Here is a 72,089-nt window from a genome sequence, read left to right as displayed (position 1 = left end):
AAGTAGAAGTAATCGTTGGCGTGACGACTTCATGAAGACACAATGATGGAGATCATGATGATGGAGATCATGGTGTCATGCCGGTGACAAAGATGATCATGGTGCCCCGAAGATGGAGATCAAAGGAGCATGATGATATTGGCCATATCATGTCACTATTTGATTGCATGTGATGTTTATCATGTTTTTGCATCTTATTTGCTTAGAACGACGGTAGCAAGTAGGATGATCCCTTATAATAATTTCAAGAAAGTGTTCACCCTAACTGTGCACCGTTGCAAAGGTTCGTCGTTTCGAAGCACCACGTGATGATCGGGTGTGATAGATTCTTACGTTCGCATACAACGGGTGTTGACGAGCCTAGCATGTACAGACATGGCCTCGGAACACACGCAATACACTTAGGTTGACTTGACGAGCCTAGCATGTACAGACATGGCCTCGGAACACGGAGGACCGAAAGGTCGAGCATGAGTCGTATAGAAGATACGATCAACATGGAGATGTTCACCGATCTTGACTAGTCCGTCTCACGTGATGATCAGACACGGCCTAGTTGACTCGGATCATGTTTCACTTAGATGACTAGAGGATGTCTATCTGAGTGGGAGTTCATTAAATAATTTGATTAGATGAACTCAATTATCATGAACTTAGTCTAAAATCTTTACACTATGTCTTGTAGATCAAATGGCCAACGTTGTCCTCAATTTCAACGCGTTCCTAGAGAAAACCAAGCTGAAAGATGATGGCAGCAATTATACGGACTGGGTCCGGAACCTGAGGCTCATCCTCATAGTAGCCAAGAAAGATTATGTCTTAGAAGCACCGCTAGGTGAAGCACCAATCCCTGAGAACCAAGACGTTATGAACGCTTGGCAGCAGCGTGCTGATGATTACTCCCTCGTTCAGTGCGGCATGCTTTACAGCTTAGAACCGGGTCTCCAAAAGCGTTTTGAGAAACATGGAGCATATGAGATGTTCGAGGAGCTGAAACTGGTTTTTCAAGCTCATGCCCGGGTCGAGAGATATGATGTCTCCGACAAGTTCTTCAGCTGTAAAATGGAGGAGAACAGTTCTGTTAGTGAGCACATACTCAGAATGTCTGGGTTGCACAACCGCTTGTCTCAGCTGGGAGTTAATCTCCCGGATGACGCGGTCATTGACAGAATCCTCCAGTCGCTTCCACCAAGCTACAAGAGCTTTGTGATGAACTACAATATGCAGGGGATGGAAAAGACCATTCCCGAGGTATATTCAATGCTGAAATCAGCGGAAGGGGAGATCAGAAAAGAACATCAAGTGTTGATGGTGAATAAAACCACTAAATTCAAGAAGGGCAAGGGTAAGAAGAACTTCAAGAAGGACGGCAAGGGAGTTGCCGCGCCCGGTAAGCCAGTTACTGGGAAGAAGTCAAAGAATGGACCCAAGCCCGAGACTGAGTGCTTTTATTGCAAGGGAAGTGGTCACTGGAAGCGGAACTGCCCCAAATATTTAGCGGACAAGAAGAAGGCCGGCAACACCCAAGGTATATGTGATATACAAGTAATTGATGTGTACCTTACCAGTACTCGTAGTAGCTCCTGGGTATTTGATACCGGTGCGGTTGCTCATATTTGTAACTCAAAGCAGGAACTACAGAATAAACGGAGACTGGCAAAGGACGAGGTGACGATGCGCGTCGCGAATGGTTCCAAGGTCGATGTGATCGCCGTTGGCACGCTACCTCTGCATCTACCCACGGGATTAGTGTTAAACCTCAATAATTGTTATTTAGTGCCAGCTTGAGCATGAACATTGTATCTGGATCTCGTTTAATTCGAGATGGCTACTCATTTAAATCTGAGAATAATGGTTGTTCTATTTATTTGAGAGATATGTTTTATGGTCATGCCCCGCTGGTCAATGGTTTATTTTTGATGAATCTCGAACGTGATGTTACACATGTTCATAGTGTGAATACCAAAAGATGTAAAGTTGATAACGATAGTCCCACATACTTGTGGCACTGCCGCCTTGGTCACATTGGTGTCAAGCGCATGAAGAAGCTCCATGCAGATGGACTTTTGGAGTCTCTTGATTACGAATCATTTGACACGTGCGAACCATGCCTCATGGGTAAGATGACCAAGACTCCGTTCTCCGGAACAATGGAGCGAGCAACCAACTTGTTGGAAATCATACATACCGATGTGTGCGGTCCAATGAGTGTTGAGGCTCGCGGAGGATATCGTTATGTTCTCACTCTCACCGATGATTTAAGTAGATATGGGTATGTCTACCTAATGAAACACAAGTCTGAAACCTTTGAAAAGTTCAAGGAATTTCAGAGTGAAGTCGAGAATCAACGTGACAGAAAAATAAAATTCTTACGATCAGATCATGGTGGAGAATATTTATGTCACGAATTTGGTACACACTTAAGGAAATGTGGAATAGTTTCACAACTCACGCCGCCTGGAACACCTCAGAGAAATGGTGTGTCCGAACATCGTAATCGCACTCTATTGGATATGGTGCGATCTATGATGTCTCTTACCGATTTACCGCTCTCATTTTGGGGTTATGCTTTAGAGACTGCCGCATTCACTTTAAATAGGGCTTCGTCTAAATCCGTTGAGACGACACCGTATGAATTATGGTTTGGGAAGAAACCTAAGCTGTCGTTTCTAAAAGTTTGGGGATGCGATGCTTATGTCAAGAAACATCAACCTGAAAAGCTCGAACCCAAATCGGAAAAATGCATCTTCATAGGATACCCTAAGGAAACTATTGGGTATACCTTCTACCTCAGATCCGAAGGCAAGATCTTCGTTGCCATGAACGGGTCCTTTCTGGAGAAGGAGTTTCTCTCAAAAGAATTGAGTGGGAGGAAAGTGGAACTTGATGAGGTGATAGTCACCCCTTCCGAACCGGAAAGTAGCGCAGCGCGGGAAAATGTTCCTGTGGTGCCTACACCGACTGGGGAGGAAGTTAATGATGATGATCATGAAGCTTCGGATCAAGTCACTGAACTTCGTAGGTCCACAAGGACACGTTCCGCACCAGAGTGGTACGGCAACCCTGTCCTGGAAATCATGTTGTTAGACAACGGTGAACCTTCGAACTATGAAGAAGCGATGGCGGGCCCGGATTCTGACAAATGGCTAGAAGCCATGAAATCCGAGATAGAATCCATGTATGAAAACAAAGTATGGACTTTGACTGACTTGCCCGATGAGCGGCGAGCCATAGAAAACAAATGGATCTTTAAGAAGAAGACGGACGCAGATGGTAATGTGACCATCTACAAAGCTCGACTTGTCGCTAAGGGTTATCGACAAGTTCAAGGGGTTGACTACGATGAGACTTCCTCACCCGTAGCGAAGCTGAAGTCCGTCCGAATCATGTTAGCAATTGCCGCATACTATGATTATGAGATATTGCAGATGGACGTCAAAACGGCATTCCTTAATGGCTTCCTTAAGGAAGAGTTGTATATGATGCAGCCGGAAGGTTTTGTCGATCCTAAGAATGCTAACAAAGTGTGCAAGCTCCAGCGCTCAATCTATGGGCTGGTGCAAGCATCTCGGAGTTGGAACATTCGCTTTGATGAGATGATCAAAGCGTTTGGGTTTACACAGACTTATGGAGAAGCCTGTGTTTACAAGAAAGTGAGTGGGAGCTCTGTAGCATTTCTCATATTATATGTGGATGACATACTATTGATGGGAAATGGTATAGAATTCTTGGAAAGTATAAAGGCCTATTTGAATAAGTGTTTTTCAATGAAGGACCTTGGAGAAGCTGCTTATATATTAGGCATCAAGATCTATAGGGATAGATCAAGACGCCTCATTGGTCTTTCACAGAGTACATACCTTGACAAGATATTGAAGAAGTTCAATATGGATCAGTCCAAGAAGGGGTTCTTGCCTGTATTGCAAGGTGTGCAATTGAGCACGGCTCAATGCCCGACCACGGCAGAAGATATAGAAGAGATGAGTGTCGTCCCCTATGCCTCGGCCATAGGGTCTATTATGTATGCCATGCTGTGTACCAGACCGGATGTAAACCTTGCCGTAAGTTTGGTAGGAAGGTACCAAAGTAATCCCGGCAAGGAACACTGGACAGCGGTCAAGAATATCCTGAAGTACCTGAAGAGGACTAAGGATATGTTTCTCGTTTATGGAGGTGACGAAGAGCTCGTCGTAAAGGGTTACGTCGACGCTAGCTTCGACACAGATCTGGATGACTCGAAGTCACAGACCGGATACGTGTATATTTTGAATGGAGGAGCAGTAAGCTGGTGCAGTTGCAAGCAAAGCGTCGTGGCGGGATCTACATGTGAAGCGGAGTACATGGCAGCCTCGGAGGCAGCACAGGAAGCAGTCTGGATGAAGGAGTTCATTACCGACCTAGGGGTGATTCCCAATGCGTCGGGCCCAATGACTCTCTTCTGTGACAACACTGGAGCTATTGCCCTTGCGAAGGAGCCCAGGTTTCACAGGAAGACCAGGCATATCAAGCGTCGCTTCAACTCCATTCGTGAAAGTGTTCAAAATGGAGACATAGATATTTGTAAAGTACATACGGACCTGAATGTAGCAGATCCGTTGACTAAACCTCTCCCTAGGGCAAAACATGATCAACACCAGGACGCAATGGGTGTTCGATTCATCACAATGTAACTAGATTATTGACTCTAGTGCAAGTGGGAGACTGTTGGAAATATGCCCTAGAGGCAATAATAAATGGTTATTATTATATTTCTTTGTTCATGATAATAGTCTATTATTCATGCTATAATTGTATTGTCTGGAAATCGTAATACATGTGTGAATACATAGACCACAAAGTGTCCCTAGTAAGCCTCTAGTTGACTAGCTCGTTGATCAACAGATAGTCATGGTTTCCTGACTATGGACATTGGATGTCATTGATAACGGGATCACATCATTAGGAGAATGATGTGATGGACAAGACCCAATCCTAAGCATAGCATAAAAGATCGTGTAGTTTCGTTTGCTAGAGCTTTTCCAATGTCAAGTATCTTTTCCTTAGACCATGAGATCGTGCAACTCCCGGATACCGTAGGAGTGCTTTGGGTGTGCCAAACGTCACAACGTAACTGGGTGACTATAAAGGTGCACTACGGGTATCTCCGAAAGTGTCTGTTGGGTTGGCACGGATCGAGACTGGGATTTGTCACTCCGTGTGACGGAGAGGTATCTCTGGGCCCACTCGGTAATGCATCATCACAATGAGCTCAATGTGACTAAGGCGTTAGTCACGGGATCATGCATTGCGGTATGAGTAAAGAGACTTGCCGGTAACGAGATTGAACAAGGTATTGGGATACCGACGATCGAATCTCGGGCAAGTAACATACCGATTGACAAAGGGAATTGCATACGGATTGATTGAATCCTCGACACCGTGGTTCATCCGATGAGATCATCATGGAGCATGTGGGAGCCAACATGGGTATCCAGATCCCGCTGTTGGTTATTGACCGGAGAGGCGTCTCGGTCATGTCTGCATGTCTCCCGAACCCGTAGGGTCTACACACTTAAGGTCCGGTGACGCTAGGGTTGTAGAGATATATGTATGCGGAAAACCGAAAGTTGTTCGGAGTCCCGGATGAGATCCTGGACGTCACGAGAGGTTCCGGAATGGTCTGGAGGTGAAGAATTATATATAGGAAGTCTAGTTTCGGCCACCGGGAAAGTTTCGGGGGTTATCGGTATTGTACCGGGACCACCGGAAGGGTCCCGGGGGTCCACCGGGTGGGGCCACCTGTCCCGGAGGGCCCCGTGGGCTGAAAGTGGAAGGGAACCAGCCCCTAGTGGGCTGGGGCACCACCCTTGGGCCTCCCCCCCATGCGCCTAGGGTTGGGAACCCTAGGGGGAGTTCCCCCTTGCCTTGGGGGGCAAGGCAAGCCCTTTCCCCCCTTGTGGCCGCTGCCCCCCTTGAGATCCCATCTCTTGGGGCTGGCGCACCCCCCCCAAGGGCCTATATAAAGGGGGGGAGGGAGGGCAGCACACAACAGCCTTGGGCGCCTCCCTCCTACCCTCCAACACCTCTCTCTCTCGCAGAAGCTTAGCGAAGCCCTGCCGAGACCCGCTACATCCACCACCACGCCGTCGTGCTGCTGGATCTCCATCAACCTCTCCTTCCCCCTTGCTGGATCAAGAAGGAGGAGACGTCGCTGCACCGTACGTGTGTTGAACGCGGAGGTGCCGTCCGTTCGGCACTCGGTCATCGGTGATTTGGATCACGGCGAGTACGACTCCGTCATCCACATTCATTGGAACGCTTCCGCTCGCGATCTACAAGGGTATGTAGATGCACTCCTTTCCCCTCGTTGCTAGTAGCTCCATAGATGCATCTTGGTGAGCGTATGAAAATTTTAAATTATGCTACGATTCCCAACAAGGAGGATCCTAGGCAGGAGGCCTGCGCCTCTTTCGATCTGTATCCCAGTTTGTGCTAGCCTTGTTTACTTATGTCTGTACTCAGATATTGTTGCTTCCGCTGACTCGTCTATGATCGAGCACTTGTATTCGAGCCCTCGAGACCCCTGGCTTGTATTATGATACTTGTATGACTTATTTTATTTTTAGAGTTGTGTTGTGATATCTTCCCATGAGTCCCTGATCTTGATCGTACACGTTTGCGTGTATGATTACTGTACGATTGAATCGGGGGCGTCACAGCCGTCTTCGCTATAGTCTTCCCATGGGCGTCTTGCAATATTCTCCGGACGCCCCACCGGCAGCCGCTCCCACATCCAAATGGAGAAGGCCCAGACAAAGCCACCCATATTGGACTTGTCTCCCGTCCTCTGCGTTGCGTCGTCAAGCTGCAAAACATCAAATGAGTATCAGATATAAGAAAATGTCATGGACACACTTTCATAGGTAGGTAGGCAATTAGACACTCTCTTACCGAACGGTATAGGTAGGCAAGAGATGCGGTCCCTCAACTGTACCCTGCATCCCAGTCCGCTAGGAAGAACAGATATGCCCAGTTGGCAGAGTTCCCGGAGCTGTCTGGAAACACGACCTCCGAGAGAATATACCACAGATAGGCCCTCGCGTACAACTTCACAGTCGCCTCATCTCCGCCTTGGGGGCATGTCTTCCGGTGCTCCGAGAGCCAGGTCAACGGCACACCGGATGTACGGTTACTCTTGGCACCGGGGTAGTCGCCGATGTGGTGACGCTCTGCTGCCAGTTGGTCCTCTCCACTTGACCGGTGAGTGCATGACCCTCGATCGGCATGGCAGTAATCATCCCCCAGTCCTCGAGGGTCACCGTCATCTCCCCGCATGGCAGATGGAAAGAATGGGTCTCCGGTCGCCACCGGTCAATCAGAGCTGTGAGAGCTGCGTGGACATGCGTCGGCGGCTGACGCTTGAACTGCAACACGAAACCGAACAGACATGCTTTCTTGAAGAACGGCGCGTAGCGCTCGTCGTAGTCCATATGCCCATGAACCCCGTGACCCTCATGCGCAGTGTCTGGAGCATCTGTCAAATAGGGAACGCCAAAAGTTAGGAAATCATTTTCATCAATCCGAAAACTTTGATCAATATTTCATTCATATCACTTACCTCTCCGTTCTCTATGAAACGGGCACGATGACCCTTGTCGAATGCCCAGTCCAGCATGGAGTACCGTTGGCCGATGTTGTCCGCAAGAGGTGGCCGCCTTAATAGAGTTTCATAAACAAAAGCACCAAAAGCATAAGCATACATAAACAAACAATGAACTCAAATCATATCAAAATGCATCATATCAAAATAAAATTTTAAGCATATTCCTCCAACAACATCTACTACACATGATGGATCAAATCATATCAACATGCATCATATCAAAAAAAACTCCAACATACATCATATCTTCATATTTTTAAATAAATTTTTCCAAACAACATCTTCATATCATCATATCAACATGCATCATCAAACTAGGGTTCATCTTCACACTAGATCATATCATCATATCAAAATGCATCATCAAACTAGGGTTCATCCTCATGTCAACATTACATCATAATTTTTTTAACAAAAAAAATTATGAACTAGGGTTCATCTTCACACTAACATATGAACTACTAATTAGAGTTCATCTCCAATACCACTAGTTACTAAAGAACTAAGAACTACAACTACAATCAATCTTAGGTGAAAAAATCCAATCTAAGTTCAAAAATATGAGGGATTTCAAGCAAATAATGCGTCGAATCGGAAGCAAGTTTGCAAAAACTAATTGCATGGATTGGAGGAGCTTACGTTTCTCTCTTCGGGGCCATCTCGATCCGCAAAAACGGTGAAGAATCGGTGAAGATCCGAGGGGGGGAGTGGAGGAGAAGAGAGAGGGAGAGAGGGGCGACTTGGGGAAGAAAGAAAGTAGAAACTGCTGACGGGGGGGAGGGGGTGGGGAGATGGGAAGGGGCGCGGGGTCTCGGGCGAAATAACTGCCCGGACCCTACCGCCAGGGGCTCTGGCGGTAGGGTTAGACAGGCTACCGCCAGGTGCCCTGGCGGTAGGGTGCGACAGAGGGGGACGGCAGCCGTCTCCGCGTGCTAACGTGGATTAGTACCCTACCGCCAGGGCCCCTGGCGGTAGGCTGTCTATCCCTACCGCCAGAGCCCCTGGCGGTAGGAAAAAGGGTCAAATCCCGAATATTTTCCTAACTGCGGTCAGATCCTGAATTTGTATCATAAAAGGGTCAAAACACGAAATTTTGCCGCGAGTCACGTGCTCGTCACTCGTCACTGCTCACTGCTCACGTATGCGGTGTACGTCCGGCAGAATCAGTCCCGCGACCAAGAGCCTCACGGATATCCTATCTGTTTGCGTTGCACCGGCGGCGATCCTTTCTGTAACGCCGGTGCGGATTTGGAATATAGGGCCCTGCCGAACGCCTCATAGCCGGGCCTCTATATGTCCGCGGACGCGTCCATACACGTCTATGGATAGTGCCAATCACCCCTCAAATCATGGCACATACCGCCCGGCTTAGCTCCCGCTTTTCGATGATGCGGGCACGGAGGGTTTCCCCCTTGCTGTCCAAGGCGGCGTGCGTTTCCGCCTTCACGACCGCACCCTTCAGGGCTGGTGCGCCTTGTGCCTCGCACAACGGGCATGCCGCTCCTCTTTACCGGTTGGGCCGTGACACATGTTGGCGTCGACCTCCGGCTCAGAACCCGGCATCGCGAAGACAAGGCGCCATCGAAGGGGTTGTGCCGCCAACTCGGGGTTGCGCCGCTAGCCAGTGGTCGACACGTCAGGCGGTCATGCGCCATAAGCCACCAACCGCGGTGGATCAAGCACCATTTGCGCGGACGTAATGGATTCCTGTCGGATCGACTTAGACCACGGTGGGACGCATTCCTCTCGGGAGTGGCGGACGACTATCCACATGGCACAAGGTCCCAGTCGACGGATTGAGAGATCTCGGAGTCAAATCCGCTGCTCCCATGCCGGAGAAAGTTGGAGATCGTTGTAGGGCAGCTTGAGGGCGGACTGGAGTGGCTTGGGTTTGGTTCGGAATGGATATGGATGAATAAATGTGAGGTCGAGCCGGGCCATAGTGAGTCGGATCCGACGTGGCAGATGCGTACGAGTGTCCGCATATCCACCCACATATGGACTGGGTATGTGGGTTACCGGTTAGTCCAGACGTTTGGGACGGATATGAAGCGGCTAGCTTGGTAGCTTTTTTCATTCCGGACAGGCCGTCCGGGGGTTTTGTATGGGTACGGGCCATCCAGTTGTAGATCCGATTAGGATCACAAATTTTTCATGCCCTGGTCTAAAGAAATGAGATATACCGGTAATTTTCGTTCAATGAGAACAAAAGATACTCGTGTGATCTAGGGAAATTATATTGAATTATTTCTCACATCAGCTTGTTTTATCTTCTAAAGAGGCAGTTGATGAAGCGACGGTGAAAAACGGATTAGACCTCGTGAAGCTCGGTAATGCAAGAGCAGCGATGCGGACCCAAAACTTTAGAAGAGGGGTTAAATCACGCTAAACTTTGATCAAATGGTCAACAGTGATTTTGGCCGTGAGCAGCGGGCTCGCTAGAGTGGTTAGGGTTATGGAGCGGAGATTCCAGCGCCATAGGACCAACGATGGCGGTTGAATATATGAAGTATACCTCATCCAAGATGTTGTTGTCCGTCTGAGCCCAGAGATGTGAGGTGTTATCGTTGTCGGTCATTTACCGGCTGAAGGGCTCCGTTTTTAGATGTGTTCGAGTTTGTTTGGATTTGTTTCCTGCTCAAGAATACGAGACGGTGGCGGCTCCTTGAAGATGGAATAAGGATCTCCTCGCCTAGCCCTCCGTCGGTGGTGCGTCTAGCATCGTGTGGGCATGTGGAAGTGCGTCTTTGGTGGATCTGTTTTTGATGGATCTGCTCATTGTCCGTCTACGTTTGTGTGTCTCAGGTTGGATCCTTCCGATCTATACTACACTTCATCGGCGGCGGTTGCTATTCTGATGCGCTGGTCCTATAAGGCCATAGCACCATGACTTATCGACTGTCACTACAAGATTTCTTTTTGCTCCGGCTAGGGAGGGGCGATGACGACGGCGCGCCTTTGACTCGCTTCAGTGCTTGTACTCGTCGCCAGGTGGTCTACGGGATCCGGATGTAGTTTTTATTATTTTTTTGTTTTTCGTTGTTATGTCATGATTGAAGATACTTAGATGAAAAGTTTCTCGGAAAAAACCTGTTATATCAGATATAGATAAATAAAAATTGTCGGTTATGTCCTAGTCGGACCCGTCTATTTCGATCTCGGACTTCAGGTGATGGATCCAATTATTGAACGCACGACGCCAATTACTAGCAAGCACTGTAGTGTAACAGCCTTCAACCACCTGTTGTCAGTTGGAAATGTAACAGCCTCCGCTCAACACGATTATGTAAAGCAGCTAGTCAGCAACCCCATGGATATGCAGGGAGTAGTTGATTAAATTATCGGCGACCACCGTCATTTGGCAGCCGACCGTACCGACGACAGTCTCAGCTAATCACGGAGGTCCCAGGCTCTCGTCCCTCCACCGGATAAGGACGTGATCGAATCCATTGTCGAGTGGCAGGAGTAGAATAGTCGGTTAGTCACGTACGGTCCTGTGCCATGCAGTGGCTAGTGTGATACTCCCTTCCTTTTTCCAAAATCTAAGTTTGATCATACATTTAACCAGCGAGATCGACTGCGGTAGGAGCAAAAATTATATCACTGAATTCATAAATATGAATTTAGTGGTATAATTTTTGCTGTCGGCACCGTCGATCTCGTTGATTAAATTTATGGTCGAATTTAGATCTTAGAAAACGCGAGCCCACTATATTATGAAATGAAGGGAGTATTAACTAGAGTGGCCATGATGAGTGACAATGTTTAATTAAGGTCTTCACAGGGCAATTTAATTAAGAGAAGAGATGGATCCGATGCGTTCTTTAGAGCATCTCTAACCGATGCCCAATAAAGCGATAGAGGAGGATAAATCTGGTTTTCCTCTTTTAACCGGGAACTAATCGAACCCCAAAATTCTTTAATCGAGAAACTTTTTACTCTCGATCGATCGCTCACGGAGTAAAAATATCGCACCCTCACTTTGCCTCCTCTTTCACCCCGCCGCCTGCGTGTTGGAATTTTGCTAGTAGGTCTTTGACCTAAAGCCCAACTAAAATTCTGAAATTCTCTTGGCCCATTCATGCACAGATGTGAGTGGAGTGAGTGAGACTAAAGTTTAGTCCCACCCCGGAAGTTGAGAGAGAGTTGCACCTCTTTATAAGGTGAGCTCTTCTACCACTTGTATGAGCATGAGAAGAGGAGATCTACACGCGCGCTCCTCCTCCTCGCTTGCCTCTCCACGCCACGCCTCGTCATGACGCGCGGCGCCGCGGGTTGCGGGATTGAGCCGAGGACAAAGCTATGCACGTTGTCTATATTTTTGATGCTCGGGAAAATTAATGAGTCATTAATTAATAATTAACGGACGTGTTAATTACTGAACTATTTCCGATTCTTTTGGATCGTGACGACTCGGACGTGGGGTTTACTCCCATGACCTACCCGACCCGCACTATATAGTCAGGCAGACGTCTACCCTAGCTGCCGCCGCTTCGTATGGTTTCTCACCACCGTTCCAGATCATTGCGCCGCCAAGCATGTCTTCTCCATCCCTCCTTTCGGCTTGCACCGGAAGAAGGGATTGCAGGACTCCGGAACCCCGCCTCTCGTGATCCTGTACGGGAGAGGGGCGATCAGGTTTTTGGGGAGCGCACTCGCGCGACTGCTGGCAGCGATGACTTCGCAAACAACGACTTCTTCCCCGACCTCGGCAACCTCATCCTCGACGACATGGGCGACAACGTCAACGCCGGCGGTGCTGCTCCCGCTGTCGGTGTCAAAACCGACAGATCTCGGGTAGGGGGTCCCGAACTGTGCGTCTAAGGATCAATGGTAACAGGAGACGAGGGACACGATGTTTTACCCAGGTTCGGGCCCTCTTGATGGAGGTAAAACCCTACATCCTGCTCTTATTTATATTGATGGAGTATCAAGTACAGAGTTGATCTACCTCGGGATCATATGTTGTGGTCTAAAACCTGAGGGTATGATGAATAATGTCATAATGATCTATCGACTAGCCTGGCCTCGGCTTATATAATGTACCGGAAGCCTAGGATAACAAGAGTCCTAGTCGAATACATTGGTGGAGAGGAGTCCTTGTCTTGATCACCAAGTCTTGTGGAATCTTCCTTGTATGCGGCATGGGCTGTCCAAAGTGGCCCATGATAGAACTTCCACAGGGGTCCTCGGCCCGATCCACTTGGTCGGGAGACGACGTGGTGAGTACCCCCTAGTCCAGGACACCGTCACCCGCTGCACCGTATGTGATTCTATCCTTCCTGTTCGAGATCGTGGTAGAATTCATGTTTCTAGTATATGCCCTAGATGCAATCTGTTCATCTACTATGCTAGTTCGCATGATTAGTTTAATCTCTGCTATTGTTGTCATGATTTATCTTTTGTTCATTCGCATTAAATCTCGTAGTAATTTGCTCATATTTCCAACAATCCTAAAACCTGAATATAGGCAATTTACTCCGAGTGGTTTTGCTGCGCATCTGAAGCCGCCTGCCTTTAAGGGGGCGCAATATAAGAGGTGGCACACGAGAGCAGTCTACTGGTTTCAGACCATGGGCTGCTATGACGCCACCAAGGGCAAGCCTGAGGGCAATCTTAATCCAGCATAGCTGAAAGCTTTTGAGAAGATCGATACTCTCTTTAAAGGCGCTCTTCTGAGTGTTCTTGACGACTCCATTATGGATTCGTATATGTCATTTGACAACGGCAAGGACATGTGGGCTGCACTCGAGGCCAAGTTTGGTGCGTCGGACGCCGGCAGCGAGTTGTACGTCATGGAGCAATTCTATGACTACAAGATGACTGATGAGCGCTCTGTTGTACAGCAGGCTCATGAGATACAGTCGCTCGCAAAAGAACTTGAGTACTTCAAGTGTGTGTTGCCGGAAAAATTTGTTACCGGAGGCATCATTGCCAAGCTTCCACCTTCGTGGAACAATTTTGCTACTTCTCTGAAACACAAGAGATAGGAGTTTTCCATTGCGGATCTCATTGGTACTCTTGATGTTGAAGAGAAGGCGAGAGCAAAGGACGCACGTGCTCGAGTTGCTGAGGGAGCTTCTAGTGCCCACATGGTACGGAAGAAGAACTTCCATCCCAACAAGTTCAAAAACAACAAGAACAAAACTCAGGGCAAAGGCAAGTTTGATACAAAGTACAAGCCATCACTTTCTACCAACTTCAAGAAGAATTCTCATAAGAAAGGGAAGGGACTTTGCCCTGTCTGCGGTGATCCTAATCACTGGGCTCCGAACTGTCCTAACCGCTTTGAGGAGCACGAACATGAGAAGAGCGGCAAGTCCGCTAATGTTGTCATCGGTGATACTGATATGAAGGAATCTGGGTACGATATCCTTCCTACCATCCTTTCAGTATTTCAATCTCCTGATTGGTTAATCGACACTGGTGTCAATGTACATGTTTGTGCTGATGCCTCCATGTTTTCTTCTTACCAGGTCACAGGGACTTCTCCCGTGCTGATGGGGAATGGGTCACATGCCATCGTTCGAGGTGTTGGTACGGTCGATCTGAAGTTTACTTCGAGGAAGACCGTGCGTCTGAAGAACGTTCATCATGTGCCGTCCATCAATAAAAATCTCGTTAGCGGTTCCCGTTTATGTCGAGATGGTTTTAAGTTGGTTTTCGAATCCAATAAAGTTGTAATTTCTAAGTATGGACAATTTGTTGGAAAAGGCTATGAGAGCGGAGGCTTGTTCCGCCTGTCTTTGTCAGATACTTGCACTAAAGTTATTAATAATGTTTGCCACAATAATGAGTCTGATATTTAGCATTCACGACTTTGTCACATTAACTTTGGTTGCATGACGTGGCTAGCCAATTTGAATCTAATTCCGAAAATCTCTACTGTCAAAGGCTCCAAGTGCCAAGTATGTGTGCAAGCTAAGCAACCTCGCAAGTCCCATAAGACTGCAGAGGCAAGAGACTTGGCGCCACTAGAGCTTATACATTCTGATCTTTGTGAGATGAATGGCGTGTTGACAAAAGGTGGAAAGAGATACTTCATGACGTTGATTGATGACTCCACTAGATATTGTTACGTGTATCTTCTGAAATCAAAAATGAGGCTTTAACTTTCTTCACAAACTATAAAGCTGAAGCAGAGAACCAACTTGATCGAAAACTTAAACGGCTTAGGTCTGATCGTGGTGGAGAGTATTTTTCCAATGAATTTGATTTGTTTTGTGCGGAACATGGTATAATCCATGAGAGGACGCCTCCCTACTCACCCCAGTCAAATGGGGTAGCCGAAAGAAAGAACCAAACTCTAACTGATATGGTTAACACCATGTTAGACACTTCGGGTCTCCAAGGAATGGTGGGGGGAGGCGCTAATGACTGTGTGTCATGTCATAAACCGAGTTCCCACAAAGCATAAGATCATGAATCCATTTGAGGAATGGGATAGGAAAAGACTGAAACTCTCTTACCTACGTACTTGGGGTTGTTTGGCGAAAGTCAATATACCAATTCCCAAGAAGCGCAAGCTTGGACCAAAAACCGTGGATTGTGTTGTTCTGGGCTATGCTTTTCATAGCATCGGCTGTAGATTTTTGATAATAAAATCTGAGGTATCCGACATGCATGTTGGTACGATTATGGAGTCGAATGATGCAACTTTCTTTGAAGACATTGAAAGGATCGAGAAGAGGTGTCTAGAGGGGGGTGAATAGACTCTTAGCAAGAAAAGTGGCAGTTTTTAATTTCCTCAAGTTGAGGTGGAGTTTTAGCACATGATTAAAGATTCACAATATATATCAAGCAAGCATGACAAGAGTATATGACTAGCGGAAAGTAAAGCATGCAATTTGCAAGAATGTAAAGGGAAGGGATTGGAGTGTGCAAACGCAATTGAAGACACGGAGATTTTTTATCCGTGGTTCCGATAGGTGGTGCTATCGTACATCCACGTAGATGTAGACTTCAACCCACGAAGGACCCACGAAGGGCTCCACCCACGAAGGGTCCACGAAGAAGCAACCTTGTCTATCCCACCATGGCCATCGCCCACGAAGGACTTGCCTCACTAGGGTAGATCTTCACGAAGTAGGCGATCTCCTTGCCCGTACAAACTCCTTGGTTCAACTCCACAATCTTGACGGAGGCTCCCAAGTGACACCTAACCAATCTAGGAGACACCACTCCCCAAAAGGTAATAGATGGTGTGTTGATGATGAACTCCTTGCTCTTGTGCTTCAAATGATAGTCTCCCCAACACTCAACTCTCTCTCATAGGATTGGATTTGGTGGAAAGATGATTTGAGTGGAAAGCAACTTGGGAAGGCAAGACATCAAGATTTATGTGGTTGGAATGGAATATCTTGACCTCAACACAAGTGTAGGTGGTTCTCTCTCAGAAAATGTATGTTGGAAGTGTAGGCATGTTCTGATGGCTCTCTCCACGAATGAAGAGTGGGTGGAGGGGTATATATAGCCTCCACACAAAATCTAACCGTTACACACAAATCACCAAACTCGGTGGGACCGAATAATGAAACTCGGTCAGACCGATTCAGTTCATAATGTGACCGTTAGGCATTTCGGTGGGACCGACATGATCAACTCGGTGGGACCGATGTGCTAGGGTTAGGGAAAAGCCTCATCTCGGTTTGACCGATTACACAAACTCGGTGGGACCGATTTGGGTAATAAGCGAAACAGAGAGTTGGTCAGGTAAACTCGGTGGGACCGATTACACAACTCGGTAAGACCGAATTTAATGCAACAAGATCCAGAGAGTTTGCAAGCCCATCTCGGTGAGACCGGGATCCCATCAGTAAGACCGAATTGATTAGGGTTTCTAGCAGTGGCTATGTCAACCGAACTCGGTGGCGCCGGATAGAAAGTTTCGGTGGGGCCGAGTTTGACTTTTGGTTTGGGACATATGTGTATATGAGAAAGTGGTTGAGGGCTTTGGAGAATATCACTAAGCACTTTGAGCAAGCAAACCATTAAGCAACACCTCATCCCCTTTTAATAGTATTGGCTTTCCTATGGACTCAATGTGATCTTGGATCACTGAAAGTAAAATGTAGAGTCTTGAGCTTTTGAGCTTGAGCCAATCCCTTGTCCTTAGCAACTTGAAGGGTACCACATCCTCTTGTCCATGCCCCTTCACTGTTGAACTTATCTGAAATATACAAGATAAGAAACATCAGTCCAACAAGAGATATGTTGACATTAATTACCAAAACCACCACCCGGGGAGCACTTGTGCTTTCAATCTCCCTCTTTTTGGTAATTGATGACAACATACATCAAAGCTTTAGATAAAGATATAGAGAATAGCAAGTAAAGCTTTGGAAGGACATGTAACCTGCATAGGCTCCCCTACATGCATGCATTCATGTAAATATGGAATGTAAGAGCATGTGAACGCATAATCATGACAGAGCAGGCAATGAGTTACATGTATCTTGGCTATATGCATCAGAGCAAACAGTGTGAATTTAGAAATGTACCTTCATGCTCATGAGTCCTTCTTGCAAACAGTATGTACATCAGCAAGAGATCCTTATGCACATGAGTGTGATGCATATACTTACCTTGTGGTCTTGAGCTGGCTTTGAAAGAGATGAACCTGAGTAAGCAAGGTTAGATAACACAGAAACATCTACTAAGCAGAGCAAGAACAGCAAGCCACAAAAGTACCAAGATTGGGATAACATGTAGAGAGTGAGTATTGGGTACTCTATTGGATATTGACATGTCCCCAAAAGGTAAAGATATGCAATGAATTCGAAGATTTCCTTCCCTTAGATGTCTTGCTCCCCCTGAATCTTATATGGGATACTGGGAGAAGATAGGGAATAGAAAATCAGAGCAAAGCAAACACAAACAACATGAACATGTCTTTCCCCCTCTAAAGACATGTGACTTCCTCCTCTTGAACACCAAGCATCTGGGGCATGTAATTCCTCTCTCCCCCTGTTTGAATCATTCTCTCCCCCTTTTGAAGGATTAAGCTTTGATGTGAACTCTCTCTCCCCCTTTGACATCAATTTCCAAGAAGGGATCCTCCGGAGTGTGAGTCAAAACAGGTTTGGTCCTTGAGTCACGGAGCAAAGTAGCAAATAAAATGTGATGCTGGTAGAGGACAAGAATCATTGAGTGGAGCTGGAACAAAAAAATACAGGAACAAGTGGCAAATTGTCTTTTCTGCAGTGAAATCGGTGGCACCGAGTTGTGTTCTTCGGTTGCACCGAATGGATTCGGTTAAACCGAAAATAGCAGACCGGTGTGACCGAGTTCAACACACAGAGAACACTTGTCACCTCAGCTCACTAGGCAAATACGATCTCACAAAGATTTGCAAGGAATTAACTAAAGGATTTGCAATGAATTGGATGCAGGGAATGCAAAACAAAAGAAAATAAAAAGAAAGAGATCTAGATGAAGTTTTTTAAAAGGGAAAACGAATATGCATGAGACAAATGCAAGGGCACAGAGAAACACAAGAGAACTCCATCTAGAACTGATCGGCGACAAAGTCACCTATGTTAGAGTATATTAACTTAGGAGTCAAGTGAGGACACTTGATCATAGGTCATACTCATCGTTTAAGCTCAAAATGGGGTTACCATTTTTCGTTTAAGCATCTTGATGTATTCGCATCTTGTTGAGTTGCTTTGACCCATGACTTGGGTTAAAGCTTCTCTAAGATGGAATGACATACCTTGGGTGGTGGTGTTGAACTTGATCATGTAGTTGGACTTGTGTGGGATGCTCAAGGTTGATGTAGCTTATCAAGAGTTGGAAGCACCATTTGTAATTGGAGTTCATCCACCTACATGGGTTAGTTTTACAAGGAAGAGCACTTGTGTATCCAATATGACACTCATGAAATTTGATACCAAATGAAATTTGATATATAGAATTTGTTAAAGGATATGTTGAAGGGTTTCATGCTTCCTTGTCTTCAACCACCATGGAATAGAGACTTGGTGCCGTAGAGATTGCTCAAGAGGTGAGTGAGTTGCAATCTCATGGATTTAGATTCATCCAAGTACCTACAAGGGTTAGATAGCATGCAAGTGTGCAAATGTATCCAAGTCATATGATTATCATCATAAGAGAGATATCAAGGATTAGTCAAAGGCTCATGCCTTGCATGTATCCAAATGGAGTTCCTACTCCAAGTTTGAAGCATCAATGATGTTCAATTCACCTCCCAAACGGCAAAATATTTTCTCATCAAGTGGTTTGGTGAATATATCCGCCAATTGCTTATCGGTACGAACATGCTTAAGATCAGTGTCCCCTTTAGCAACATGATCTCGAATTAAATGATGACGAACTTCAATATTCTTAGTTCGAGAATGTTGCACGGGATTGTGAGCAATCTTAATAGCACTCTCATTGTCACAAAGCAATGGAACATGCCCATAATCTTTAAGAGTTTGGGTCATCCAAAGTAATTGAGCACAACATGAACCGGCGGCAATGTATTCCGCTTCGGCGATGGATAAGGATACCGAGTTTTGTTTCTTGGAGGACCAAGACATAAGAGATCTACCAAGAAATTGACAAGTACCCGAAGTGGACTTTCTATCAACCTTGTCTCCGGCATAGTCCGAATCGGAATAGCCAACAAGATCAAAAGAGGACCTCTTGGGATACCAAATGCCAAAATTTGGTGTATGTGATACGTCTCCGTCGTATCTACTTTTCCAAACACTTTTGCCCTTGTTTTGGACTCTAACTTGCATGATTTGAATGGAACTAACCCGGACTGATGCTGTTTTCAGCAGAATTGCCATGGTGTTATTTATGTGCAGAAAGAAAAGTTCCCGGAATGACCTGAAACTCCACTGAACTTATTTTTGGAAAGTATTAAAAATACTGGAAGAAGAATCCACATCAGGGGGGCCTCCACCTGTCCACGAGGGTGGGGGCGCGCCCCCCTGCCTCGTGGACCCCCTGTTGCTCCACCGACCTCAACTCCAACTCCATATATTCGTGTTCGGGGAGAAAAAAATCAGAGAGAAGGATTCATCGCGTTTTACGATACGGAGGCGCCGCCAAGCCCTAAAACCTCTCGGGAGGGCTGATCTGGAGTCCGTTCGGGGCTCCGGAGAGGGGAATCCGTCGCCGTCGTCATCATCAACCATCCTCCATCACCAATTTCATGATGCTCACCGCCGTGCGTGAGTAATTCCGTCGTAGGCTTGCTGGACGGTGATGGGTTGGATGAGATTTATCATGTAATCGAGTTAGTTTTGTTAGGGTTTGATCCCTAGTATCCACTATGTTCTGAGATTGATGTTGCTATGACTTTGCTATGCTTAATGCTTGTCACTAGGGCCCGAGTGCCATGATTTCAGATCTGAACCTATTATGTTTCCATGAATATATGTGAGTTCTTGATCCTATCTTGCAAGTCTATAGTCACCTACTATGTGTTATGATCCGGCAACCCCGAAGTGACAATAATCGGGACCACTCCCGGTGATGACCGTAGTTTGAGGAGTTCATGTATTCACTATGTGTTAATGCTTTGGTCTGGTAATCTATTAAAGGGAGGCCTTAATATCCCTTAGTTTCCATTAGGACCCCGCTGCCACGGGAGGGTAGGACAAAAGATGTCATGCAAGTTCTTTTCCATAAGCACGTATGACTATATTCGGAATACATGCCTACATTACATTGATGAATTGGAGCTAGTTCTGTGTCACCCTATGTTATGACTGTTACATGATGAACCGCATCCGGCATAATTCTCCATCACCAATCCAATGCCTACGAGCTTTTCACATATTGTTCTTCGCTTATTTACTTTTCCGCTGCTACTGTTACAATCACTACAAAACCCAAAAATATTACTTTTGCTACCGTTACCGTTACTTCCATATTACTTTGCTACTAAATACTTTGCTGCAGATACTAAGTTATCCAGGTGTGGTTGAATGGACAACTCAACTGCTAATACTTGAGAATATTATTTGGCTCCCCTTGTGTCGAATCAATAAATTTGGATTGAATACTCTACCCTCGAAAACTGTTGCGATCCCCTATACTTGTGGGTTATCAAGACTATTTTCTGGCGCCGTTGCCGGGGAGCATAGCTCTATTCTTTGAGTCACTTGGGATTTATATCTGCTGGTCACTATGAAGAACTTGAAAGACGCAAAAACAACAATTTATCCCTCAACTACGAGGGGAGGTAAGGAACTGCCATCTAGTTCTGCACTTGATTCACCTTCTGTTTTGAGTAAGCTTGCGACGCCTAAATCTGCTTCTGCTATTAATTCTAATATGTGGCATGTTATTGATGATGCCACTTCTGCTATGCATGATACTTATGATGAAACTACTTCTATGCTTGATACTACTGTGCCACTTGGTGAATTTCTTGATGAACAACTTGCTAGGGCTAGAGAGAATGAAATTATTGAAACTGATAATATTGATGATAGTGATGATGAAGATTCTCCCCCTAATAAATATGAATTGCCTGTTGTGCCTGAGGGTTATGTTTTGGATGAAGAAGCTGCTAGAGCTATTTTAGCTTGCAATGATAGATATGATCTTAAGAAGTTATTAGCTAAATGGAAGCAGCAATCTCTTAATGCTAGAATGAAACCTGGCCCTGCTTTTGCTACTTCACCTATCTGTGTTACTGATAAGGATTATGAATTCTCCATTGATCCTGATATAATTACTTTGGTTGAGTCTAATCCTTTTTATGGCTATGAATCTAAAACTGTAGTGGCATATCTTACTAAATTAAATGATATAGCCACCCTGTTCACTAATGATGAGAGAACTCGCTACTTTTATATCCTTAAAATATTTCCGTTCTCATTAAAGGGTGATGCTAAGATATGGTTTAATTCTCTTGATCCTGGTTGTGTGCGTAGTCCCCAGGATATGATTTATTACTTCTCTGCTAATATTTTCCTGCTCATAAGAAACAAGCTGCTTTAAGGGAAATATATAATTTTGTGCAAATTGAAGAAGAGAGTCTCCCACAAGCTTGGGGGAGGCTTCTCCAACTACTTAATGCTTTGCCTGATCATCCTCTTAAGAAAAATAAAATACTTGATATCTTTTATAATGGACTAACCGATGCTTCCAGAGATTACCTGGATAGTTGTGTTGGTTCTGTTTTTAGGGAAAGGACGCCGGATGAAGCTGAAATTCTATTGAATAATATGTTGACAAATGAAAATAATTGGACACTTCCTGAGCCAGCCCCTGAGCCTATTCCTAAACCAACTCCGAAGAAGAGGGGTGTTCTATTTCTCAGTCCTGAAGATATGCAAGAGGCAAAGAAATCTATGAAAGAAAAAGGTATTAAAGTTGAAGATGTTAAGAATTTACCTCCTATTGAAGAAATACATGGTCTTAATTTACCGCCTGTTGAAGAAATATATGATCTTAATTCATCACCTGTTGAAGAAACTCATGGTCTTGATAACCCGACACAGGTAGTAAAGGTAAATTATCTCTATAGATATGATAAAGCTGAAATCCCTCCTACTAAAATTGCTAGCCAATGCTTGGATGAGTTTGATAACTTTATGGTTAAGCAAGAAGATTTTAATGCTTATTTTGGTAGACAATTAAAACAAAATGCTTATATGATTGAACACTTGGGTGATTATATGTCTAGAGTTAAAGGTGAACTTAAACTCATTAGTAAACATGCTTCTATGGTTACCACTCAAGTAGAACAAGTACTTAAAGCTCAGAATGATTTGCTCAATGAATTGAATAGTAAGAATAATGACTATGCTGTTAGGCTGGCTACTAGAACTGGTAAAATGACTCAGGAACCTTTGTATCCTGAAGGCCATCCTAAGAGAATTGAGCAAGATTCTCAGAGAAATAATTTAGATGCACCTAGTCCTTCTAAAAAGAAGAAAAAGAAAAATGATAGGAATTTGCATACTTCTAGTGAACCTATTGCTGAAACACCTGAGAATCCCAATGATATTTCTATTTCTGATGCTGAAACACAATCTGGTAATGAACATGAACCTAGTGATAATGTTAATGATGATGTTCATGTTGATGCTCAACCTAGCAATGATAATGATGTAGAAATTGAACCTGTTGTTGATCTTGATAACCCACAATCAAAGAATCAACGTTATGATAAGAGAGACTTTGTTGCTAGGAAACACGGTAAAGAAAGAGAACCATGGGTTCAGAAACACATGCCTTTTCCTCCCAAACCATCCAAGAAAAAGGATGATGAGGATTTTGAGCGCTTTGCTGAAATGATTAGACCTATCTTTTTGCGTATGCGATTAACTGATATGCTCAAAATGAATCCTTATGCTAAGTATATGAAAGAAATTGTTACTAATAAAAGAAAGATACCAGAAGCTGAAATTTCCACCATGCTTGCTAATTATACTTTTAAGGGTGGAATACCTAAGAAACTAGGAGATCCAGGAGTACCAACTATACCATGCTCCATTAAAAGAAACTATGTTAAAACTGCTTTATGTGATCTTGGAGCCGGTGTTAGTGTTATGCCTCTCTCTTTATATCGTAGACTTGACTTGAATAAGTTGACACCTACCGAAATATCTTTGCAAATGGCTGATAAATCAACTGCTATACCTGTCGGTATTTGTGAGGATGTGCGTGTTGTAGTTGCAAACGTTCCTATTTTAACGGACTTTGTTATTCTTGATATTCCCGAGGACGATAGTATGTCTATTATTCTTGGAAGACCTTTTTTGAATACTGTAGGGGCTGTTATTGATTGGAACAAAGGCAATGTCACTTTTCATGTTAATGGCAATGAGCATACGCTACACTTTCCGAGGAAACAACCTCAAGTTCATAGTATCAATTTTATTGGAAAAATTCCATCGATTATTTTTGGAGGTTTTGAATTTCCTCTTCCTACTGTCAAGAAGAAATATGATATTCTTATTATTGGGGATGTGCATATCCCCGTTGAGGTAACATAGTGTTATTCGAAATTTCTCCGGTTCCATGTTATTCGGAATGAGTTTGTTAACAAGACTTGATCAACCTTGTTAGTGGATTCATTTTTATGAGCATGAGATGGATGAAACTAGAAGCACAACCTTCTGGACCCTCTCTCTACTTTCTGTTATTTAGTTGAAATAAAGTAAAAATAGTATTTTTCCCGTCTGTTTTCTGAATTATCCGTGCAATATAAAAATACCCCAAAAATAAAAGTTCTCCAAATGCCCTGCCAATTTAATATGATTTTTTTGGAATATTTGAGAATATCTGGCACTGAGAACACAGCAGGGGGAGCAAGCACCTGGCCACGAGGGTCCAGGGCGCGCCCACCCCTACAGGGCGCGCCCCCTGCCTCGTGGGCCCACGGTGGCTCCCCTCCACTTATTCCTGCACCCACACACTTATTCTTCCTCCCAAAAAAATCACCATCCAGCTCAAGCACGAGTTCTAGCTCATTTTGTTGCGATTTTCGATCTCCTTGCTCAAAGCACCTCTCACAAAACTGCTTTGGGAGATTGTTCCTTGGTATGTGACTCCTCCAATGGTCCAATTAGTTTTTGTTCTAGTGCTTTATTCATTGCAAATTTGTGCTGCCTAGGTGACCATGTTCTTGAGCTTGCATGCCAAATTTATATGGTTCCAAGTAGTTCTAATGCATGATATAGTCTCTAGGCACTTGAAGGAGTAGTTGCTATCAATTTTGTTGAGCTTGGTTCACTTTTATTTGAAGTTACTAAAAATTCAGAAATTTTGCTGAGGAAGAAATATGTTTAGGAAAATGTACCAAGGTGGTCCTTCAAGAAAGCAAGGACCCAGGCTTGCAATGCGTGATGCTGACGATGAGTCACCAAGGAACGGTCTAGTGCGGCCTTGTGAATGGCCTTCAGAAGACTTTATGGATCGAGCGGGAATCAAGGAAGAATTTAACGCATATTTGCGTAACGCTGATCTTGTGAGATTCGAGGAGGAAAAGTGCCGTCAGTACCACTATCTCACTAGTTCCTTTGTGAGGAGGAAAAAGGGAGACATTACATAACCAGAGAGGAGGCGGAGGAGTATAAGAGGAGGGCTGAGATAGCTCGCCTCCAAGCTGCAGCACACGATGCAATGACCGCCGCATCTCAGTACGACCCCAACTACAACTATGGATATCCGCCAGGCCATCCGTGGTAATAAACCAACTTAGGACAAAAGCCTAAGCTTGGGGGGTACGTATTTCCCACCGACATTACATTCATGTTCACACACTCATTGCTAGCTGTCGGTGCTCATACTCTTTCATTGTAATATCCATGCTAGTTTATTTTCCTTTTTCTTGCATTCTTCTTGTGTGTTTAATAAACCTTAAGAAAAAACAAAAAAATTAGTAATAGCTTTTAGCTAGTTTATTTTCTAGCTGTAGTAGTAATAATTAAAAAGAAAACCCCAAAAATATTTCCCGTTCTTCTTTTGCTTGTTGGGAGCTTTCCCGTGTAAATAGTTTTATTTCTTTTCTTTTCTTTGGGGGTCGATAGGAGAAGACCATGATTAAATTGTTGAAGTGGCTCTTATACGCATTATTGTTGATTTAACCAAGAGCCCATATTGCCTTGTCTTCTCCTGTTTATTGAATGCTTGCAGATTCCAGCTTAGTCCAATGCACGTACACTCTTATTATTTTCACATCGTTCGGTCGTGCAAGTGAAAGGCAATTATGACGATATATGATGGGCTGATTGAGATGAGAGAAGCTGGTATGAACTCGACCTCTCTTGTTTTTATAAATATGATTAGTTCATCGTTCCTGATTCAGCCTATTATGAATAAACATGTTTGTAATGACAATTAGAGATTATAGTTTCTTGTGCCATGCTTAATTAGCTATGAATTATAATGGTTTACCTTGCGTGCCAACATGCTATTAAAATGGTTGTGATGTGGTATACTGGGGTGGTATCCTCCTTTGAATGATTTAAGTGACTTGACTTGGCACATGTTCACGCATGTAGTTGAAACAAATCAACATAGCCTTCATGATATTTATGTTCATGGTGGATTATATCCTACTCATGCTTGCACTCAATGTTTATTAATTTTAATGCATGTTCATGACTGTTGTCGCTCTCTAGTTGGTCGCTTCCCAGTCTTTTGCTAGCCTTCACTTGTACTAAGCGGGAATACTGCTTGTGCATCCAATCTCTTAAACCCCAAAGTTATTCCATATGAGTCCACTATACCTTCCTATATGCGGTATCTACCTGCCATTCCAAGTAAATTTTTATGTGCCAAACTCTAAACCTTCAAATGAAATTCTGTTTTGTATGCTTGAATAGCTCATGTATCAACTAGGGCTATCCATATCTTCCATGCTAGGCGGGTTATTCTCAAGAGGAGTGGACTCCGCTCCTCACTCACGAGAAAATGGCTGGTCACCGGGATGCCTAGTCCCATGCTTTATGCAAACTAAATCAAAATAATTGCAAACAAAACTCCCCCTGGGACTGTTGTTAGTTGGAGGCACTCGTTGTTTCGAGCAAGCCATGGATTGATGCTTGTTGGTGGAGGGGGAGTATAAACTTTACCATTCTGTTTGGGAACCGCCTATAATGTGTGTAGCATGGAAGATATCGCCATCTCTTTGTTGTTATGTTGACAATGAAAGTATGCCGCTCAAAATATTATTTATCTCTATTTTGAAACCGAGCTCTGGCACCTCTACAAATCCCTGCTTCCCTCAGCGAAGGGCCTATCTATTTACTTTCATGTTGAGTCATCACCCTCTTATTAAAAAGCACTAGCTGGAGAGCACCGCTGTCATTTGCATTCATTACTATTAATTTATATTGGGTATGACTATGACTGGATTTCTTTTACCATGAATTACAATGTCTAGTCAGTCCTTGATCTTTAAAGGTGCTCTGCCTTTATGTTTTGCGGTCTCGGAAAGGGCTAGCGAGATACCATCTTGTTATATCATATCATGATTGTTTTGAGAAAGTGTTGTCATCCGAGATTTATTATTATTGCTCGCTAGTTGATTATGCCATTGACATGAGTAAACATGAGACCTAAATCTTATTGTGAATATGGTTAGTTATAATCTTTGCTGAAAACTTGAATGTTGGCTTTACATATTTACAACAACAAGAGCAAACAGAGTTTGTAAAAGTTTTCCTTTATCACTTTCAGTTTATCAACTGAATTGCTTGAGGACAAGCAAAGGTTTAAGCTTGGGGGAGTTGATATGTATCCTTCGTATCTACTTTTCCAAACACTTTTGCCCTTGTTTTGGACTCTAACTTGCATGATTTGAATGGAACTAACCCGGATTGACGCTGTTTTCAGTAGAATTGCCATGGGGTTATTTATGTGCAGAAACAAAAGTTCTCAGAATGACCTGAAACTCCACAGAACTTATTTTTGGCAAATATAAAAAATACTGGAAGAAGAATCCACGTCAGGGGGGCCTCCACCTGTCCACGAGGGTGGGGGGCACGCCTGCCCCCCTGGGCGCGCCCCCTGCCTCGTGGGCCCCCTGTTGCTCCACCGACCTCAACTCCAACTCCATATATTCGTGTTCGGGGAGAAAAAAACGGAGAGAAGGATTCATCGCGTTTTACGATACGGAGCCGCTGCCAAGCCCTAAAACCTCTCGGGAGGGCTGATCTGGAGTCCGTTCGGGGCTCCGGAGAGGGGAATCCGCCGCTGTCGTCATCATCAACCATCCTCCATCACCAATTTCATGATGCTCACCGCCGTGCGTGAGTAATTCCGTCGTAGGCTTGCTGGACGGTGATGGGTTGGATGAGATTTATCATGTAATCGAGTTAGTTTTGTTAGGGTTTGATCCCTAGTATCCACTATGTTCTGAGATTGATGTTGCTATACTTTGCTATGCTTAATGCTTGTCAGTAGGGCCCGAGTGCCATGATTTCAGATCTGAACATATTATGTTTCCATGAATATATGTGAGTTCTTGATCCTATCTTGCAAGTCTATAGTCATCTACTATGTGTTATGATCCGGCAACCCCGAAGTGACAATAATCGGGACCACTCCCGGTGATGACCGTAGTTTGAGGAGTTCATGTATTCACTATGTGTTAATGCTTTGGTCCGGTACTCTATTAAAAGGAGGCCTTAATATCCCTTAGTTTCCATTAGGACCCCGCTGCCACGGGAGGGTAGGACAAACGTTATCATGCAAATTCTTTTCCATAAGCACGTATGACTATATTCGGAATACATGCCTACATTACATTGATGAATTGGAGCTAGTTCTGTGTCACCCTATGTTATGACTGTTACATGATGAACCGCATCCGGCATAATTCTCCATCACCGATCCAATGCCTACGAGCTTTTCACATATTGTTCTTCGCTTATTTACTTTTCCGCTGCTACTGTTACAATCACTACAAAACCCAAAAATATTACTTTTGCTACCGTTACCATTACTTCCATATTACTTTGCTACTAAATACTTTGCTGCAGATACTAAGTTATCCAGGTGTGGTTGAATTGACAACTCAACTGCTAATACTTGAGACTATTCTTTGGCTCCCCTTGTGTCAAATCAATAAATTTGGGTTGAATACTCTACCCTCGAAAACTGTTGCGATCCCCTATACTTGTGGGTTATAAGTATGTATTAAGTAACTCACTATCCTTTTCACAGCCTTAAGATGACATTCTTTAGGAGCCGCTTGATATCGTGCACACATGCACACACTCAGCGTAATATCAGGACGTGAGGCACATAGATATAACAATAAACCAATCATAGATCGGTAAACCTTTTGGTCAACGGATTTGCCATCCTTGGTCAAGTCAAGATGTCCACTAGTAGGCATGGGAGTTTTCATACCTTTGCTTTCTTGCATGTTGAACTTCTTGAATAAGTCCTTGGTGTACTTTGTTTGAGAAACAAAGGTGCCTTCCTTAGTTTGCTTGATTTGCAAACCAAGAAAGAACTTGAGTTCACTCATCATAGACATCTCAAACTTCTTCGACATTAGCTTCCCAAACTTCTCACTAAAATGAGGGTTAGTCGAACCAAATATGATATCATCAACATAAATTTGGCACACAAATAATTCACCATTAACCCTTTTAGTAAAAAGAGTAGAATCTATTTTTCCAATCTCAAAGCCTTTTCAATAAGGAACTTGGTCAAGCATTTATACCACGCTCTAGGAGCTTGTTTAAGACCATAAAGAGCTTTGTGAAGTTTGTAAACATGATTGGGTTTCTTAGGATTGACAAAGCCGGGAGGTTTTTTAACATAAACTTCCTCCTCAATTTCACCATTTAGAAAAGCACTTTTAATGTCCATTTGGTACAATGTGATATCATGGTGATTAGCATAGGCAAGTAAGATGCGGATGGACTCAATTCTACCAACGGGGGCATATGTCTCACCGTAGTCCATACCTTTGACTTGAGTGTAGCCTTGGGCGACGAGACGTGCTTTGCTGCGAACAACTTGACCATCTTCATCTTGTTTGTTGCGAAACACCCATTTGGTACCGATGATGTTGTGGTTGTTGTCGGGCTTCTCGACCAATGTCCACACCTGATTTCTCTCAAAGTTGTGTAGCTCTTCATGCATAGCATTTATCCAATCCGGATCTTCCAATGCTTCTTCAACCTTCATAGGTTCAATGCTAGAGATGAATGAATAGTGTTCACAAAAATTAGCCAAACGAGATTTAGAGCGAGTGATTCTCCCGGTTTGAATGTCATTGTAGATTTGCTTGACGGGATGGTCTCTGACGACTCTTGCTCTAACTCGTGAGAGCTTTTGTTTTGATCGGGGTGGAACATCTTGTTCATCCTCTTGTTCTTCTTCTTGGCCTTCTTCATTGTTGACGTTGTCGTTCTCTTGTCGTGGTGGAGAAGGTGGTTGATGAGGTTCTTCTTGGTGTGTCCCACTTGTGGATGCTTCCGTATCAACTCTTGGTTCACCTTGTCGTGAGGTAGAAGCTTCCACTTGGATGGACGAGGTACTCTCCTTCACCTCCGTTGGACGAATCTTGCCAATAGACAAGTCTTGGATTGCTTCCGAAGGATCTTTATCTCCTACATCAATTGGCAATTGCTCTACTTGTGAGCCGTTAGATTCATCAAACTTCACATCTACCGTCTCTTGAACATTTTGGGTGAAATTGTTGTAGACACAGTAAGTGTGAGAGTTTGAGCCATAACCAAGTAGGAAACCTTCATGAGATTTAGGAGCAAATTTAGAACGACGATGCTTATCGAGAATGCAACACTTTGAGCCAAATATTCAAAAGTATCCAACTTGGGGTTTGTTACCGGTGAGGAGCTCGTACGCCGTCTTGCCGAGTAGCTTATGAAGATACAAGCGATTTGTTGCATGACAAGCTGTCTCAACCGCTTCCGCCCAAAAGTGTTTTGGAGTCTTTTACTCATCAAGCATCGTTCTTGCCATCTCAATAAGATTCTGGTTCTTCCTCTCAACAACTCCATTTTGTTGAGGCGCGTACGTAGCCGAGAACTCATGTGAAATCCCCTCTTCGTCAAGAAAGGTATCCACATTTGCGTTCTTGAACTCCGTTCCATTGTCGCTGCGAACCTTCTTGATCTTCACTTCAAATTGGTCTTGGGCCTTCCTAGCGAAGTTCTTGAAGATCTTTTGGACCTGCGATTTATCATCAAGAAAGAACACCCACGTAAATCTTGAAAAATCATCAACTATAACTAGACCAAATGAGCTTCCACCGAGACTTTTGTAGGCGTTGGGACCAAAGAGATCCATATGAAGTAGCTCGAGTGGTCTTTTCGTGGTCATGATGTTCTTCACGGGGTGACTCCCTCCAACTTGTTTTCCTGCTTGACAAGCACTACAAAGTCTATCCTTGTCAAATATAACATCTTTCACTCCAAGGATATGATCACCTTTAATAAGCTTATCAAGATTTCGCATGCCCACATGACCTAACCTTCTATGCCACAACCAGCCTTTAGAGGATTTAGCAATTAAGCAAGTTCTAGGTTGAGCCTTTTTAGTGAAATCAACAATATATAGATCACCTCTGCGTATACCGCTAAAGACCATTTTATGATTATCTCTGCAAAACACTTGGCAATCTACTTCAGTAAATAGGACATTGAAACCAAAGTCAGCAAGTCTAGATACGGAAAGTAAATTGTAGCCAAGAGATTCAACGAGCATAACAATTTGTATGGAGCTATCATGTGAGATGGCCACCTTACCAAGGCCAACCACCTTACCCTTTGAGTTATCACCAAAGGAGACATACTTTCGAGGGCCGTCGTTTTCAGCAAGCTCACGAAACATATCCTTATCTCTGGTCATATGATCAGTACATCCACTGTCAAGGACCCCATTCCTTTCCTCCAGCCATGTAGCCGCGAAGATTAGCCATAAGACCAAAATGTCTCACAGACTCATCGAGATCAAAGTCACTATCATCATCCTCATCATAGTATCCATGTTCAACATCATCTTGTGATTGATCGTTTCCTAGAAAAGGTGATTCACTAGAAGTATGACCGTAACAATGTTCATCTCTATGGATTCTAATGACTTCAGAAATGATATTGGTAATAATTCCAACATCTCCTTTGGCACACATGAGATCACGAAGCTCAAGTAGACAATCATCAAACTTAGGATCACTAGTACTCATCCTATTCAAGGCAATAGACTTATGGAGAATCTCATCTAGATTTTTCAAGGAATAGTTTGGAAAGCGTCAGAAATCTCCATATAGTGTAGGCACAATCAAGAGTAGGTAAGCTAGCAATCAAATTTTTGGGCAATCCTCTAATGATACGATTGATGGTTCTAAGATTGTGAATCATGTCAAGATCCTCATCGGGAGTGGGATGCAAAGGATCACTAGGGGAAATTCAAGGACTAGTAATGTACTTGTTCAAGTGATATTCATTGAAAATCTCAAGCATCTCATTTTTCCACTCATAAAAGTACTCTCCATCAAGTATAGGCACTCTATGTCTAAGACTCCCCAACATAAACTCATCCATCTTCCTCCAATGGTGATTAAACCAAAGCAATGGAGACCAAAGCTCTGATACCAATTGAAAGGATCGAGAAGAGGTGTCTAGAGGGGGGTGAATAGACTCTTAGCAAGAAAAGTGGCAGTTTTTAATTTCTTCAAGTTGAGGTGGAGTTTTAGCACATGATTAAACATTCACAATACATATCAAGCAAGCATGACAAGAGTATATGAGTAGCGGAAAGTAAAGCATGCAATTTGCAAGAATGTAAAGGGAAGGGATTGGAGTGTGCAAACGCAATTGAAGACACGGAGATTTTTTATCCGTGGTTCCGATAGGTGGTGCTATCGTACATTCATGTTGATGGAGACTTCAACCCACGAAGGGTAACGGCTGCGCGAGTCCACGGAGGGCTCCACCCACGAAGGGTCCACGAAGAAGCAACCTTGTCTATCCCACCATGGCCATCGCCCACGAAGGACTTGCCTCACTAGGGTAGATCTTCACGAAGTAGGCGATCTCCTTGCCCGTACAAACTCCTTGGTTCAACTCCACAATCTTGACGGAGGCTCCCAAGTGACACCTAACCAATCTAGGAGACACCACTCCCCAAAAGGTAATAGATGGTGTGTTGATGATGAACTCCTTGCTCTTGTGCTTCAAATGATAGTCTCCCCGACACTCAACTCTCTCTCATAGGATTGGATTTGGTGGAAAGATGATTTGAGTGGAAAGCAACTTGGGGAAGGCTAGACATCAAGATTTATGTGGTTGGAATGGAATATCTTGACCTCAACACAAGTGTAGGTGGTTCTCTCTTAGAAAATGTATGTTGGAAGTGTAGGCATGTTCTGATGGCTCTCTCCACGAATGAAGAGTGGGTGGAGGGGTATATATAGCCTCCACACAAAATCTAACCGTTGCACACAAATCACCAAACTCGGTGGGACCGAATAATGAAACTCGGTCAGACCGATTCAGTTCATAATGTGACCGTTAGGCATTTCGGTGGGACCGACATGATCAACTCGGTGGGACCGATGTGCTAGGGTTAGGGAAAAGCCTCATCTCGGTTTGACCGATTACACAAACTCGGTGGGACCGATTTGGATAATAAGCAAAACAGAGAGTTGGTCAGGCAAACTCGGTGGGACCGATTACACAACTCGGTAAGACCGAATTTAATGCAACAGGATCCAGAGAGTTTGCAAGCCCAACTCGGTGAGACCGGGATCCCATCGGTAAGACCGAATTGATTAGGGTTTCTGGCAGTGGCTATGTCAACTGAACTCGGTGGCGCCGAATAGAAAGTTTCGGTGGGGCCGAGTTTGACTTTTGGTTTGGGACATACTCCCTCCGTTCGCGAATAAGTGTACATCTAGCTTTTGTTCTAAGTCAAAGTTTTAAATTTTTGACCAACTTTATAGAAAATTGTAGTAACATATATGACATCAAATCGACATATTATCAAAGTACATTTCAAGACGAATCTAGTGCTACTAATTTGGTGACATAAATGCTTTTACTTTTTCCTAGAAAGGTGGTCAAAGTTTTGAAACTTTGACTTAAGACAAAAGCTAGATGTACACTTATTCGCGGACGGAGGGAGTATGTGGATATGAGAAAGTGGTTGAGGGCTTTGGAGCATATCACTAAGCACTTTGAGCAAGCAAGCCATTAAGCAACACCTCATCCCCTTTTAATAGTATTGGCTTTCCTATGGACTCAATGTGATCTTGGATCACTGAAACTAAAATGTAGAGTCTTGAGCTTTTGAGCTTGAGCCAATCCCTTGTCCTTAGCAACTTGAAGGGTTCCAGATCATCTTGTCCATGCCACTTCACTGTTGAACTTAAATGAAATATACTAGATGAAAAACATCAGTCCAACAAGAGATATGTTGACATTAATTACCAAAACCACCTGGGGAGCACTTGTTCTTTCAGACATATTTCCTATGAAGGATATGTTGAGTTCATCAAATCAGGAGATACCTACTCCATCTAGTGAGGAATTCGTTGTAATTCCTGAACCCACCATTGCGATGGAACACGTCGAGAATCCTGTTGAGGGTGACAATGGAACTACTGTGAGGAGTAAGAGACAGAGGACTACAAAGTCCTTTGGTGATGATTTGTGTACCTCGTGGATGACACACCCAGGACTATTTCAGAAGCCTATGCATCTCCTGATGCTGACTACTGGAAGGAAGCTGTACATAGCGAGATGGATTCCATCTTAGCTAACGGAACCTGGGAGATCACTGACCGTCCTTATGGGTGCAAACCTGTAGGATGTAAGTGGGTGTTCAAGAAGAAGCTTAGACCTGATGGTACGATTGAAAAGTACAAGGCACGGCTTGTGGCTAAGGGTTATACCCAGAAAGAAGGTGAAGACTTCTTTGATACTTACTCGCCCGTGGCTAGACTGGCCACAATTCGGGTGCTACTATCACTAGCTGCCTCACATGGTCTTCTCGTTCATCAAATGGACGATAAGACGGCTTTCCTCAATGGAGAATTGAAGGAGGAAATTTACAGGGATCAGCCAGATGGTTTTGTAGTACCTGGTCAGGAAGGAAAGGTGTGCAAGTTATTAAAGTCTTTATATGGCCTTAAACAAGCTCCTAAGGAGTGGCATGAGAAGTTCGAAAGAACATTAACTGATGCAGGCTTTGTAGTAAACGATGGTGACAAGTGTGTGTACTATCGCCATGGTGGGGGCGAAGGAGTTATTCTTTGTCTGTATGTCGACGACATACTGATCTTTGGAACCAAACTTGATTTAATCAAGGAGGTTAAGGATTTCTTATCTCGCTGCCTTGAGATGAAGGATCTAGGAGTAGTTGATGTTATCTTAAACATCAAGCTGTTGAGAGATGAGAATGGTGGGATCACACTGCTTCAATCTCACTATGTGGAAAAGATCTTGAGTCATTTTGGGTATAGCGACTGCATGCCTTCTCCAACTCCATATGATGCTAGTGTGTTGCTTCGAAAGAATCGACGAATTGCTAGAGATCAACTGAGGTATTCTCAGATTATTGGCTCGCTTATGTATTTGGCGAGTGCCACAAGGCCTGACATCTCTTTTGTTGTGAGCAAGCTAAGTCGGTTTGTGTCAAAACCGGGAGATGATCATTGGCATGCGCTTGAGAGAGTTATGCGCTATTTGAAAGGCACCGCGAGCTATGGGATTCACTACACCGGGTATCCAAGGGTACTGGAGGGTTATAATGACTCAAACTGGATATCTGATGCTGATGAGATTAAGGCCACAAGTGGTTATGTTTTTACACTTGGTGGTGGCGCTGTTTCCTGGAAGTCTTGCAAGCAGACCATCTTAACGAGGTCAACTATGGAAGCAGAACTCACAGCATTAGACACTGCCACTGTTGAAGCAGAGTGGCTTCATGAGCTCTTGATGGACTTACCTATGGTTGAAAACCGATACCCCCTATCCTGATGAACAGTGATAATCAAACTGTGATCGTCAAGATAAACAGTTCTAAGGACAATATGAAGTCCTCAAGGCATGTGAAGAGGAGACTAAAATCTGTCAGAAAATTGAGGAACTCCGGAGTTATTACGTTGGATTATATCCAAACAACGAAAAACTTGGCAGATCCCTTCGCAAAGGCTTTATCACATAATGTGATAGATAATGCATCGATGGAGATGGGTTTGAGACCCACCGCGTGAGTTGTCCATAGTGGTAACCCACTCTATCTGATCGGAGATCCCGTGAAGTAGAAGTGGGAGACAAGCTGTTGGTCAGCTGAGAGGAGAGTATCCCTATTTTAATTATCCCACTCTGTGAGGATTCAATACTCTCCTGATCTGCATGGCAGGTTGATATTTATCTTAATGTGTTCCAAGTGGCTTATTTGAGTAAGCAGAGATGTTGTCCTGCAGAGCATCTCCTGAGGAACACACCTATATGAATTTGACTGTTAACGTCGCAGTCTGTGAGAATTGGGTGTTCTCTAATAAATTCATGAAAGGCCCTGGAGTATGACGTATACGCTCCACCCGCAGGGAAGCCTTGCGGCAGCCCAGTATCGGTCAAGAATTTATGTGAAACTAGTTTCGCGGAAAACTTGTAGTTCAAGGCATAGTCCACTATTCAAGTTGTGATCTAGTGTAGCATAAAACTCTAAGTGGAAGTTCAACTTCATAGTCTCCACTAAGCACCGGTATATAAACAATGTTTTGGAAGTAAATGATGAGATGTGCCAATGAGACTTTGTGGGGGATTGTTGGAATTTTGCTAGTAGGCCTTTGGCCCAAAGCCCAACTAAAATTTTGAAATTCTCTTGGCCCATTCATGCACACATGTGAGTGGAGTGAGTGAGACTAAAGTTTAGTCCCACCCCGGAAGTTGAGAGAGAGTTGCACCTCTTTATAAGGTGAGTTCTTCTACCACTTGTATGAGCATGAGAAGAGCATACCTACACGCGCGCTCCTCCTCCTCGCTCGCCTCGCCACGCCTCGTCATGATGCGCCGTGCCGTGCCGCGGGTTACTGGATTGAGCCGAGGACAGAGCTATGCACGTTGTCTATATTTTTGCTGCTCGGAAAAATTAATGAGTCATTAATTAATAATTAACGGGTGCGTTAATTACTGAACCGTTTCCGATTCTTTTGGATCGTGACGACTCAAACGTGGAGTTTACTCCCATGACCTACCCGGCCCGCACTATATAGTCAGGCAGATGTCTACCCTAGCCGCCGCCGCTTCGTATGGTTTCTTACCACCGTTCCAGATCATTGCGCAGCCAAGCAAGTCTTCTCCATCCCTCCTTTCGGCGTGCACCTGGAGAAGGGAAAGCAGGCCTTCGGAACCCCGCCTCTCGTGATCCTGTACAGGAGAGGGGCGATCAAGTTTTTGGGGAGCGCACTCACGCGACTGCTGGCAGCGACGACTTCGCGAACGATGACTTCTTTCCCAACCTCGGCAACCTCATCCTCGACGACATGGACGACAACATCAACGCCGGCGGTGCTGCTGCCGCTGCACCGTATGTGATTCTATCCTTCCTGTTCAAGATCGTGGTAGAATTCATGTTTCTAGTATATGCCCTAGATGCGACCTGTTCATCTACTATGCTAGTTCGCATGATTAGTTTAATCTCTGCTATTGTTTTCATGATTTATCTTTTGTTCATTCGGATTAAATCTCGTAGTAATTTGCTCATATTTCCAACACTCCCAAGCCCCACCAGTGCTCCCTCACCCTGACCCTCGCGCACTCCAGCACCAGCCCCGCCACCGATAATGGTCGGATCCAGCCACCGCCTCTCCCTGCCGCCCATCACAGCGCAGATCCACGCCGCCACGAGAGGTCCCGAACCCATGGTTGCGATGACACATCCTCCTCCCACACTGGTGCTTCTTCCTCTCCCCATGTCAGTGGTTCCCTCTTGCCCGTTTTCCCCGACCTCCCACCACTGCCACCGCCACAGAGGCAATACCTTGGCGTGCGGCAGCACCGGCGGGGAACATGGGTCGCAGAGATCACCGACCGCTACACGCATGAGCAGATATGGATCGGATACTTCCACTCCGTGGTCTGCATGCAAGTACGGCTAATGTCGGTCTGTCTCCACGTCACCGCCGTCCGCCACAACTTTCTCGACGGCCTGCAATGGTTGGAGCCCATCGACCCTTGGGTGGCCACTGCACGGGAGATGCAGGAAGACCGGGAGGCCCTCGAGCGCCTTGAGACGGAGCAAGCCAGCGAGGCCTACATGGGGGAGGTCCACCGCCTATACCCGGAGCGCATCGAGGCAGAGCGTCGGTTGTACGAGCAGTGCGCGACTGGGGCAACGGAGGTCATCGACTTCTCCTCCAGCGACTCCGACGGCGATGGCGATGGCAATGGAGCGGGCCATGGCGGTATTATCGGGGGGTTTACCGAATCGGACCGGGAGAGGTTGGAGGACGAGAGCGATAACAAGTAGTTTTTATGCAATCGTCTAAATATCGTTCAAGTCACCTAAAATATTTATGTAAAATATTGTGAATCAAGTTTGATGTAGTAGTTTTAAGTTTGAACCAAATTTGCCTCAAATTTGTGTTGGTGTGTCACTGGTTTTCTTTTACTCCGTGAAGTATTTGGAATCGGTTAGAAACGGTACTCCCTTAGTCCGGTAATATAAGAGTGTTTCTGACACTAGTGTGATAGACCCTCTGGATCACTAGGCTAGATTAGATCCGGTAAACAACCTACCTTGTGCAGCAGAGGATGAACTCGAGGAGGCCATCGTGGTGCTGGGGCGCACGGCGATGGCGGAGAGTGGGCAAGGTGGAGGTGACGGTGATGTGTAGGCAGTGGCGGCGGCGGAGCTTCCCGTCACTGTCAGCGCTAGACCTAGATCGGGTCGGGGTTTTCGGTGGGGAGACTGGCAACGCGGTGAACCTCATACTACGTGCCGCCGGCCCCCACCTCTTTATGTAGCGCTGTGTGACAGGGGCCCGTCAACCATATTGTGGTTGGGCGCCCCCAATCAGGGCGCGGATCAGGGGCCCGATGGGCCGTTGGGCCCACACGGAAAGAGATCAACCTAACATTCTCCCCCCTGATCTCAACTTTACTTTTAACTTTACACTTTCTAGTTTATCTGTTTCATCACATATTGGTACATAGAGCATGTTTCATCGTCACGGCTTAATTGCCGTTAGAATCATACAGCTACAACATACTTTATGTTCAGAAACAAATTCTGTTCCTTTTGGGCCTATCCAGGAATCATAAGGCTTTCCCTTAAACCCATGCCGGCTAAGTGTTCCTTGAACACATTGGGTGGTAAGCCTTTCGTTAGCGGATCCGCAAGCATATCTTTTGTCCTTATATGCTCGAGACTTATAGTTTGATCCTGGATTTTATCTTTCACAACATAATACCTTATCTCTATTGTTTTGGCAGCATTACTCGACTTGTTGTTGTGAGCGTAAAATACTGCGGGCTGGTTGTCACAGTACATCTTTAGTGGTTTGTGAATACAATCTACCACTTTCAAGTCGGGTACAAATTTCTTTAGCCATATCGCCTGCCCCGTGGCTTTGAAGCATGCTATGAATTCTGCATACATCGTGGATGATGCAACTATCGACTGTTTGGAGCTTTTCCACGAAATAGCTCCCCCAGCGAGGGTGAAAATGTATCCTGACGTGGATTTTCTATCATCTCTGTCCCCCGCAAAATCTGCGTCTGAATACCCTTTTATCTCTAGGGAATCACTTCTCCTGTATATTAGCATGTAATCCTTCGTGCCTTGTGCATAACGCAATGCTTTCTTTACCATCTTACAGTGCTCTAGGCCTGGATTCTCTTGATATCTACCGAGTACCCCGGTGATAAAAGCTAAGTCAAGGCGAGTGCACACTTGTGCATACTGTAAGCTGCCAACTGCCGAAGCATATGGTACTGCTTTCATTTGATCGATCTCATACTGGTTCTTGGGACATTGAAATTTCCCAAAACTATCGCCCTTAACTATTGGAGCAGGTGTGGCTTTACTCGCATGCATATTATACTTTTTAAGAACCTTTTCTAAATATGCTTGCTGAGATAGTCCTAAGACTCCATTGTTCCTATCTCGGTGAATTTCTATGCCCAAAACATATGATGCTTCACCAAGATCTGTTATGTCAAAATTTGAGGATAAGTATTTCTTTGTTTCTTGTAGTAGACTAACATCACTACTAGCAAGCAGGATATCATCCACATACAAGATTAGGAAAATATATTTCCCACTTTTAAACATTACATAAATGCAATTATCCTCAATATTTTCTTTAAATCCAAAACTTTTAATTGTTTGATTAAACTTTAGATACCACTGCCGAGAGGCTTGTCTTAATCCATAAATGGATTTCTTCAGGCGGCACCCCATATTTTCCTTGCCTTCCATGATAAAACCCTTGGGTTGTTTCATGTAGACCTTTTCTTTTAAATCACCATTCAGAAATGCCGTCTTAACATCCATTTGATGTAACTCTAAATCAAAATGAGCAACTAATGCCATTATGATTCTGAAGGAATCCTTACATGAGACTGGAGAAAATGTCTCATTGTAATCTATCCCTTCTCTTTGTGTAAATCCTTTTGCCACGAGTCGTGCTTTATACTTTTCTATATTCCCTTTAGAGTCATACTTAATTTTGTAGACCCATTTACAGCCTACTGTTTTGGCTCCTTTGGGAATTTCCTCTAAGTCCCAAACATCTTTGGAACTCATCGATTTCATCTCATCTTCCATTGCCTTCATCCACTTCGATGAATGAGGGCTTCTCATGGCTTCTTCATATGAGGTGGGATCTTTTTCCATATGAACCATTTCTGTGTTATAAACTTTAAAGTCAGTAGAAATAGCTGACTTTCTTGGTCTTGTAGACCTTCTAAGGGCCTCAGTTTCTGGCACATTTTGTGCCTCAACTTCTGGCACTTCTTCTAAATTTTGCTGTTGCACCTCCCTTTCATGCTCAACAACGGGTTCAGTCGGCTCCTGACGGACAGGTTCCAGGTCTTTCCCCACAGCTGTCATAGGTGGAGTTGCAACTGGTAGTGAGAAAAATGGCTCCTGAGTCATCAGATTAGGTGCATGCACCCTCTTCTCCTCAAGATCAATTTTCCGAGCTACCAAGCTCCCCCTCATCATTTCGTCCTCTAAGAAGACTGCATGTCTCGTTTCTACAAACTTGGTATATCTGTCAGGGCAGTAGAAACGAAAACCTTTTGATCTGTCTGGATAGCCAATAAAGTGGCAACTTACTGTTTTGGGATCTAACTTTGCAATGTTTGGATTAAACATTTTGGCCTCAGCAGGGCACCCCCACACCCTGAAGTGTTGTAGGGAGGGCATCCTTCCTGTCCATAGCTCGTACGGTGTTTTGGGCACTGACTTGCTTGGTACTCTATTGAGAATGTGAATGGCGGTTTTAAGCGCCTCCATCCATAATCCCAATGGCAAGTTGGAATAACTCATCATGCTGCGCACCATATCCATAAGGGTACGGTTGCGCCTTTCAGCTACTCCATTTTGCTGAGGCTCGCCCGGCATTGAATACTGGGCTACTATGCCAGTCTCCTGCAAGAACTTCGCAAAAGGTCCAGGGACTTGGCCATATGGAGTGTGTCGACCGTAGTACTCTCCCCCACGGTCGGACCTTACTATCTTTATTCTTTTATCGTGCTGATTTTCAACTTCAGCTTTGAATATTTTAAATTTATCCAACGCTTCCGATCTTTCTTTGATTGCATAAATGTAACCATAGCGAGAGTAATCATCTGTGAATGTTATGAACAAGTCATATCCATCCACACTTTTCACCGGAAATGGTCCACAAATATCAGTGTGAATGATTTCTAGTGTGCCTGTGCTATGGATTGCACCTTTTTTGATTTGTTTTACGTACTTTCCTTTAATGCAATCTATGCATTGTTCTAAGTCTGAAAATTCTAACGGAGGAAGAATTTCACTTTTGACTAATATTTCTATTCTCCCCTTCGAAATATGGCCCAAGCGACAGTGCCATAGTTTCGATGAGTCAAATGTTCTTTATCTTTTCTTTTGTACTTTATTCGACGCAGAAACATGTTCTTTCACATTGCAAACGGGATAGACTTTTTCACGAAGTGATAACAAATAAAGCTCATCATGTAGTAAAGCATCACCCACATAAGCATTATTTAACCAAATGGCACACTTGCCATGTCCAAAATAACACTCATAATTATCTTTGTCCAAGCAAGAAACACTTATTAAGTTTCTATTACATGATGGAACGAATAAAACATCTCTAAGTAGAAGATTGAATCCATCAGCTAACTCCAAGGAGATATCACCGACAGCTTCAACTTCTGCTTCAACTCCGTTCGCCACTTCAATGCGTCTTTCGCTTCTTAGCGTAGTCCGCGTCGAATGGAATCCCTGTAAAGAATTTGCAACATGAACAGTTGCTCCAGAGTCAATCCACCAAGTGGATTTTGAAAACTGTGAATACAGGGATTCATTTACAAATGAAACTATACTGTTACCTCTTTTTGCCATGATCGACTTTAGCCAAACGGGATAGTCTTTCTTGTAATGCCCGGTCTTCTTACAGTGGAGACAAGTGTCTTTGTCCACTGAGAAAGGCTGTTGCTGACGCTGATGCTGATAGGAAACTTTTCCTTGTGGCTTTGAAGGAGAACTTTTGTTGTTTAGATTATAATTCTTTCTTTTGTGACCATGCACATAGTTGAGTGTACCACCATGTGCGGCTTTTAGTCTCTCCTCTTCTTGAACACACATTGCTATTGTCTTTTCTACGTCCCATGTTCCAGGTGACATATTATAGTTCACTACAAAAGCTTCAAACTCCTGTGGCAATGAAGCCATGACAAGGTGGACCAGGAGCGCTGGTTTGATCTCCAGATCCGCATCCATTGGTTTGAGCTTTGCAGCCATATTGCTCATCCTGAGGATGTGCTCTCTTATGCCATGACTGCCACCTCTGTATTTTTCTGTCACCAGTTGCTCTAACACCTGGGTGGCATATATCTTTGAAGAGCCAGTGAACTGACTCTTTATCTTTGAGAGCAACTCCCCTGCGGAAGTGCACTCTGCAATGGAGCCCACAATGGCGCTCTCAATGGTGTTCTTTATAAAGGCCATGCATTTTTTATTTGCATTGACCCACTTTTGATTATCTATGAGGTAGGACTGCTCCAAAGGAGCATAGTCCCCTCTCTTTTTAGCCCATGCAGCATCATCGACAGTAGCCTCTCTTACTGGCTCTGTGGGTCTGACCGGTTGTGGTTTCTCCACAACCCAGTCAAGATCAGCACAAACAAACGCCAGTTCAACTTTCTTCCTCCACTCAGTGTGGTTGTCACCTCTGAGTGTTGGAACTTCTTTTAGGCAACTCATCAAATGAAAGCCTCCTGAAATTACAATTTAAATGACATCAATATAACAATCATATGTATTAATCTAACGTTGGTCAAATTAAACATATAACTGTCTATGCGATTAAATCTATATTACCGTTGGGCAAAAATTAGAAATAAATGCACCTTTAAATAAAACATGATCATGTTATTAACAACGTTGGTCATAAAAATAACATAATCATATTCACTTTTAATAATCACTTTAACATGCTCTTAAAAAACTTAATACTATGGAAACTTTTATTTTCTTTGTAAAAGAGCATTAATTATTTACGCAGCGGAAAATCATGAATAAAAATTCACGAACTTTTTACTCTTTACAGAAACTTTTTCTTTTACTAAAGAAAAATTCATGAACCTTGTACAAAATTCATGAACATTTCTTTTTCTGAAAATTTTCTTTTATCATTTTCAGAAACATTTTCTGTTTACTATTCTATTTTCTGAACAAATTTTCGTTGGATTATTTTGAACAGAAAAATTGTACTGTAATTTGCCCAAGAAATAGGACAAAAAATTAAAGCGAGGAAAAAAAACAGAAGCGCAGCGCCCGGCTGCGGCCTCGGTCCAGCCCAGTGCGCGGTTGCGGCCTCGGTCTGGCCCAGCGCAGAGCTGCGGCTGCGGCCTCCCTTTCTTTCGGCCCAGTGGCCCAGGGCGGGGCTAGGGTTTCGATCTAGACCGTCCAGTAAGATCCGACGGCCACGCGCGCAGATCGCTCGATCAAAACCGAGCAGCGCCCCCGACCGAAAACCCTAGCACCCCATTCTCTGTTCTCTCTTCGATCTCTCTCTCTCGCCGCTCTCTCTCTCGACGGCGGAAGCACGGGGTGCGCCCCGGCTGCCCGGTCCGGCCGCCGGCGGCGGCCGCGGAGGCCGCCGCGCCGCGCGCACCTGCTCTCCCTTCCCCTTTTCCCTTTCTTTTCTCCGGTCCGCAGCGCTGAGCCTCTGTCCCGCACGGGACTTCGCCGGCCGCGCGGAAAAAACCACGCCGGCCGCCGGCGACCGCGTCGGGCCACCGCGCCACGCGAGCCTCTCCTTTCCCTTCCCCCTTTCTGTTTCTTTCTTCTGGACTTGCTCCCGCGGCGTGAGCGCGGGGCTGTGCCCCGACCGCCCTGTCAGGCCGCCGGCGGCGGCGGCGGAAGCCAGCGCGCCGCGCGCTCGTCCTCTTCTTTCCATTTTTTTTTTGTTTCATTCCTCTCCAACCACCACCTCCCCAGAGAGAGAGAGAGAGAGAGAGGCAGCTGACGCCCAACGGCGACCTAGATGGATGGAGCGGTTGCGCCCCTGCCGACCCCTTCGCCGGTCGCGCGTTCCCATTGCGGTGAGCGCGCCGCCGTCGAATGGATCGGTGGTGGTGCTCTTTGCCCCTGTGGGGTGGTTCTTCTTCCCGAATCCTCGGCTTGCCGATGCGATTCGGGATCGAGAGGAACGGCGCGGCCTTACGGCGGCGCTCTTTTCTTCTTTGCCCTTCTAGGGTTCTTTGGGGAAGAGGGAGTTCTTTTTCTTTCTCTGTTTTATCTTTTACCGAAAATCATCTAGCCAAGATGGCCTGATACCATTGATAGACCCTCTGGATCACTAGGCTAGATTAGATCCGGTAAACAACCTACCTTGTGCAGCGGAGGATGAACTCGAGGAGGCCATTGTGGTGCTGGGGCGCACGGCGATGGTGGAGAGTGGGCAAGGTGGAGGTGACGGCGATGTGTAGGCAGTGGCGGCGGCGGAGCTTCCCGTCACTGTCAGCGCTAGACCTAGATCGGGTCGGGGTTTTCGGTGGGGAGACTGGCAACGCGGTGAACCTCGTACTGCGTGCCGCCGGCCCCCACCTCTTTATGTAGCGCTGCGTGACAGGGGCCCGTCAACCATATTGTGGTTGGGCGCCCCCGATCAGGGCGCGGATCAGGGGCCCGGTGGGCCGTTGGGCCCACACGGAAAGAGATCAACCTAACATAGTGCGGTATCAAAAACACTTTTATATTGTATTACGGGATGGAGGGAGTATTATTTAAAGGAGCAAGGATTCTGGGCCATATCCTCCTTTAAATTATTGGAGATCGGATAGAGACGCTCTTGGTCTTGAGCTTGAGTGGATAGGAACAAATGCAACGCAATGGAGTTGGTGAAAAGAATTTTACGAATGGTGCATCTCGCTAGTACTGTACACAGTGACTCGAGACAGGAGTGGCCGGGTGGGTACGTGGGGTAGATATCCCACACGGGTAAACGTGATGAAAACATGGCTATATTTGGGGTTGCTGTCTAGGGATGCCGATCGATCGCTGGCCAAATCGATAGGCTCGCACAGCACAGGATGTTGCTCGATCTACATGTGGATCGCTCGTTGGACTTGTGGCTCCGGCCCGGTCGACCACCGGCTACTCCAGACTCGATCTCACATGCCAATTTCTGCTAAAAAAAAAAGCTCACATGCCAATTGCCCAGGCGCACAGTACCAGCGCCCAGGCATCCTGCGCCGGGACCGCTGGCCGTCGCATCGGCATTGATCCGGCAGCAGCCGGCCGGACGGGGAACACACCACGAACGCGGGCGTAGTACGCACGCACGCCGATCAGGCGGTTTCCGTGCCGGATCGGCGATGGAACATCGACGATCGATCTGGATCTGCGCGTCGTACGTACTGTACGTGCGTATAGGAGGCGCGCGCGCTCAGGCAGTGCGATCGATCGATCGATCTCCCCCGCTAGCTGTCACGTGCCGATGATCGGACGGGAAGACGGCCCAACCATGATCGAGCAGGACAAGACGTCCGTTCGTGGCCCGCATGCACGGGCCTCTCCTCGACTCGCGACGGCCCATCTGCATCGACAGTTAGTTCGATCGATGAGCTGGTTATAAGTCGAGTGAGGTCGATCGACGGTGACGGGCACTCAGGCGTACGGACGGGCGACCGATTGCGCCTACGGTCGCCTGAGTTGGAATCCTACCGAACAGCTTTTTCCTCGAGCACGACGGCTAGCGCCGGATGGAGCGAGCTTTGCATTGCATTGCCCGACGCAAATCCGTGCGTCCCAGGTGGGCTTCTTTCCGCACCCGCTGCGAGTGTCTGCCCCGATCAACTTCCCCCGGCCGTTGCACCAGCGTGCAATGCATGGACGGACGCGTACGTACACTTGTGTAGCCTAGTGTGGAGACGTTTCTGGGTTAGCAGAAGCAGCGATTTCGCCTTCTTCAACCCTAGGTGTCGAGTAGGCAAACGAACCCTGTGGCCAACTTGCTCGTAAATCAGGCCGTTGGCACGTACGGGCAATGAGTCACACGCGGAATAAAACCCTTGTCCTTGCTCGATTATTGACAGGGCCGTCCGTCCGTCATTACTGACAGATGATGGAGCACCCACACCCACCTGGAGCCGGAGCCGGAGCCGGAGCAGGAAAGGGCAAAGAATCAGGGAGAGATCGAATGGGGTCACGCCGGCCAATCTAGCTAGCCTGCGTGTCGTACGTGTGATGCGACGGAAAGGAGCGAGCGGTGATCTTGCACCGCCGCTCCGATGGGCCGACCCATTAATAGAGCTGTTGCCTGTTGGGTTTAGTCGACATGCATGGATGCCATGCAGATGCAGGAGGATTCTGCCTTTGAAAAGTTGCCGCCATGTGGACGTACTCTACGTGCCCCCTTTCGATTTCGAGCAAGGGAAAAGAGGTGGAGCTCACGTCGTCGGTCGGCCTAATTGAACTCTTGGAATGGTATGGGCTCAGTGCACCACGCCCTGTCTTGTTTCCGGAAAAGATCAAATATCGAGGTCCCCGAAAGTATCCACGATACTACGAATTAAGTACTAGTCTATATCATCAAACTTGGCAAAAACAAAGATGGGCGTAAACGAGAGCGGATTTTTGGACCATCGGTTGATTACCACCGGAACTCAGTTCCAAAAACTTAGCAAAAAAGATATCCTTGTTGATAGGTTTTGAAAAATTACGAAGAAAACAGGTTAAAGGTAGTATTGGTTAGAACCTTACGCGTGAAAGTTTTTAATTGTAGTGCTTTCGTTCTCATTTTGACCAAATGATCATATTATTTTCCAAAAGAATATGCATGGGTTAGTTTCAGCTAAATTATATGTGCATGTTTTTTGAAAAAAAAAATGAAACGTGGATTTTTCTTTTACTCATGGGCAGCGCACACATTAAACACGTGCACAAACACAACACACACACACACACACACACACACACACACACACACACACACAAAATCACTCCAGAGAGGGGTTAAGTGCTATAATGACTAAAACAACACCAAATTATGGGTGAAATGGCAGTTGGGGTTGACTGACAATTCATGAATTAGGAGTTAAGAATCTCTTGACATTGTGTAGTTGTCGTTTTGTGTTTTTAAGTGCTACAAAATCATTATTATTTATTTTGTTTGTTACATGAAGTTTATGACCTAGTAAACTTCACATGAACATGGAGTTTCTGCTCTCGGGTGCACATGCACTTGGATGAACAGTAAAGTGTTAATAAAAATAAAAAATATCAAAAAATTATGTATCTGTTGTTATGATAAACATTGATGAATGTTTCAAATGCATGCAAATGTTCATGATGGAATGAAATTCGTCGAGGTCTGGGCAATAAAAGATCAATGTTCCTAACCGGCTATTTTTTAAAGCATTTTGAAGCACTCGTTATGTCTTCTTTGACAACACATCCATGAATTTATTTTAATCATGGAAATACTTTAGTCATGAACAAATGCCTGATCATTAAATGGTGGTGGAAGATCATGTCTACCCCGGATAAACCCCTTTGGTATAACATCCTCAAAGCCAAATACTTCTCTTCCTCCAGCCCTATGTTTGCCCCCACTGCAGGCGCTTCTCAGTTCAGGAAAGATCTTGTAAAGCTTAGGCCGGTGTTTCAAGGCCTAGTCAAGTTTGTGGTTCATAATAGTAGATCTACTAGGTTTTGGCTCGATTGGTGGTGCGGTACTACCACTCTTGATGTTTCTTTCCCAGTTCTTTTTTCTTACTGCCCTAATCCCATGATCTCGATCTCTAAGCTCTCTGACAACAACTGGGACCTTCAGCTGCGGCGTTCTTTGTCTCCTGAAGAGTTGGTCGATTGGCAGCGTCTTGTTGCCCACTTCCCTGTGTTCTCGGAGGAGGAGGACTCGGTGGCCTGGCCCCACTCTGCGTCTGGGTGGTTCTCTGTTAAGTCGTTGTATGGCAAGCTGATTTCTAGCTCGATCACTTCCAAATTTAAGTGGATCTGGAGGGCCCGCATCCCTCCGAAGGTTAAGGTCTTCTTATGGCAGGCCTCCCGTGGGTGTCTGCCGGCTGCTGACCAGGTTCGCAAGCGTAATGGTCCAGGATCTGATTGATGTGCTCTTTGTGGCCAGAGAGAGGACACCTCATATCTTCTTCAATTGTGTCTTGGCTAAACTCTTTTGATGTTGTATCAGATCGTTGCTTCATGTCTCTTGGAGACCGGCTTCCTTCTCAGATCTTCGTCTTCTGGCCCGTAACCTGGTTGGGGCCCAGAGAAGAATGTTCTGGGTGGGATATGCAGCGATGTGCTGGACCCTCTGGACGACTAGGAACAAGTTTACCATTGAACATGTTTTTCTTGCTAAACCTGTTGATTGCTTATTTAAAACTTGCATATTCCTGCAGCAGTGGAGATTATTGACTAAGGAGGAGGATCGGGATGCTTTTGATGATATGGCTACCAAGATTCGGGCTACTGCTACCTCCCTTCCTCGAGCTCAGGCCGGCAGTTAGGAGTTGTTGGCCCTGCTATCGTTGTTCTTGAGTCTCCGGCCTGCGTGCCGTGTACTGGCCTGCGTGCCGTGTACTGGCCTGGGAGCCGTGTACGTTAAACTTCAGTCTGATTGGTGTGGCACCGATACTTTGTGGTTGTTTTGGTGGTTCGTTTATGTGGCTTGTTGTTACTCTCCTCGTGGCTTTATTTATAAAGTCGAGCTCTGTCCTTTTCTCTGAAAAGATGTCCATGCCCCCGAACGCTGTGGCAGATCTATCACTGGGAGAAAACAACATGCAGCTGGTGCATGCATGCATGCGTCACGTCCCAAGGCGAATCGATCGAGGAGAGCACGGCAGAGTCCGGACGTTGTGTTTGCTTTGCTGGTTTCCGTTGTGCAAGGGGAAGGATCGACGCCGGCCGCCGGGGGCAAGGGGAAGGACGGCCCTTGGTGAATCGGCGGGGCAGGATCAGGATGGATGCACCGCCTCTGCTTGCTGCCTCCCGTCGGGGAGCTGACCGCTCGCCGAATGGGCAGCGCCTCTTCTCTGCCACCCGGGCCGGTCGGCTCGGATTACACCATGCATGCACCGGGCTGTGCTGTGCGTGCGCGCATCCAGGAGGGATTGCGGAGAATCTCCGTCTCCCGCGCGCGCGCGCCAGGTGTAGTTGGCACGGCCGCGATCGAGTGCCGGCCGGACTGGACAAGTCGAGCGGCAGCTTATCCATTCCACCAGCCTCGTGCATGTAGCGTGCGGTGCACATAAGATGGATCGAGCCAATGGATCGAGCTAGTTCACGCTCCTGGGCACGTGACTCACATGCAGTTGCGGACGCAAGAATTCGTTCACTGCACAAGCATTGGCGGTCAGATTTGGCTTGAATCTAGCCAGAGCCATTGGATGGAGCAAGATCGTGATCAACTCGGATAGCATGGAGGTTGTGGAAGCTTTGAGAGCAGGCAACTCCTCTTCGGTGGCAAGTGCAATTATTCATGATTGTTATTTCATGTCGTCAGATTTTAATCATGTAATTTATAATCATTGTAATAGAGAGAGTAATAAAGTAGCTCATGAACTCGCTAGGATAGTTAAGTTCTCATCCTTCTATCTGGGTGGATTCGGCACCGGATGTACTGCTTTCATTACTTGTAAACGATGCCACTATTTTGCTAAGTGAATAAAGGAGGACAAGTTCTGTAAAAAAAAGGGAGGTGTGCACATTTAAGAAAAAACTAGCAAAATTGCCCGTGCGTTGCAAAGGGGAGAGAAAGTTATCCATGCGTTCTTCTAAAAAAACACAACAAACAAAGCGCAAGAATCCAGATGTGGTGGAGTCAAATCTTAAGATGTTGTGACTCACTATCTCAGAGGAACGCATAGAAGTAGGGTGTGCGTCCGTGCATGTGAGCATCTTGCATTGTATCATGGTCGAATTCTTTCTGAGATGATGAGGAACGGTAATTGATAAATAGCACATTAGTGTATTACTCTGTCAATGCGGTTTATTTGTGTAATGCAATGTGGTTTATCCATATATTTTTTATTGAATTTACCAGAAAAAAGGATTTGCATAGCTCACTATTAAAGTTAGAATAATTTTCAAACTTCATAACTGAAATAATCAACTAAAGTGCATTTATTTTTGTATCGAGCAAGCGATGCGCGTGCTCTTCAGATGGCCCCTTATTGGCTGAGTCCCTCCTTTTAGTTAAGTGTGCTATTTAGATTCCCCCTTATTGGCATGAGAAAACACAATCACTCATGGGTTTTCTCATGCTAGTGTCCCTCCTCCCTCCTTTCAGCATCCGTTTTGCATGATCCTCCTTGATTGGAGCGTGCAACCATGCCTTTAATTTCTTGATTTTCAAAATTTGTTCACAAATTTAAAAAATATTTGCGCTTCAAAAATGTTCAGGAATTTCAAAAATGTTTACGATTTCAAAATTCTATTCATAATATCAAAAATATTATAGTCTTCACAATTGTTTTTCACAAACTCAAAAAGTTCCCTTGTCCAAAAGAATTATAAATTCAAAAAGCGGCAATTTCAAATCATGTTCACTATTTCAAATAATTATAGGAATTTTCAGAAAATTGCATGTATTAAAAAATCACAAATAAAAAATGTTCAGGGAAATTCAACAACTTTTCTGGTTTCAAATTATTTTCACCTTTTTGAAAAATGTTTGAAATTCCAATTTTGGTCTTCTAAACAATGTTCAAAAAATTAGTTTTCAAAATGTTATTCATGATTTTAAAAAATAATTGAGTTTTGACATTCTGAACAATTTTGCAAAGAGATGAACTTTTTTTAGAAATTCTCATACCATTTTTGGAATGCGAATATTTTGAAAATTTATGAAGGAATTCTGAAAAATAGAACTTTTCTGAAGTTTTGAACAAAATTTTAAAAGCGTGAGCATTTTTTTTAAAATAAAAAAAACTTAAAAAGGCAAAAAAATAAAGAGTGTAAATGAATAAATTGAAAAGAAAAATAAAGGAAGGAAAATAAAAAAGGAAAAAAACAGGGCGACGAATATAGATAGTTTTAAACTGTAGCGCTGCTTAACAAACAAGAACACTTACCGGCTTTAGTGGTTGTTGCGCGCCTATTCTAGGGGAGCCACTAGTTAACGAGCGCTCCTTCGGGAGCCTCGCAACGACCAGCGTCACTTGGCGCGCTCTCAGTCATTCGCCACGTGTCGCGCTCTGGGCGCTCCCTCCGGATTTTTTTTTCGCACGCGTTTTCGGCTATTTAAACGGGTTTTTTCGACGTTTTGGTTTTCCACCGGTCATCCTTAGCTTTTCGACCCAAAAAAAATGTTTGCGCGAAAAACCGCATTTTCTTTTTTTCTCTTTCGCGAGAGTCACGGCCGTGCCTCTCGGAAACGGGAAAAAACGCTTTTTTTGTTTTTTTTTCTTTCACGAGAGTCACGGTTTTGCTTCCGCGAGAGGCATGTTTGTGCTTTCGCGAGAGTCATGGCCGTGCCTCTCAGAAACCGAAACACATTTTTTTCCTTTCGCGAGAGTCACGGTTTTGCTTGTGCGAGAGGCACGGCCGTGCCTCTCGGAAACGAAAAAAAACACGTTTTCTGTTTTATTTTACTTTCGCGAGAGTCACGGTTTTGCTTCCGCGAGAGGCACGAGTGTGCTTTCGCGAGAGTCACGGCCGTGCCTCCTCGAAAACGGAAAAAAACGCGTTTTTTCTTCTTCTTTTTTCCTTCTGCGAGAGTCACGGTTTTGCTTCCGCGAGAGGCACGGTTGTGATTTTGTGAGAGGCACGGGCGTGCCTCTTTCGGAAGGGAAAAAACTCGTGCTCCCGATCCGGGTTTTTTCGTGGAAAAAAGTTCGTCAAAACCTATCAACATGGGTTCTAGTTTTGAAGATCTCGACGCGAGGAAACCAACGGTGAAAGCTGTTTGAGATTTGGACGCACGGTTTGAGAGATAAAACGTTTTGAATAAACGGATCTATGAAAAAAAGGAAACTTCCAGGTTGCAACAAGTGGCGCGCTGCATGTGCGCCACTTGTCGCAACATGTGGAGTTGGAGTGATCTTTGCAATGAGTATTCCTCAACTAGTGATTTCGCTATTACAGAGGAAGAACCCGAGTTCGGGTTGACTGGTCTCTCGTGGGCCAGGATGGACGTACGTAGGAAATCGAGGCCCATCAAATTAATTTGGGATTGTTTTCTCTTCTGCCTGCTCCCTCATGGGCTGGGACGTACGTACGTATGAAATAACCGTGCATGCAAGGCCCATCTAATTAATTTGAAGGAGTGCGCATAGTACCACCTCAGATAGTAAAAAATAATAATATGGGTCATAGTCTTTCTTGTGTAAAGAGTATCTAAAGCTAGTGGCAGAGTTAGTTATAAATGGCGGGGTTATAAAGTCTTAAATCATACATGTGCATGTAATGGGAAGATGTAATGACTCAAGACTTTATAACTAACTCTGCCACTAGGTTTAGATACTCTACTCCGTGGTAATCGATTGAGTTTCTCAAATAACATGTTAGATACTGAATTAACAAACGACTATCATGTATTTGCATTATTTTATTTTATTTTATTTACTTTTTATGACCCAATCACTCAACATGCGCTTTAAACTATTAGAAGTTCTTGTTAGACTAAAAGGTTAGAATATAATAAATGCAGGAAAATATGAAAAAAAAAAGTAACATACTAAAAATAAATGCTAAACAGAAAAATATTATTGCAAACCAAAAACATGTTAGTTGTTTTTTAGATATTGCCTCTTTGCATTGGTGGGGGTGGGAGAGGTATATTCAGTGTCTCTAGAGAATAAAATAATAATAAATAGAATAACATTTCTTTGCATATAACTTAGTGCTAGTTAGGTTTGTTATATATATATATATATATATATATATATATATATATATATATATATATATATATATATATATATATATATATATATAAGTGTTTGTATCTGTTTTCGTATCTTTAAACATCACCAAAGTTGAGATGCAAAACAGATAGAGGTTTCTAGCGTGCATTTCAACTCTTCTTTGATGCTCGGGCATCACCCTTCCTATCTCTTTTTTCATTTGTGATTTTCTTTTCAGAACACATTTAAAAAATAGACACAGAAAACTAACTAGAACTGGCTAAAAACCTAAAACCGAAGAGAAAATCGTGAAAAGACCCTAGGTTTCGTTGGGTAAGGCGAACCGTGCGACACACTCAATGGGGTCGACCCATATGGAGCGCCCTTATATGTGCGGCCACCATTTAGTCAAACCCCGGCGGTCTCCATTTGAAGATGCATTTGTTTTTCCTTGAGACTTGCATCCTTGTTTGCCGAACGTTCACTAGCAATGACTACATATTCAATAATATTAAACCCAATCTATACATATGCCAATCAAACAGGGTGCGTCCGACTGGGCTGGCCCTTATAATGAACATACAATAGCAAGTTTTTTTTTCCTTTTTTTCTCTGTATTATTTTCTTTCAAAAAAGTTTTTTCAAAAATTGAGAACTATTTGTGAAATATTTTTAAAAAGAACATTTTCTAAAACTGTGAACGCTATTTAAACCTATTATGATTATTTAAAATAATCTGAACATTTTGGTATGAAGTCCAAATAGTTTTTTCAGAAATCAATTTTTCTAAGAAAACCGGACTTGTTTTAAATTTATGAATATTTATTGATAAAATCCAAGCATTTTCGTTAACTGGCGCATGTGGCGTCCGTAAATGGGCCGGCCCATCTAGGCGCGGGTTGACATTTTCTTTTTTGAAAATTCTATGAACTTCTTAAAAATTTCAACAGGTTTCTTTCAGATTGATGAACTTTTTCGAATATCGATGAACTTTTTTGAAATTTGATGAACATCTTTTTGAAAATGCATGAACTTTTTTTTATTTATGAACTTTTTTTCAGTTCAATGACCTTTTTCTAAAAATACATGAACTTTTTTTGAATTTCTATGAACATTTTTCAAATCTAATGAACTTTTGCTAAATTGGATGAACTTTTTTTTCAATTTGAATGATCTTTTTTCCAAATTGACAAACTTGTTTCAAAATTGATGAACCTTTTTTAAAGATATGAACTTTTTTTCAAATGGAGAACCTTTTTTCTTTAAATCTGTAAACCTTTTTTGATTTCATATTTTTATTTTCGTAACAAAAAAATCAAATAAAACTGGGGCAGCACGCTAGTGGATCGGCCCATGGTAGCAGCGCTGCATAGGAGCTCCCCCACTCCCCACCTTACCTCACTCAGAACCAATCTTACTCATCAAGATTCATACATTAACCATTTGATTTGGAAAATCATAAGTATGTGCAGTTCAACTTACCAAAAAGGGGAAAAAAAGTAACCAAAGCAGCTGGAGATTGAAAAAAAAATTGAACATTACTAAAAAAATCCAAAAGAAAACCAAATCATCAGAGGTGTTTGGGGGAGAAATACAGAGAGCCACTATTTCATTTGGAGAGCTTACATACCGGATCACAACAGATATTTTTAATTGGAGAAACAATTGAGGATGAACGAGAAACAGAGCGTGTTCTATAAGCAGCAAGTTATGAAGCGTGCCAGAACACGCACCACAAATACAACCACCAACAAGAAATGATGCCGCTCTGGATACATTCGTCCATCGCAAATCATTTCAAGTGTGTTTTTATCAAGCAAATGGTTTTCGATTAGGCCCAACTATGACACAGTGTTATTACATCCATAACAGCGTTAGCTTGTCATGCGCCACTGGCATACATACGAGTCCATTCCTTCGCTGCAAAGTGCAGAAATGATATGGTAAGATATCACGAAAATCAGAAATGGAGGAAAACGGCATGTCAGGTGGGTATCCAGAAAATGGATAGTGGAGCATAAAACACAGTTTCAGCGTGTAACTTTGTTGACAGCGTCTCCACGTACCTGTCTCAACAGCTTCAGCTTCATTGGATTTCCAGTGTTTTGCGACGTTTTCTGAGAGAGGATCATCTGGGTTTGGGGCGCTCAGCAGTGCCTGAATGCTGCAGACGAAATATTGTCAAGTGGCAGTGAAGTAGTACACTAACATCGTCGACAATAGAAATACCAGAAACATCCCTCTGGAAATACGATAGTATGATATTTACCATGAAGGCATGATATGTCAACTACCACAAAACTACTCCCTCCGTCCCATAATGTCAAAAAACGTCATACATTATGGGACGGATGGAGTACTTGGCAAAGGTGCAATGGAAGTCAGCAGTGGTTACCTCAGAAGAACAGTGCGTATCTGAAGAGCTGGACTCCACTTGTCCTTTAGGATGTCGAGGCATATTCTACCAAGCTGCAGTTTACATCCATCAGAAATGAGACGCTCTTTTTCAAAATGATGTTCCGCTAATAATATCAGTTGCATACCTTGTCAATGTTGGGATGGTATATTTTTGTGAGAAACCTAACCTGCATCAGGAACAACCAAAGAACGATGTCCATCAGAAAGCCTCACACAACAGTGACAACAAATAGAAAAGTATTGCAGAAAAGAGACATACTTCGCAAACCACAACTAGATTCTCAGCTACACGGGTACCTCTTATTTAACATGATAGCAACTGGCATTCTGGGATGTTACTCGTTATATTATGATTCACATGTACAGAGAGTTCCATATAACACTGCCAAATAAGTAAAGTGTTGAACACTGTACAGAGGATGAACGAAGTGAACAGAAAGACAAATTTACTGGTATTGATATTACAAGAATTAGCAGGATGCTACTACTGACTATCGCCGTATTCCTGGTCACCATGATGGTGTGCAAGTCAAAGAATAGAACATCTCAAGAACAAACAATGGCACCACGCAACAGATGTAAATAACATACATGAATGAAACAAGGTAGAAACATAGCAGGAAGATTCGCATAGTGATGTTACATTCCAACTTCATTGTGTATTATGGTTGTTGGAATAACTATGCAGCATAGTTCTTTACTACAACAGAAATAATGTGCTCAGAGTTCTTTACTACGACAGAAACAATGTGCTCAGTTCAATTAGCCACAGGCATAAATAAGAAGGAGACCAGGGAAAGGACAACGAGATGGCAGCCCATTCCTATTATCAAATTTTAGTGCCATACAAACTTTGCCAAGATCACCGTGATAGATTTTGAAAATAGTGATTCGCAATGACGACTATGGAACAACCGAAATTTACATCAAGGACTTCACCAAGACAAGCACATCCATGATCCATCACAGTACTATAAGTTTCAACTAATAGCTCTTTAAACCAAAACTAACTTATTCTCGATAAATAAAAGTTTACTTTAGGAGCAGCCATCGGATATTCCTCGGGTAAGAAAAGTTCAAGCTTGAAGACTCCACCTGTCCAAGACATGGCAGAAGAAACAAAATCAGGACACCAGATATAGACAAATAAGGAAAAGAATGTTTGCCCCAATAAAAATGCCTAACATAATCAGATATAACGTACCAAGTGGCAAGACAAGTGAACTAAGGACATGTTTTCAAGGCTAGTTTTGCCACAGCTAAGCTTAGACAATTTGTGGCTTGCCATAAGAGTGTCACCATTAAAATTAGAGCGCGCCATAAGCTTAAGCAGTTAAGTGACAAATGGTACTCTCCATCCAACAATAGAAAGCAAGATGTTATTTCTGCCATTCATTAATTACACATGTAACATTCATAATACCGATATGGTCAATTTCCACGGGCTAATTGATTAATATAACATTGTCATAGATCTAGCATGAAAGAGTCAAAACTTGTCTCACATATCACAACTACACTTATAGCAAGCGTAAATGCAAAAGGCAATCTTCCGATGTGGCATGACTTGTACAAGTAGAAAGCAGGTTCAATAGAGCTCATGCAGTCCTATGTGACAACCGTCCAGACTGGATATGTAAATCTATTTTGGTGCATAAAAAACAAAGCGCAATATGTATACGTCATCTTCTTACAATGGATATGTAAACTTTTCTTATAAGCACACTACGAGCACAACAACCACCAGGATGAACCAAAGAAAAATGGAGTTAACCCAGGCACATGATGGTGACCCTGCTGCTCCATCCACTACTCAGACAAGATAAGTTTACAGGTGTACAGCTGCGGCATCACTAGAGCAACGCCTCTAGGTGATCATACTGCTAGTATTACCATCTATGCTGGTTTACAACACATCTGCAGAAAATTTTACAAGCAGAATATAGCACATAGAAAGGCCACAAACAGATACTAGATAATACAGGTAATCAGAATACAGCAACGAAAATTGCGGTCAAGGAAGGAACACCAACACTATTACATCCGTGTACCCCCATAGCATTACAAGTTATGCCACAGCTAAGCTTTAGACAACTTGTGGCTTGCCATAAAAGTGAGGCCATTAAAATTAGAGCACATCATAAGCTTAAGCAGTAAAGTGACAAATGGTACTCTCCAACCATCCGACAATAGAAAACAAGGTGTTATTTCTGCCATTTATTAGTTACACGCAACATTTAGTATCTAAGATTAATATGTCAATGTCATAGATCTAGCATGAAGGAGTCAAAACTTGTCACACATATCATGAGTACACATATAGCAGGCGTAAATGCAAAGGGTGGTCTTCCTATGTGGCATAACTTGTAGTGCAGATAGAAAGCAGGTTCATGCAGTCCTATGTGCCAACCATCTACAACCCCAATGGTTATGTAAAGCTACTTTGGCGTATAACCAATAAAGTGCAAGCTCAACATGGATGTGTAACCTTTCTTACAACGGATATGTAAGCTTTTCTTACAAGGACACTGGAAGAATGGAAAGCACCAGGATGAATCAAAACAAAATGGAATTGAACCAGCACATGATGGCGACACTAGTGCTATAAGCTATTCGGTACTCAGACAAGATAAGTTTACAGGCGTACAGCAGCCGTGGCACTAGAGCAACGCCCCTAGGTGATCATACTGGTAGCATTACCATCCATGCTGTTTTACAACACATCTGCAGAAATTTTTACAAGCGGAAGATAGCACATATAAAGGCCACAAACAGATGCATAATAATACAAGTAATCAGAGTACAGCAACAACAATTGCAGTCCAGGAAGACCAGACACTATACATCCGTAGCCCCATAGCATTGCAGGATGGAGAGCACATAGATACTGGTAGACACGCTATTTCAGCAGGGGAAACAAACGATATATTATATGGAAGAAAAAAAGGCATATGTATCATGCCTTCGTAGGGAGACTGCGCGGGGCCAAGGACCATGACATTGAAGTAGCGCATGTTCTCCTCCGACGGCGAGGCGCTGATCCCCGGCGCTGCACGGATCGACACACACACACACGAATCAGAACAACAGACACCGGGGGGGGGGGGGGGGGGGGGGGGGGGGGGCGCCGAAATCGACCGGAATTCTCTCTGTGCGAGAAGAAGAACAAACCTGGCTCGCTGAGCAGCCGCTGCGTCTCCTGCAGGGGCAGATCCAAATTCGGAAAGGGTTAGGCGCGCGGCGCGGACGGATTACAAGCGAAACGGAGGACAGATCTGGCGGGCGGGAGGGGGCGATCGGAATCGCACGCACCTTGATGATCCGGCGGGGGAGGTTGCTGTTGGCCATGGAATCCGACCGGGGGGCGCCTGGAGCTTGGTGCGGCGACGCAGGCGGGGCGGGGCGGGGAGGGACAGCGCGAGAGGTCAAAGGAGTCGTCAAATTCGGTCCGGGGGGAGGGAGGATGAGAGGGTGGGGTGGGCGACGAGCGAGCCGGAGATGGTCGATGGTTGTACTGTTCCCCTCCGCTTATATATAACGCAACCCGTTCGTGGCAGCGGCCCCACGCTGCGGCCCACCAGCTGACGCTCGCTCGCTCCTGATATTTTCTCCGTGCATGGAAATGAAAAAATCTGAAGAAGAAAAAAAACAGTACTAGTACTGCTAGGGAACGCAGGGCGGACTGTGCGTGCGGAAGAGCAACTGCAAAGCGCCGACCCATTTTGTCCGCCTGCGCCCGTTTGGGTCGGTGCATTTGCGGTTCAAATTTACGCCTCAATGCTGCTGAGGAACGCAGGGAACGCAGGGAGGACTGTGCGTGCGGAACAGAATTGGGTTTGTCTGCCCAACTCGGGCAACCAACCTGGGGGCAAAAGCGGGCGACGCGCCGGGATTCCTCGCAGCTTCACTCCTACGCTAGCTGACGAACTTTGACGGAAAGGAGAAGGTTTACATTCTTCTTCCTTGCCTGCCTGCCTGCCTTTGCTGCGTCGACATGGGCCGATGGGAACCACGGGTTCAGAGACATGTTGTAGAGCCTTGCAAAAATGGAAACGAATGTGCAAACTGTTTTTTTATAATTATAAACCGTCCTGTACCTGCGACCATGATCCTTCCAAGTTTTTACTAGGTACCCTCGCAAACCATGTAAAGCATTGCTTAATGATAAGGTTATTAATAAAGCTAGCCATAATGGTCTTCCCTAAAAAACCGACTTTGTTAGAGCAACTCTAGCAGACCCCGCAAAACCATGGCCCGCATAAGTGTTTTACGGGCTGAGGAAAACGGATTATAAGGGTTGATTTTAACTGCGGCCGAACAGAACCCGTATAATCAACCCGTAAAAGAGAATATTCTCTAAATATACCATCTTCTTCCTCACGCCCTTCCCACCTCGACCTTCGTCCTCTCGCCGTGTGCGCCTCCTGCCTCCGCGACCGTCTCCTCGTGCTCGCCAGCGAGCGCGACCGGGCCGGGGCCAGCAGCAATGCCGACTGCAGCAGCAGACGGCCGCAGCGCGCGGGCGGAGGCCAAGGCCGCCGGGCAGCGCGGGCGGCGGCCGAACTCCTCCATTCGCTAGCTACACGCGCATCCATTGAGCTGCTAGCTAGCTAGCTAGCTGATCCATTCGAATCGATTCGGCTGGCTAGCTAGCTAGCTAGCTCCTCGTCGAGAGAACCGCGGGCCAGAGCGGCGGACGGCCGGCGGGCTTGGCGGACGGGCCGGATGGCTGGCGGGCGCGGCAGTGAGGGCCGGCGTTGCGGCTGGGGACGGGCGGAAGGGAGCGAGCCATGAAGTTTCCGCTGGCAGTTGGACTCCCACCAACGGTCTTTCACGTATACAGGTCGTCCTCGGGTCATCTCCGAAATCCTTATTTTCACGGGTTCGGCCGCGATGTTTGCGGTGCCCCTTAAAATTGTTTACGGGTTGGGGTGGTTTACGGGTTCTATTCTGGAGCCATGAGGTCGGAGCCGACCACGTCCATCACAATGCAGTTGCGGCGCCTATGGCGGACGTGCACCATACGCGGCGTCGGAGAGTGTGACTCCGCCTCGCCAATGTCCGCTGGGAGGGCTGCCAGCGCCTCCCGCGCTTGGTGCCTTGCACGGCGGGCACGGCGTGCCATACTTGCCTCGGCGCGCCAATGAAGTGGTTGTAGATCCGCCACCGCGTTCGAACGCTAAACGGACTGCACTGCCTCCGGTGAGGTAGCGGCGGCACGCCTCGCGCCAGATCCATGCGCCATTTGGACGGACGCAATTGATTCCTGGTGGAAGGAGTCCGACCGCTGCCGTCGGCCAGCCTCCTCCCGGGAGCGGGGTAGAGCAAGGCAGAAGGCAATCTCCTCCTCGGGGCCACGTGGGACGAGCTCCGGGTCAACGGATCTGGAGGTGTAGGACTCGCATCCGCTGACCCCCATGCCAAAGAAGGTGGGAGATCGTCGGACGAGAATTTGTGGCCGGAGGGGAGTGGATTGGAGGGGAGTGGAGTGGAATGTGGCTAGGGTTCGTCCGGAGTGCGGATAGGAACCAATTTATGTGAGGTCGGATGGGCCAGAGTGGGTCGGATCCGACATGATGGGTGCGTCCGGGCGTCCCTATATCCGCCCCACATATTGGCTGAATATGGGGTTGTAGGTCAGTCCGGACGTTTGGACTGAATATGGGGCGCGGTTGGGTGACAATTTCTCGTCTAGATAGTGACTAGGCAGGGGCGTTTGTGGCGGATATGGGTCCGGTTGTAGATGCTCTAAGCAAGCCACAATAAAAAAAATCCCACCCTTTATTATGGTAGTGGAAAGTGGAAACGGTATTATACTACATTTTAGGTAATGTAGTTTACACTTTTCTTAACCGCAAAAGAATGCGTAAACTACATTTCCGAGACGCTCCTAGCTCCTCCGGTCTCTTCACGCCAAAACAAAAATGGGATCTAAGCATTTCTGGTCTTTAATCTTACATATGTCATCCACCTAAAAACTACTCCTCCCACCGGTTTGGTTTATAAGTCAAGCACAGGTTTAGAGTTCTCCGATCTAACTAGGAAAACATGTATTATATTTTATGAAGAAAATATATCTTTAGATTCATTGTCAAATGGGCCAGTTCTTTTCAGGCAAGATTCTACAGAATCAGGATTCTGGAAAATTCTCCCAGAATCTGTCATCGAGTTCTTTTCAAAGATTGTAGTTTGAGATTCTAGAAAGTTTTGTGTGTTGAAATGTCTGTACTACCCTTAGACAGAATTTGTTTGATGAAATGTATTTTATCTATCAACAATAGCTAGCATCAATTCAAGCATGAAGAAACAAAGAGATGCAAAAAGGAGGGCTCACCGTGAGCGTCGGCGTCGAACTTTGCGGGACGGGGCTGAGGGCCAGGGCGGACTGAGGGGCGAGGAGCTGAGGATGGAAGCTGGCCGGCGGGGGCGGAGACGGCTTGGCCTGGCCGGCGGCGGCGCGGCAACCCTAGCCGCTGCCCCGAAGTTGACGGGGCGGGGCGAACTGCCGGGCGGGGAGGGCGGGGCGGACCGGGCAAGGGAGGCTGGCCGGTGGGGGTGGGGGCGGCTCGAAGGTCCGCTGCCCCGATGCGGTGCGGGAACTGGGAGATGAGCGAGCGGTCGGGTGCGTCCGCTCGTTTTCGGGGTCCTGGGCTGGACTGCGGGGTGGCATTTCGACCGTAGATATGTGATACAATAGGGGTACAGCTATACTTGGAAACGTTTTTTTTATGGGACTAGCCAGAATTCTGAGATTGTGGGAGAAACCAGGTATTTTGGGATTTTGGATTGCACTAGGCTTCTGCAGAATCCGGTTGCGATTTTGGAAGTTCTTCTTTCGCCCGGGATTTTCGGGACCGAGATTCTTCATAATCTGCTCAAAAGAACTGGGCCATAGTTTCGGATCATATAATCTGTGTAGCATAGTATACAGGTTTTATTAGTCAAATTGAAGACCTAAAAATCCATGTCTGACTAATATACGATCTGTAGGGAATACGATGGATCCGCGCAACTCCCAAAGATAGTGCGACAGGCGGAACGGCCTTCGATTAAAAGGAAGTGGAACTGGAGACCTCTTCTTTTAAGTCCGTGTTAGATGAGGATACTATTAACCTCGGAAAAAAGATGAGGGTGCTATTAGTTAATTATTTGAGACTACTTGTACCATTAGTCTGTGCACCATATGCGGAGTCGGAGAGTGTGTCTCTGCCTTGCCAACGTAAGTCGAGAGGGCTGCCGGCGCCTGCCGCATCCGTTGCCTTGCATGGCGGGCACGACGTGCCATACTTGCCTACACGCGCCAATGAAGCGGTTGCGCATTCGCCACCGCATTTGCACGACAGACGGACTGCAATGCCTTCGATGAGGCAGTGGCGGCACGCCTCGCGCCAGATCCATGCGCCATTTGGACGAATGCAATGAATTCCTGGCAGAAGTAGTCTAACCGCTACCGTCGGCCAGCCTCCTCCCAGGAGCGGCCAGAGTAAGGCGGAAGGCAATCTCCTCTTTGAGGCCGTGTAGGACAAGCTCCAGGTAGTTCGAAAGTTTGGGCCGAATATGGGACGCCCGGTTGGGTGACAATCTCTCGTCTAGACAGTGACTAGGGAACCGGCGTTTGGGGCGGATATGGGGTCTGGTTGTAGATGCTCTAAGCAAGCCACAATGATTTTTTTTCACCCTTTATTATAGTAGTGTAAAGTGGAAACAACATTATACTACATTTTGGGTAATGTACTTAACACTTTTCATAACCGCAAAAAATGTGTGTACTACATTTTCGAGACGTTCCTAGCTCCTATGGCCCTTTCGCGGCAAAATGAAAGTTGGGATTAAGCATTTCTAGTCATTAATCTTACATATGTCATCCACCTAAAAACAACTGCTCCCTCTGGTTCGGTTTATAAGTCGGGCACAGGTTTAGAGTTCTTCGATCTAACTAGGAAAACATGTATTATATTTTATGAATAAAATATATCTTTAGATTCATTGCCAAATATAGTTTCGGATCATATAATTTGTGTGGCATATTATAAAGGTTTTATTAGTCAAATTAAAGACCTAACGTGTCTGACTAATATATGATTTGGAGGGAGTACGATGGATCTGCGCATCTCCCAAGGATAGTGCGACAGGCGGAGCGGCCTTCGATTAAAAGGAAGTGGAACTGGAGAGATCTTCTTTTAAGTCTGTGTTAGATGAGGATACTATTAACCTCACAAACAAAGTGAGGATGCTATTACTTTATTATTTGAGATTACATATACTATTAGTCTGTGCATCATACGTGGCGTCAGAGAGTGCGGCCCCGCAAAAAAAAAAGAGTGCGGCTCCGCCTTGCCAATGTCCGCCGTGAGGGCTGCCGGCACCTCCCGCACCCGCTGCCTTGCACGGCGCCACGATGTGACATACTTGCCTCGGCGTGCCAATAAAGCGGTTGCGCATCCGCCACCACGTTTGGACACCAGACGGACTGCACTGCCTCCGGTGAGGCAGCGGCGGCACACCTCGCGCCAGATCCATGCGCCATTTGGGTGGACGCAATGGATTCCTGGCGAAGTAGTCTGACTGCTACCGTCGGCAAGCCTCCTCCCGGGAGCGGTGCGGAGCAAGGCGGAAGGCAATCTCCTCCTCGGGTCCGCGTGGGACGAGTTTCGGGTCAACGGATCTGGAGTTGTAGGACTCGCCTCCACTACCCGCGATGCTAGAGAAGGTGGGAGATCACCGGACAGGAGCATGTGGCCAGAGGGGAGTGGATTGGAGGGTAGGGGAGGGGAGTGGAATGCGGCTAGGGTTCATCCGGAGTGTGGATAGGATCCAATTTATGTGGGGTCGGGTGGGCCAGAGTGGGTCAAATCCGACATGGTGGACGCGTCCGGGCGTCCCTATATCCACCCCCATATGGGCTGAATATGGGGTTGCCCGTCAGTCCGGACATTTGGGCCGAATATGGGGCGTCTGGTTGTGTGACAATTTCTAGTCTATACAGTGACTAGGCAGGCGGGCGTTTGGGCGGATATGGGGTTCGGTTGTAGATGCTCTAAGCAAGCCACAATGATTTTTTCCCACCCTTTATTCTGGTAGTGGGAAGTGGAAACAACATCATACTACATTTTGCGTAATGTAGTTTGCACTTTTCTTAACCGCAAAAAAAATGTTTAAACACACTTCCGAGACACTCCTAGCCCCTCCGGCCTTTTGACGGCAAAACAAAATCTGGGATGTAAACATTTCTAGCTTTTAACTTTACATATGTCATCCACCAAATCTTTGCCTTCTTGCGGGTGGCGGGTGGGAATGGACTCGCATGGGGAATGGCTACTTGGGTATGTGTGGTATCCCCATCCTACTTTTCCCATGACAACTTTGTCCTCCACCACAGACTGGTCCAACCGTGAAAGATGATGGCCAAATCCCGAATATAAGATCCTAGGAGCAGCGCTACTCTGTCTCGTCCAGCTTCGAGGTGGGTAACCTCAAGCCATTACAAGGTCACTAATGACGCCATCGTATGCCAGTGAGGGCGGCTCACAGATAAGATGGCAGCAATACCAACAAAAAATTTCACCAAATTAGATCAAAATTGAGAATCCCCCCCTTGGCTTTGATTCCAAACAAGCACTTATTTTTACATATGTATTTCACATATTGCTATAAACCTTCTTCAGTCTCTAGCTTCCAAAACCACTTTGCCATCAAAGCTTTGCTCATAAACTCCAAATTCGGAACCCCCAAACCTCCCTATTCTTTTGGTCTACAAACATATTTCCAATTAACCAGGTGATATTTCTTCTTATCCGCATCTCCTTGTCAAACAAATCTATCTCTAAAGAAATAAGCTCTCTTCATACCCCAACAAGAATGGGATAGAAGGACATCATGTATAATGGTATATTACTCAAGCTAGCTTGCACCAACACCAGCCTCCCAACAATACTGAACAATTTCCCCTTGCAAACGGGCACAATATCTTCTCTATTTTATTTCCTACCTCTTTCCGGTGTTTGTTCCTTATCCACACATCAGAGGTAGGAATGCCCGGATATTTCAAAGGCACCTCAACCAATTTGCAAGTAAATATATCCTGGTAGATTTCAACTTATTAGTGGCTTCTGCAAATAGGTAAACCTTACTTGTCTGGAAACTTATTGTAGGCCATGTCATTTGTTCAAAGGCACATAAGATAAATTTCATCTTTTTGCATTCAATTCATCATCTCGAGGCAAAAAAATTCTATCATCTACATATTATAATGTTACAACATATTCCAAAGTTAGTTATAGAACCCCTTCAACTATCCTATGTTGCTGGCTCTATCCATTTTATTTTATTTTACGAAAAGGGGTTTTCCCCCTCATCATTTTATTAAAACGAGGCAAAACAACGACCAGATCTTGTTCACAGCGCTCAACCAACAGCTAGAGTAGTTGAACCAAACATAGCTACAAGTTCAACGAAAGTGCTAAGAGAGCTAGCATAGGTGCCGGAATAGTTAGGCAGGAGGTTCAACAAGACTAGAAGACTACCATAAGACGCACACCCCCTAGTGAGAATGAGCCCTCATATAGAAGCCTAGCTTGTCATGTCCCGCATCACATTTATTTCCCCTCGCCAGGCAATCCTTAGGAGCTCACCTCTTTTTCTGTCCAGACATTGCTTCATCACCTATGTTTGTTCCTCCGGGCACAGAATGAACCAGCGAAGTAGTAGCTTGCTGATTTCCCCCAGAATAATCCGGGTACCCCACCAGACAGCTCCCTGAAAATAGATATCACTATGAGTTGTCCATAAGCTCCACATGGTAGTCATAACTATAATGCCAATAATACTCTTATTATTATTATAGTCCCATAGGGGAGGAAATTCAGTAACATGGATAGGAACCGTAAAATCAAATACTTCAGATACAGTTTGCCAGATGTTTTTGCTACAATGCACTCACATATCAAATGGTTAACAGTTTCTGATTCATTACAAAATAAGCAAGAGGCATCCTCTACATTTTGCCTTTTACTCAGGTTGTCCCTGGTTAAAATTTTGTTATGTATTACTAACCATGCAAAGACCAAATATCTATGACGCACTTCGATTTTCCAAAACTTGTCCCAAATGGGAGTAGTAAATCCATCCCAATTGATTTGTTTATAAAAAGACTTAGTAGAATAATTGCCAGAAACTTCTCGACTCCAAACAGGTTCATCCAACTCACCAGAGAGGTGAGTATAGTGAAGGATGGAAAGTAGGCATTCCACTGTTCCAAAAAGAAAACATTAACACACTCCTAAAAGTCATTTTCAAAGTATGCCAATCCCACACCTGTTACACAGTATAGATTTGTTGTTGGCACAAATAAAAAACATTCTAGAATTGGGTTTTCAAGGAAATGTCTCCAACCCATACATCATGCCAAAAGGAAATTTTACTCCCATTTCCCAGTTTCCATTTATAAAAAGGTCTAACTCCAGCTAAGGCCCAAGAAAAACCTTTCCAAGAGGGGGACCCAACACCCTCTCTAGACCAGAGGATACCTCCTTTTCCACGTTGATAGTCAACAAATCACTTTTAAAAATTAATCTTCATCCCAGATAAACCCTCAAAGCAAGATAGCAACCATTTAACATTTCTAGCATTTTAAATACTAGGGTCGAAAAATAACAAGGTTTCATCAGCTTGTAGGCTAATGATCCCACTAGAAACAACATGTGGGATAACCCTAGAATTAATGTTATTCAAATAGGCTTTTAGTAACATTATGGAAAAAAACATGAGCTACCAAATTGAAAATAATGGGGGGAAGATGATCACCTTGTTTAAGGCCTATACCACTAACAAAAAGAGAGCCAACTTGAACATTCACTCTAACACAACAAGAACAATTCTAAATAGTACTGGTCACCCAACTAATCACTTTGTTCCCAAAACCCTTGAAGAAAGCATCTCTACTAAGAAGCCCCAATTTACTCTGTCATAGGCTTTTTCATGGTATAATTTGAGGACAATCCCAGAAAGTTTAGACTATTGTAGTTCATGAATTGTTTCATGGGCAGTAACAACACTTTCAAGAATATATCTCCCTTTGACAAAAGAATGTTGGCAGGAAGATAGTTCTCTATCACTAATTGGGGAAACCCTACTAGTGAAAAAACCCTATTAGTCAAAGCTTTGCTTAAAATCTTAATGGAGAAATTACTCAAGCTAATTGGTCTAAAAAATTCATCTCTTTTGCATGTACTTCCTTAGGAATTAAGGTGACAATGACATAATTCGGGCGAACCAAGTCTAAGCAACCATTTTCAAAATTCCTCACAACAGCCATGAAATCATAGTTGATAATATCCAAAAGTTTTGGTAGAATAAGATAAACCATCTGGCCCTAGTGCCCCACAAGCATAGGAACCCATTATAGCACTTTTAATTTCATCCTTAGTAAAAGGTTTTTCCAACTCCTCGGAATTAATTTTATCTTCCTCGGACCAAAAGGCCTCCCCCGAATGTATGCCACGTTTACGTTCAAAATCAAAAAGTTTTTTATAAAAGCTGGTAGCTACTTGTAGCATATCAGTATCAGTTGTTACAGGACCATCTTCACCCACTAACAAGGCAAGATGGTTTTTTCTCTGTCATTGATTTGGAACAGCACGAAAATAGGTTGTATTTTGATCTCCTTCGAGGATTTTTCTATCACTAGATCTCTGCCACATGGCAGTCTCCAAATATCCCTTAGTTCATCCCGAATTTCTTTCATTCTGTTAAGATCCTGTTTTGACTTTTGAGACAAATTTTGTTCAAAAAACACATCAAGAATATCAAATTTAGTAAGCAAGTCTTTTTTCTTTTTCTTGATAGCTGCATCAATATTGCTACTGCATCCTTTAACTTTCTTTCTAAACAGATTGGTTTTGAAAATCTAGGTATCAGTAGCTATAGAAAAAGGGGAGGGACTTGTCGAAATTTGAGCAACCAACTCACTAAAACCTCATTGGGACAACCACCACTTTTCAAATCAAAAGGTCTATTTAACTTGTTATTATTGCACCCAGAATCCAACAAAAGGGGGGCATGATCACTCCCCACTCATGTAAGGTGGTCAAAGGAAAGTGCGCATCACAAGCAATGGATGAGAAAAACCTATCAATAGCAGCAAAGATGGGATTTCTTTTATTTTTATCCATTATAATTGCTAAAGCATTTCTTTCTAAATCAAAAAGGAGAGGAGACAAGGAGTCTCCCTGTCTCAACCCTTTGTGAGCTTCGCAATAAGGGAAAATATCATCATTTACCATCACCCCTACATGACCATCTCTCGTAGTACTAATGACCCAATCATATCATTTAGCAAGGAATCCTTTTAGTTTTAACATTTGGTCTACAAAGGGCCAATATATTTTACAATAGACTTTTTTTTCAAAATCTACCCTGAAAGGGAGAGCATTCTGTTTTTGTATGATGAATCATATTAACTACCACATGCAGCACTACTGCCACCTCCATAACATACCTAACCCTAATAAAGGAAGTTCGTCTAGGTGAGTGATTGGATCAACCACCTTGCTCAACCTATTCATCAACACTTTGATAATGATTTTAAAACTCACATTTATAAGAAAAGATGGGCCTACATTTTTGTATTTGTTTAGCATTTTTGTTTTAGGCACCAAAATGATAATGTGATGGTTATTTCTTGAAATGCTAATGTGTCCCTCATGGAAAACATCAAGCAAAGCCTTGAGATCCCATCTAGTTAATTCCCAGAAGTTTAGGAATTCACTAAATAAACCATCAGGTCCATAACGTTTATGTCTTTCCATCTGGAAACCCACATAATGTAGCTCTTCCATAGATAAAAAATAGATAATAAACTACAAAAAAGCCCTAGAGAAGAGTAAATTAGATGGATAGAGAGATCAAAAGAACATATTAGATGTTGGAGGTGCTTTGACTTCTTTATGGAAAAAGTTAGTGTCAGGTGTAGACGTATTATATTGTTTCGCAGAAGCGTAATAAAGATGTAACTGAGGGTGATAGGGAGTTATTGTTACATGCTACAGACTTTGACAAGAACTTATTTGGTCATGTTGCTTTAGCTGCTGAAATTTATTGGGATTTGCCGGTTCCAAGTGCGTTAGATGATGCTAATAGAGAGATGCTTATAAATAATTTCAATCCATAGAAATTAAAAGTGCTTTGTGCCAATTGAAAAAAAAGCTTCTGGTCCTGATGGGTTGCCTGCAAATTACCAGCATTAATGGGAGTTGACAAAGTATTGTGTTTATAGTTGTTTAGTTCATTTTTTCATGGTAGACTATATGTTAGTAGGTTGAATTATGCTATTGATTCTTTTTTACGTAAAACCCTAGAAGCTGACAAAATTCAGATGTTGAGGCCCATATGCTTGATTAATGTGTTGTTCAAGTGGCTGACTAGGGTGGTTAACAATAGAACAGTTAGCTTGGCATCTAAAATAATAGCTCCATTGCAGAATTCTTTCATTGAAGGACATTTTCATATTGAATGGAGTGGTTCTTGAAACATTACATGAGGTTTATAGGGGGGGATAAAGTGCATTGATGTTTAAGGTAGATTTTGAGAAACCTCACGATAAAATAAGTTGTCATTTTCTTTTCTCTATTCTTAGTATGAAAGGTTTTCCAGAGAAGTACATATGTTGGATTAATAAAATTGTTCCGGGGTTAATGTTGCAACCAATGTTTATGGACAGATAGGTCCATATTCCAAAACATGGGAGGTGTTGAGGCAGGGGTTCCTCTCTCACCCATTCTTTTCAATTATTATCCATTCTTTTCCATTTTTGCGGTAGATGTGCTATAGGAACTCATACAAAGAGCTAAACAAGTTGGTTTGATTAGAGGCATAGTGTCACATTTAGTTGAAGGTGGAATCCGCACGTGAAAGTATGTTGATGACACAAGTTTGTGATAAAAAGATCTTATCATTTCCGAAGGAACCGGGGCTACATTTCTTTTCAATTTCAATTCAAGAGCTAGTGGTGAAGATGCTACAAACTTTAAGAGTGTCTTATGTATTATGAACATTGTCCCGGCTAAAAAACAATTTATAGGGAGATTTTTATTTGTGCCGCTGGAGTTCTTTCTATGTCTCACGAGGGAATACCAGTGGATAATGTCAAACTAAGAAATAGTGACTAGAAGATGGTAGAGGATAGGATGGAGGTCTAGCGAAGATGTTGCAGTTGAAGTTTTATGTTCTTGTTTGCTATGTACGGAACTTGATCGAACCATGGAGGTCGATCTCGCAGCAGCTGTATTATCAACTTTCATGATGAATGAAAATTGGGAACTATGCTCTTCAATTCAAAGAAAACAATGTATAATGCAGGGGAGACGATGACTAGTGACAAAAGAAACAGAAGTCAATTCACTACACCACCTAATGCATCAGTATCCCAGCAGAAAAATGTGAAAAAAAACTACTCCCTCTGTAAAGAAATATAAGAGTGTTTAGAACACAAAATATAAGAGCGTTTAATTTAGTGTTCTAAACACTCTTATATTTCTTTACGGAGGGAGTACATCACAATGCATTATCACGACATTAGTATCCAATCAGAAAAATGTGAAACAAACTAGTACACCCTATGTTCCTAAATATAAGATGTTTTGGTAGTTCAATCTTAATTGTCAAAACGTCTTATATTTACAAAACAGAGGTAGTATATCACAATACATTATCAGGACATCAGCACTTCCAAGAAAATTGAAAATTCCCATAATCCACAACAATATAAGCACTAAGTAACAGATTCAGAACACAAGACAAATAAAGTACCAACCTTCTCACTCTTAAGGCCAAAACTCAGGAGTAAACCAAAATGTCATTGTATATGGGTTTCACATTTAAAATTACGCCTCTACATACTTCAAGGATACAAATTCCTAAACATTAACGAACAGCATCCTCATTCCACATATTGGTTAGGATTAGCACATCAACACTGATATTACAAACTTTGCAGTAGCCACAGATCAAGGAACGAACAATAACCTAGAGCAATGTTCATCTAAACTGAAATGACCAATCAACTTCACCTAGAGGCTTCCTCAACATTAGAGGTATGCAGGATTGGAGAGGAAAGGCAGCGCAGCCATGGAGGAAGCCAACTCCACTCCAATGGTACCATTGGCTGCAGAACCTCCGTTCTTCCTGGCATGCTTCATTCTTGCGAGCTTCATATGAGCATCGACGAAGTTCTCCATGCGCTTCACCTCCAGCTGCTTCATGAACTTGATCCGCTCTCGCTCCATCTCCAGGGATTGCTTCTGCTTAGCACTCTCGACGCGCTCGTACATCTCTGCAAATGCCTCGATCGCCCTCGCCAGCTCGCTGACACCACCATCGCCACCACCGCTGCTTTCGCTGCGGCGGCGGCGCTTGTTGTTACCACCGGAGTGCGATGAAACGGAGCGGGACGATGACCGATGCGAGTTGTTGCTGTTGTTCTCACCGAGTGTAACACCCATGATGCGGCTATATCTCCCATGTGTCGAGGCACGACTTAGAGGCATAACCGCATTGTGGTTTTATCGCAAAAAGGTCATCTTGACACAATCCCATGTAATGAACAAGAATGGGATAAAGAGTTGGCTTACAATCGCCACTTCACACAATACATAAATAAATCATACATCAATCAGAGTACACACATAGGTCCGACTACGGAACCAAAAGAAAAGAAGACAACCCCAAATGCTAGATCCCCGATCGTCCCAACTGGGCTCCACTACTGATCATCAGGAAACGAAACATAGTAACGACCAAGGTCCTCGTCGAACTCCCACTTGAGCTGGGTAGCATCGTCTGCACTGGTATCATCGGCACCTGCAACTGTTTGGAAGTATCTGTGAGTCACGAGGACTCAGCAATCTCACACCCGCGAGATCAAGACTATTTAAGCTTATGGGTAGGAGAAGGTAGTGAGGTGGAGCTGCAGCAAGCACTAAGCATATATGGTGGCTAACATACGCAAATAAGAGCGAGAAGAGGAGCAACGG

General features: G+C 44.5%; 2 protein-coding genes and 1 long non-coding RNA gene across 3 annotated transcripts in view; all 3 read right to left on the bottom strand.

Moving 5' to 3' along the window:
- Nucleotides 1–41,281: 41,281 nt before the first annotated feature.
- On the bottom strand, nucleotides 41,282–42,612 carry LOC120968973 (uncharacterized). Its single transcript, XR_012182557.1, has 2 exons — nucleotides 41,659–42,612; nucleotides 41,282–41,551 (listed from the first exon to the last, which is right to left on the bottom strand). It is a non-coding gene; the product is annotated as an uncharacterized lncRNA (long non-coding RNA).
- An 11,611-nt stretch (nucleotides 42,613–54,223) lies between these two features.
- On the bottom strand, nucleotides 54,224–58,629 carry LOC109782572 (ubiquitin-conjugating enzyme E2 36). Its single transcript, XM_020341196.4, has 8 exons — nucleotides 58,375–58,629; nucleotides 58,234–58,261; nucleotides 58,025–58,111; nucleotides 56,099–56,157; nucleotides 55,188–55,229; nucleotides 55,040–55,113; nucleotides 54,711–54,808; nucleotides 54,224–54,564 (listed from the first exon to the last, which is right to left on the bottom strand). Exons 1-8 carry the CDS (start codon nucleotides 58,408–58,410, stop codon nucleotides 54,527–54,529), a joined length of 462 nt encoding a protein of 153 aa, XP_020196785.1. The 5' UTR covers nucleotides 58,411–58,629; the 3' UTR covers nucleotides 54,224–54,526.
- A 12,264-nt stretch (nucleotides 58,630–70,893) lies between these two features.
- The window catches only part of LOC109782555 (uncharacterized), a 1,969-nt gene continuing 773 nt past the window's right edge, over nucleotides 70,894–72,089 (bottom strand). Inside the window, exon 1 of the mRNA XM_040396002.3 lies at nucleotides 70,894–72,089. This exon is cut by the window's right edge and continues 773 nt beyond it. Within this exon, the coding sequence (XP_040251936.1) occupies nucleotides 71,145–71,603 (459 nt within the window). The 5' untranslated portion in view covers nucleotides 71,604–72,089 and the 3' untranslated portion in view covers nucleotides 70,894–71,144.

This window comes from Aegilops tauschii, chromosome 1, assembly GCF_002575655.3.
Source record: "Aegilops tauschii subsp. strangulata cultivar AL8/78 chromosome 1, Aet v6.0, whole genome shotgun sequence".
Lineage (NCBI taxonomy): Eukaryota > Viridiplantae > Streptophyta > Magnoliopsida > Poales > Poaceae > Aegilops > Aegilops tauschii.
The sequence above is the reverse complement of the archived record's forward strand: the minus strand, read 5'-3'. Positions and strand labels throughout refer to the sequence as shown.

What these genes read in the sequence shown, in the direction of transcription:
- LOC109782572 (XM_020341196.4), bottom strand. Translation starts at nt 58,410, where the DNA reads ATGGCCAACAGCAACCTCCCCCGCCGGATCATCAAG. An exon ending in TCCCCCGCCGGATCATCAAG is followed by an intron (nt 58,262 to 58,374) that starts GTGCGTGCGATT and finishes CTGCCCCTGCAG; the next exon opens with GAGACGCAGCGGCTGCTCAG. An exon ending in AGCTGAAGCTGTTGAGACAG is followed by an intron (nt 54,565 to 54,710) that starts GTACGTGGAGAC and finishes TGCACTTTGCAG; the next exon opens with CGAAGGAATGGACTCGTATG.